The sequence below is a fragment of the Chiloscyllium punctatum genome, chromosome 6 (assembly GCF_047496795.1).
Source record: "Chiloscyllium punctatum isolate Juve2018m chromosome 6, sChiPun1.3, whole genome shotgun sequence".
NCBI classification, from domain to species: domain Eukaryota; kingdom Metazoa; phylum Chordata; class Chondrichthyes; order Orectolobiformes; family Hemiscylliidae; genus Chiloscyllium; species Chiloscyllium punctatum.
In genome coordinates this window covers 40934892-41006980 of record NC_092744.1, presented here as the reverse complement: position 1 = coordinate 41006980, position 72089 = coordinate 40934892, and the positions used below count along the sequence as shown (strand labels likewise).

At 40.1% G+C, this 72089-nt stretch overlaps 2 protein-coding genes across 2 annotated transcripts in view; both read right to left on the bottom strand.

The window, feature by feature from the left end:
• LOC140478907 (arf-GAP with coiled-coil, ANK repeat and PH domain-containing protein 2-like) overlaps nt 1–20569 on the bottom strand; it is a 171223-nt gene extending 150654 nt beyond the window's left edge. The window contains exon 1 of the mRNA XM_072572528.1: nt 20402–20569. Within this exon, the coding sequence (XP_072428629.1) occupies nt 20402–20454 (53 nt within the window). The 5' untranslated portion in view covers nt 20455–20569. The remainder of the gene's footprint in view (nt 1–20401) is intronic.
• A 16666-nt stretch (nt 20570–37235) lies between these two features.
• ppp1r2 (protein phosphatase 1, regulatory (inhibitor) subunit 2) lies at nt 37236–70063 on the bottom strand. Its single transcript, XM_072572526.1, has 6 exons — nt 69816–70063; nt 64980–65087; nt 61275–61358; nt 47604–47695; nt 40601–40753; nt 37236–38613 (listed from the first exon to the last, which is right to left on the bottom strand). The coding sequence occupies exons 1-6, from the start codon at nt 69920–69922 to the stop codon at nt 38570–38572; spliced, it is 588 nt and encodes a 195-aa protein (XP_072428627.1). The 5' UTR covers nt 69923–70063; the 3' UTR covers nt 37236–38569.
• Between the last annotated feature and the right edge of the window lie 2026 nt (nt 70064–72089).

Here is a 72089-nt window from a genome sequence, read left to right as displayed (position 1 = left end):
TCTCAGGTTTCTCACATACGCATAGAATGCCTTGGGGTTATCCTTGATCCTATCCGCCAGGGATTTTTCATGCCCTCTCTTAGCTCTCCTAATCCCTTTCTTCAGGTCCCTTCTGGCTATCCTGTATCCCTCCACTGCTCTGTCTGAACCTTGTTTCCTCAACCTTATGGAAGCCTCCTTCTTCCTCTTTACTAGACATTCAACCTCCCTCGTCAACCAAGGCTCCCTCACACGACCATTTCTTTCCTGCCTGATCGGTACATACATATCAAGGACACGTCGTATCTGCTCCTTGAAAAAGTCCCACATTTCCACCACATCCTTCCCTGACAGCCTATGCTCCCAACGTATGCTCCTCAAATCCTGTCTTACAGCATCGTAATTTCCCTTCCCCCAATTGTAAAAACTTCCTTGTTGTGCGCACCTATCTCTCTCCATAACCAAGGTGAAAGTCACAGAATTGTGGTCGCCATCACCAAAATGTTCACCCACTAACAAGCCCACCACTTGTCCCGGTTCGTTACCGAGTACCAAATCCAATATGGCCTCCCCTCTGGTTGGACAATCTACATACTGCGTTAGAAAAGCTTCCTGGACACACTGCACAAACACCGCCCCATCCAATCTACTTGATCTAAAGAGCTTCCAATCAATATTTGGGAAGTTGAAGTCGCCCATGACTACGACCCTGTGGCTTCTGCACCTTTCCAAAATCTGTTTCCCAATCTGTTTCTCCACATCTCTGCTGCTATTGGGGGGCCTATAATAAACACCCAACAAGGTGACTGCACCTTTCCTATTTCTGACTTCAGCCCATACTACCTCCAGAGGCAGATCCCCCTCAAACTTCCTTTCTGCAGCCGTTATACCATTTCTAATTAGCAATGCCACCCCCCCTCCTTTTTTACCACCCTCCCTAATCTTACTGAAACATCTGTTTCTATGGCAAATTTTTTTTTAATCAAATAAATTAATTATGCAAAAGAACTTTCAGTTGTTTCCATGCGTCACAACACTACACAAATGCCAAATATTAATTTTTTTTCTTAAATAATAACTTCAGTTTAGAATACCAACAAATGCAATAGCTGCATTATCTTGGTGAAACTACAGTATTCAATAACTCATTAAAAGTGGGCATTTTGTCAAGTGCAATCCAGCAAAGGTTCAAATCCCCCACCTGCTGAGGTGCCATGAAGTTCCCATTTTCTCAACTTCACCCCTTGCCTGAGGCATGGTGACCCTCTGTGTTAACTCACTGCCAGTTGTCTCTCCAACGACAGAACAGCCTATGATCCTCTGGGACTATAGTGACTTTAACATGAGGACCTTGATAACAAATACAGTTGGTTCTGCTATAGTGCGATTTCTTCAACGCAAACTGGCTTTAACACGACTGAAGAATTTAGATTGTTTTGTAGAACATGAACTTTCCTTATCTATATTTGCTGTAATGCAATTCCGGCCCCATTAGTTCAAATAGGGTGGCTACTGCTCGACTTTCTTATGAGAGATCACACAAGAACGGAACTATCATGTCATATCAAAACATATTCTACACCTTCCATCAGATAGAGATTCAAGGAATAAACAGAAAACAATAAGTTAGATATGTTAATTAAAAGCACTACACGGCATGCTCACAATATTTCGAAGGGTCATGCTTCTCAAAATCAAGTAAATAACAGGACATGTAGGCCATTCAACCAGCAAGGATAGGTTTCTCCTGCACTAAATCTTGGCATAAAATTGATCAATGAAACAGTAACACATTCCTACCAGAAGATATTGGAGTAGAAGTGGTCATTTGGTCCATACAGTCTGTTCTGCCATTTGATCATGACTTATATGGTTCTCAAACCCATGCTCCTGCCTGCTCCCCATAACCCTGGATAATCAATGGCCCCTCAGTCTTAGATACACTTGATAACTTGGTATCCACCGCCTTCTACAGCAGTAAGTTCCACAGATTCACCACACTCTGAATGAAGAAATTCCTCATCTCTGTTTTAAAGGGTTGTCCCTTCAGAGACTGTGAATACCTAACATCACTCCATACTTTGATTCAGTCTTTCCTGGATATTGCAAGAAAGAATCTCAGAGAGGTGGGCAGAAAGCATGACAGGATCCAGTAGGAAATGCATGATGGACTTAAGACACCCTCCACCACTACTCCCTCACCACCCGACGCCTGGAGGAAGAACGCCTCATCTTCCGCCTCGGAACACTTCAACCCCAGGGAAATATGGACTTCGCCAGTTTCCTCATTTCCCCTTTCCCTATCTTGCCCCAGTTCCAACAATCCAGCTCAGCACCATCCCCATGATCTGTCCTACCTGCCTATCTTCCTTTCCACCTATCCACTCCACCCCACCTATCCACTCTGACCTATCACCTTCATCCCTACCTCCATTCACCATTGTACTCTTTGCTACCTTCCCCAACCCTCCTCTCTGACTTATCACTTCCATCCCCATCCCCCACTCACCTATTGTACTCTATGCTACTTTCTCCCCACCCCCACCCCCCCCCCCCCTCTCATTTATCTCTCCACACTGCAGGCAGCTTGCCTCTATTCCTGATGAAAGGCTTTTGCCCAAAACGTCGATTTTCCTGCTTCTCGGATGCTGCCTGACCTGCTGTGCTTTTCCAGCACCACTCTAATCTAGAGACTCTGGTTTCCAGCATCTGCAATCCTTGTTTTTACCTTAAGACACTTGGAACCAATTACAGCTCATCAGAGCAGAGCCTCAGAGTCATGCTCCTGGCATCACTCAGGACTGAATACAGTCTCATTTCTCCTTCTTAAGAATATTACTAATGAAAAGTTTAGATAGCAAAACACCTTGTGCCTCAAGTACAACAAGCAGCTGTTCACATCAAGTCTCTGCAGATGATTAATCCTGTCAGGTGAATCTCTAACCAGAACATGATCATTTGGAACACATTACTGGAACCATCAAAAAGGTTAGTAGCAAGGACTTTCCTAACAACGCTCATATACAGAACTGGAGTCTCAGCATTATTGTTTGCTGACCTTGGAGGTGGTTGTAGTGCTGAAGGGATAAACACTCTCTTTCTCCTCGAATATGACTTTGCATTGTGCTCTGCAGATTGTTACCAGGATCGCAGATATTTTAAAATTCTTTTACAGAATGCTGATACCACTGGCTAGGAGAGCATTTATTCCCCTGAAAATGGCTTTGAAAGCCTTGAACTTCTGCAATCTGTGGTGTTGATAAACCTACTATACTGTTAGGACAAGAGTTTTAGGATTTTGACTGAACAAAAGGAAAAGCTATATAGTTCCAAGTCAGGATGGCAGGCAGCTCAGCTAAGAACGTAGGAGGTGGTGTTCAAATCCCTTGCCCTTTACACTGGTAGAAATTGTGGGTTTGAAGATGCTGCCAAAGTAGTCTGAGAGTTGATGCAGTACATCTTGAAGATGTTGCGATTGTGGCAATGGTAATGGAGGGAGTGAATGACTGAGGATGTTGGAAAGTGCAGTGTTGAGTTCTTGAAGCTGCACTAATACAGGCAAGTAGATAGAATTTCAAATCAAATCATTCTCCCAATTTAGGTCTTATAGATGAATAGGCTTTGGGCACTCAGGAGGCAAGTTACTGGCTTGTCCCTGTCGATGTGTATGGCTGGTACAGTTCAGACTACTCCTACAACAAGAGCCAATATGGAGACACCCTTTGGCCTTGCTGATCTTCTAATACAGACCAAAGTCAAGCTTGTGGTAACTTCTGCAAAGGCTTAATGAGGAACTATGGCCCTCTGACTATAAAGCAAAAGGGACTAGAACCTGTGAAAAGACAGCCTTGGGCTGCATGCACTAGATAAAATGTTTAACATATGGTATTGCACTTTAGCAGTTCACATTACTTTTTTATAGTATTAAAATCTGTATAAAATAGGTATAATAAAGAGGGAAAAACTCCAGTCAGGCCAATTACTGCTCCATCAGCCTGCTCTCAAAACAGCAAAATAATAAAAAGGGATCATTAATAGTGCCAACATGTATTCTTGAATAAAGTGTCCACTGACGCTTAGTATTGCATTACATAGACAATCCTTTATTCGAAATCTGATGGATTTTTTGTCAAGTTTTTTTCTCATTAACAAGGTTGTTTGAGTGCAAACGGTTAACCCAACTCCACACCCACTCGGTGTGTCACTCAGATGCAATGTGTGGGAGTGTGGCCCAGCACTGGCAGGCCTCAATTCTGTTTCAGGGCCCATTTTACTCAGTGCATCTGCTGTTTGGTAAGATTTTTTAAAATTTCACCAAGCTGTCTGAAGTTCAAAAACCAGCTGGTCCCTAGCATTTCGGATAAAGGATTGTGCACCTGCAACTGGATTTCAGAGATGAACCATGGTGAGAAGGATTGCTCTCGATATCAAAGTGCGATTCATCAGAGTGCAGCAGCTAGAATTACCAGTTTCACAAATTCTTTAGCAACTCAGTCACATTTAAGGACAGTACAGGTTGCTGTATACCAATCATCTCAGTATTAGAGAAGCATTGCAAGACTTAAGGCAGTGTCCTGGGTCTAAACAGCTTTAGCGGATTCAGAAGTGACTTTGCCCAATTGCACAACCTAAAAGTGAGATTATTCATTAAGTGAATATAATGTTTAGATTAGATTAGATTAGATTAGATTACTTACAGTGTGGAAACAGGCCCTTCGGCCCAACAAGTCCACACCGCCCCGCCGAAGCGTAACCCACCCATACCCCTACATCTGCATTACCCCTTACCTAACACTATGGGCAATTTAGCATGGCCAATTCACCTGGCCTGCACATCTTTGGACTGTGGGAGGAAACCGGAGCACCCGGAGGAAACCCACGCAGACACGGGGAGAACGTGCAAACTCCACACAGTCAGTCGCCTGAGGCGGGAATTGAACCCGGGTCTCAGGCGCTGTGAGGCAGCAGTGCTAACCACTGTGCCACCGTGCCGCCCTTAGCTCTATTCACAATTCCTCAGATAAAGCATCAACTCCTAAAGCCTTTTAAATGATGTACAAGTTACGCATCCACTGCGAGGCAAACTATTCTTCACTTGCCAGGATGGATGCATAAGCAACAACTTTCAAAGAAGCTCAACCTCATCCACACCAAAACACAACGAACAACATTTCAAATGGGCTAAGCATCTAATCCCCACCAGTGATGTACCCAGACTACAATGTGCATCATTTAAAAGATGCATTGCAGTAATGCTCCAAGGTTTCTTCATTAGCTCCTCCCAAACAACAACCTAGAAGCATTAAATTACAGGACTCAAATTTCCCCAAGAGATTCACATGTCATTGTCCTTTCATCATCGCTGGGTTAAAATCCTAAACTCCCTACTCAAAAACATAGTAACACTTTTCCTTCATTACACAATTGTAGCATGGCAGCAGTTCTACATAGACATCTCAAAGCAATTATGGTAAATTCCAGCATTACAAGCAATACCAAGATCCAACAAATAAATAAAGAGATGTACTTACCTGTATTCTTTCTGAATTTACAATTAGCATTACCAAATAGCACTTTGTCACAAACTGTAAATCAAATGGTTCGAATCTGGAATCACATGGAGCTATGGTATGATGCAGCATAAATTGAGGCAAGAGAATTGGGTTATTACCTGAAAAAGCAGCATGTGCATGGCTACTGGCAGAAGGCATGGAAATGCTTCAAGGTGCCTTGCTCCTCCACAGAACCAAACAAAAAACAAACAGGCCAATGGCATCCCTTTGTAACTAATTGTGATCCGCAGAACTAACTATGGAGGCAACACATTTTAGATAGATCAAGAGAAGGATACACAACAGAGGTGGCATAGTAGTTAGCATTGCTGCCTCATCGCCAGGGACCTAGGTTTGATTTCACCCTCGGTCGACTTTCCCCCCGTCTGCCTGGATTTTCTCTGGGTGCTCCGGCTTCCTCCCACAGTCCAAAAAGATGCTCAGGTTAAGTGAATTGGCCATGCTAAATTGCTTAATAGTGTCCAGAGATATGCAGGCTAGGTGGATTAGCCAGAGTTACAGGGAGAGGATAGGATACTCAGTCAGTGGCTGACTCGATGGGCTGAATAGCATGCTTCCACACTCTAGGGATTCAATGAAAATAAATGATAACTTTGAGAAGTACTTAAGAACCTTAGACAGCATGTGCATAAATTCCAGAAAGTAACATGATTAAGGTGGCATGTAGGGTACTTTTCTTTGCTAGCAGAGGAACAAAAAAAAACAAAAAAAAATCTAATATACAGACAGTTAGCACTCCAAGCAGTGACCTGTGTGAAATTGTGATCACTACATGTCAGAAGGATTTGATCACACAGACAAGGGTACAGAGGAGATTATTGAAAGGTCACCAATAACATTAGCTTTCAGAAAAGCATTGGATAGGTTCTCTGAAACAATTGAGGTTGCAAGCAGATTTAGTTAAGGTACGGTCTGTTCTGATAGGAACTGAACTGTGTTAAGAAAATAGCATAAAATCAGCACCATTTAAACCTATGGGACCGGAATCACATTATAGCTAATACAGGTAAGAAAAATTTGTGTTCTACAAATAATGGACCAAAATTTTTCAACTGCATTATAGTCAATTTGCATTGAAGAAACACACATTATAGCAGAACTGATTGTATATAAAGATGGAGAGTGGCATAGGTAGAATGGATAAGGGATTTATTTAACTTAGCAAAGAGGTCAGTAGATATAGCTCATAGATGTGAAGTAATGACAGACTATTAGGGAAAAATCATGTTTCACCCAGAGGGTGGTGAAATTCTGGAACTCAGTGTCTGTAGGAAGGTCAATATTAAACGTCAATGAAGATGGGTGAATACTCTCGTTGGAAAGAGTAATTGCCAAGCAGTTGTGTACAATGCACAGTACTTGCCATTTTTCAGCCAAAGCCGGAATAGTGTCCCTAAATAACTTGCTGAATATTATCCAAGACTCCTACATGTGGGCATGAACTGATTCTGAATCTTAGGACTTGCAAATGAAGTCTGTGCAATCATTAGTAAACCTCTCCACTGCCCATTTGTGATGAGAAGGTAATCAATGACGTTGCGAGGATGACAGGATATAGTGTCCTTGATCCTGAGGTGACTGGCATCCAATAACCCAAAATTATTAAACCATTGGTGAGCTTGGCCCCCAACTCCCAGTGACTCCTGTTTTGGTAGGACAAAGGCTACCCTTAATCAAATGATGCCTTGATGTCAAGGGCAGTCACCTCCGGAATTCTGCTGAATAAAAACAGCCTGTCTTCAGCCAAGCTTTAGTTAGAATGTTTGAATCAATCCACCCAAATGGTTTGCTCTGGTCAATGGGTCGGTTAACAGATTTTGTAACGCTATGCTATGATTATCTATCGCAAGTTGTTTACAGTAAGACAAATTAGGCAACACTATCTGATTTCTTCCTTCCCTCCATAATTGTTTATTTTGAGAATAAAATTAAAGAAATTTCTTTCAATTTGGAATTCAGTACCAGATCTGAAAGCTGGACAATTCTAAATTATCTCAATTTTAGGGTGGAGGTTTTGCTCGCTGAGCTGTGCGTTTGCTATCCAGACATTTTATTGCTTGGCTAGGTAACATCATCAGTGGCGACCTCCAAGAGAAGCGAAGCAAAGCTGTTGTCTCCTGCTTTCTATTTATATCTTTCTCCTGGATGGGGTTCCTGGGGTTTGTGGTGATGTCATTTCCTGTTCGTTTTCTTAGGGGTTGATAGATGGTATCTAGATCTATGTGTTTGTTTATGGCATTGTGGTTGGAGTGTCAGGCCTCTAGGAATTCTCTGGCATATCTTTGCTTAGCCTGTCCCAGGATAGATGTGTAGTCCCAGTCGAAATGGTGTTTTTTTTTCATCAGTGTATAGGGCTACAAAGGAGAGAGGGTCATGTCTTTTTGTGGCTAGCTGATGTTAGTGTATCCTGGTGGCTAACTTTCTTCCTGTTTGTCCTACGTAGTGTTTGTGACAGTCCTTGCACGGAATTTTGTAGATGACATTGGTTTTGTCCATGGGTTGTACTGAGTTTTAAGTTTGCTAGTTTTTGTTTGAGAGTGTTGGTGGGTTGGTGTGTTACTAGGATTCAGAGGGGTCTTAGTAGTCTGGCTGTCATTTCTGAAATTTCAATTTTAATATTATCAATTACAAAATGAGCACGGTGATAGAAAATGAATTAAAAACTCGATTCATATGTTACTGTGTTCGAACAAGAATTGTCTGTCCTTATTGATTTACTATACAGAGGAACCTCGATTATCCGAATTTTGGATTATCTGAACAAGACTGCAAGATTGGCTAAACCGTGTTGTCCGGCGTTCGATTATCCGAACAATATACTGCCCATCCACATCGTTCGGATAATTGAGGTTCCTGTACACAGATGTTTAAAATATTTAAAACCATGAATTTTACATCTTGTAGTGTACAATAATACCATTTCTTATGAATCACTGGCTCATAGATACCATGCCTTGAGGACCTGCCCTTAAAATCAACCCTTTACATTCAGGCAGAGAAAGTTTGGGAAAATTGTAGAGGCATTGGTTATGGTTTTCAGTCTGCAGTACATCCAAGGATGGTTACACATGATGAGAATTGCACTCACACCCTTGCTGAAATATGGGTGTAAAGAAAAGCCAGGAAGTTAAAGGCCAGTCAGTTTAACTTTAATGGTGGGCAACCTTCCACAAACAAAAAAGAACATCTTGTCTGAGTGGTTACTGATTTTGTTCCAAAATTTGATTGATTATGGAAAGCCAATATTGATTTTAATAGGAAATCATATTTAACTAACTTGCTGAATTTTTCAAATAACAGAGGGCTGATGAGGGCAATGATCTTAATATTGTGAACATGGAAGTCCAAAAGGCGTCAGATGCAGTGCTGAACTACAGACCTGTGTGCAAAGGGCTCATGAAACAAAGTAACAGTGGCAACATGGACACAATTAAAAAGCTTTAAAGAAAACAGGTTAATTGATGTTATTTGAGCTGGAGGTGGATATGTTTTTGAAGTAGAGCTCCCTGGGAGTCAGTGTTGAGACTCTTATTTTCCATGACTAATATTAAATGATCTGGATCTTGACGTTTAGGACCCAATTTCAAAATTTGCAGATAATATGAAACTTTAAAGCATTCTAAACTGATGAGGATAATGCAGAACTTTGGAGAGGCAACAGATAAAGTTAGTGAAATGGGCAGAGGCATCAAATGCAATTCAAATACGAAAAAAAAGGGGAGGTGACTCACTTTGCTAAGGAGAAAATGGAGAGGCAATACAAAATAAAAAAGGGAGCTCAAAAGCAGAAAGACCTGGGGTGCACGCATACATAAGTCTCTAGTTGGCAGAATAAGTTGACAGCACAGTTAAAGATTATACAACTTGGCTTTATTAATAGGAACATGTAGTCTACAACAGCAAAAGGAGGTTATTTTGAATTTGCATAAAGACACTAGCGTTGGTTGGCTTCAGTTGGGGCACTGAATCCATTTCTGGCCACCACACGTTTGGAAGGATCTGACAGCATTTCAGAGGGTGCAAACAAAAATTTAAAAAGATTGCTTCCAGCATAAGAAAGACAAAATTGAAGGGGTTTAATACCTGAGCCATGTCAAAGTATAATCGGCTTTTCTGGTGCCTAATCAACATTACAATTTCTAATACGACCCTCGTGCTTATAAAAAGCAAATCAAAAAAAGGACCTCTTTAATGGCCTGTTTCATAGTCTCAAATTGCTTTTTGTACTTGCTTTTTAACCTCCTTCTTGGACCTTCTACACTCAGCTAATGCAGTTAAGATTTTGTGACACCAATCAGAAGCAACAATTGTTCCAGTCTATTTAACTTAAGTCCATTCCCTGTCAGTTGCTTATTCCTAACGTGGATTGACCAATTTAATTTTCTACAGTCATCATCCTAAAACTTCAGACAATGATCAGTGTCTCCTAAATATTTCCCCACGAACACAAACTACTTGGTCCACCTCATCCAAGAATGGAGTCAGAGTGTTTCCTTTCTTCAACTGGATACTGCAGAAAATACTTCTGAACACATTATAGAAAAAAACTTGTTCCTCAGTGCCCCTTTCATCATCATTATCCCAGTCAATATGAGGGTAAAGTTTCCTTGTAAATACTCCATGATTTTGGGTGTAGGTTTGCTCGCTGAGCTGAAAAAGGTTCATTTCCAGACGTTTCGTTACCTTACTAGGTAATATCTTCAGTGGACCTTGTGCCAGTACAATTGCAACATTTAAAAGGCATCTGGATGGGTATATGGGTTTGGAGGGATAGGGGCTGGTTGCTGGCAGGTGGGCCGAGATTGGATTGGGATGTCTGGTCGGCATGGACAAGTTGGACCGAAGGGTCTGTTTCTGTGCTGTACATCACTATGACTATGTGAAGCAATGGTGAAAATTCCAGCTTTCTGTTTATAGGTTTGGGTTTCTCTGGGTTGGTGATGTCATTTCTTGTGAAGTCACTTCCTGTTCCTTTTCTCAGGGGGTGGTAGATGGAGTCTAACTCGATGTGTCTCAAAACTCGCTTTTACTTTATGGTGTTTACACTATTCTGGAATTTCCTTACAAATTGCTTCTCAATCATTCCCAATAGCTGATGATCTGTATATAAATGTTAAGGAATGTAGTTGCGCCCCTTCCTAATCCTTAGCTCTAGCCAAAAAAAAAACACTTCTATCTTTGCATCCTCAAAACATCCTTTTTCTTCAGTGCTACAATGTACTCAGTGACCCTTTAGACCACTTAACCTATCAAGTCTGCTCCACCATTCAATGAGATTGTGGCTGATCTGCTAATATTCAACTCCACTTTTGTCTTATGCCCATGACCATCAATCCCTTACTAATTAAAATTTTAATTTAAACCTTTGTCTAAAGGAAAGATATACCTAAGGCAGTCCATCAGAAGGTTCACAACGTTGATTCCAGGTTTGTACAAATTCTAATGAGAGGAGGTTAAGCATGTTGGGCTTGTACTCATGACTTAAGAACAAGAGGAGACCTTGTTAAAAATTTTACATATTTCAACAGGGCTTTACAGAGTAGATTTCTGGGAGAATCGAGGACCAGAAGGCAAAATGCAGAGCAAGGGGTTACCCATTTAAAAACAGCAATCCAAGAGACTTCCACTACCTTCGGAAGATACACAAAACCAACACTCCCAGATGCCTATTCATATCAAGCAACAGGACCCTGTGAGAGAATCTCTCTGGCTATGTCAAAGGCATCTTGAAACCCATCAAAAAAAGGAATCCCTGGTTTTTGTCATGACTCTACAGACTTCTTACAGAAACTCCACACCCACAGACCAGTCAAACCATGAACACTCCAGTACTCTAGACTGGTAACTATACAACAGTCTCAGTACTCAATAGTGACAGCCAAATTTCCAGATACCATCCTAAAACTCATCCATTTCATCCTACTGACACATGGAACAGCTATGGGGACTAAACGTGTACCCCAATACACCAACATTTTCATGCACATGTTCAAGGCTCCTTTTCCATGCAGGTCCTCCAACCAACACCATACAATCAGCATTTTCTTCTTTTGGACTCAGAAGAATCTCTGAAATCACTACGCGACAACAAAAGCTTCTTCCCATCAGGATCACTCTTCAGAATCAGTCTCATTCTTGGACACATCTCCAAGGAGGACAGACATCTCAGTACTTCACTACTGCAAGCCCACAGACATTCAAGAATCCATCCCTTACACACAAGCCCTGCATATACATAGAATCTCAAACAGGGAGGAAAGTAACAGATACCTACAACCCTCATATGAATAGGACAAAAACATTCAACTCCTCAAAAACCGGTAGTTCTGACATGCCACAGTGAAAAAAAAATCAAAATGGCCCCTCAGACAGACACAGGATAGACCAGTACTTCCCTGGAGCGGAGAAACTATGCCAGTTCTTTGCAACCTTCAGCAGGTCATTGATGATGACAAACATCCCACCAAGACTATCCTTATGTCTCCACTATTTGCCTTCAAACAGCCAGCTAGCCTCAAAGCAAACAGCCAGCTAGCCTCAAAGCAAAACAAACTAGCCCCCTGTAAAAACGCCATCCCATATTCCCAATTCCTTCATCTCCCAGGAGGACCAGTTCCAATACCGTACAACCCAAATGGCCTCCTTCTTCAAAGACTGCAATTTCCCCCCAGACGTGGTCGACGATGCCCTCCACCACATCTCCTCCACTTCCCACTCCTCTGCCCTTAAGCCCCGCCCCTCCAACCGCCACCAGGACAGAACCCCACTGGTCCTCACCTACCACCCCACCAACCTCCATATATAGCGTATCATCCGCCGTCATTTCCGCTACCTCCAAACAGACCCCACCACCGGAAATATATTTCCCTCCCCTCCCCTATCAGCGTTCCGAAAAGAACACTCGCTCCGTGACTCCCTCGTCAGGTCCACAACCCCCACCAACCCAACCTCCACTCCCAGCACCTTCCCCTGCAACCGCAAGAAATGAAAAACTTGCACCCACACCTCCCCCTTACTTCCCTCCAAGGCCCCAAGGGATCCTTCCATATCCGCCACAAATTCACCTGACCTCCACACACATCATTTACTGCATCCGCTGCACCCGATGTTGCCTCCTCTATATTGGGGAGACAGGCCGCCTACTTGCGGAACGTTTCAGAGAACACCTCTGGGACACCCAGATCAACCAACCCAACGACCCCATGGCTCAACACTTCAATTCCCCCTCCCACTCCACCAAGGACATGCAGGTCCTTGGACTCCTCCATCGCCAGACCATAGCAACACGACGGTTGGAGGAAGAACGCCTCATCTTCTGCCTAGGAACCCTCCAACCACAAGGGATGAACTCCGATTTCTCCAGTTTCCTCGTTTCCCCTCCCCCCACCTTGTCTCAGTCAAATCCCTCGAACTCAGCACCGCCTTCCTAACCTGCAATCTTCTTCCCGACCTCTCCGCCCCCACCCCCACTCCGGCCTATCACCCACACCTTAACCTCCTTCCACCTATCGCATTTCCAACGCTGCTCCCCCAAGTCCCTCCTCCCTACCTTTTATCTTAGCCTGCTGGACACACTTTCCTCATTCCTGAAGAAGGGCTCATGCCCGAAACGTCGATTCTCCTGCTCCTTGGATGCTGCCTGACCTGCTGAGCTTTTCCAGCAACACATTTTCAGCTCAAAGCAAAGCAAACTACCCAGCCTTCAGGAGAACAGTGGCCATGACACCACATAATCCTGCCATGGCAACCTCTGCAAGATATGTCAGATGATCAATGTGGATACTATGTGAACATGTGAACACCACCCACCAGGTGCGCAGTACATACACATGTGACTCAGCCAAGGTAGTCTACCCCATACACTGCAGGAAAGGATGCACTGAGGCATGGCATATCAGCCAAATTATGCAGACACTATGACAGCGTACAAACTAACACTGCACAATAATCACACAGGAGTGTTTCCCCCCCCCATTCAGGGAACATTTCAGTGGTCAAGGACATTCAGTCTACAGTTTTCAGCTAAGCATCCCTCAAGGCAGCCTTAGAGATACACAGCAACGCAGAAATTGCTGAACAGAAATGATAGCCAAGTTCTGAATTCATGAGGGCAGCCTCAGTGATCTTGGGTTCATGCCTTGCTACATGTAATTGCATGCTGTTCTAGGTTTGTAAATTATTCCTTACTGTTCCATTTTGACATCATTACCTTGATTACTTGTGATTACCTCTTTACCTTCGTAGGTAGAGTTTTGATTTGTTACCTTTCTATGTTATTCTATGCCTGTGTGCTTCCCTCCACCTCACCTGGAGAAAGGAGCAGCACCCTGAAATCTTGTGATTTTAAATAACCCGTTGGACTATAAACCTAGTGTCATGCAACTTCTGACTTTGTCCACTCCCGCCCAACATTGGCATCTCCACAGTCTTTCACATCGGTCATGTGCCTTGTAAACTTTTCAAAACACCTCCCTTTTTTTAAATATTCTATTCCCTTTGTAATTAAAAAAGGGAACATTTTATTTGCCTTCCCCATTACCTGCTAAACTCATATTCTAGCTTTGTGATTTATGCTCAGAGACACCAAATTCCTCCGCCCGCAAATTTTCTGCTACAAAGGAACTGGTCCAAAAAGCTGGAACTAAAGTTTGCTACGACAGGTGTCATGTAAAAATATGGTTGAGAACCAGAGTGAATTCAGAAGGTCCAAAAGGGAGGTTAAAAAGCAAATATGAAACAATGAAAAACTGCCTTTCCTCATTTAAATAATATTCAACACTCATTCTTCCTAGCAGAAAGTGCAGAACAACGCTCCCATATGATACTTCATCTGCCAAGTGTTAGCACTCCTAATGCCTACAGACTCCATGTTGTCCTTACAACATGTCTTGCCACTTTTTGTAAGATCCACAAACCAGGGATGTACATTCATTTCCATCATCCAAGTCATGAATATATTGTAAATGGTTATGGTCTTAGCACAGATCTTTGTGGTATTCCACTAGTTATAGTTTACCAACTGAAACGCCTCCTTCATTCCAACTCTTTGTTCCTAGTTAGCCAATCTGTTATCCGTGCTAATAAGTTTATTTCCTACACCGCAGGCTCTATAGTCCATTATGAAACACATTTCGGAAATCCAAATATTATATTGACTGTGAGCTTAAAATTCTAACCAAACATGTACTACATGATTTCCCATTCACGAAGCAATTTTGATTGTTTGATTGCATTATGCACTAAATGTTTGACTATTACATCTTTTATAAAAAGAGACTCTAATCCTTTCCCAAAATCAGATGTGAAGCTGACTGGCCGACAGTTAACAGCTTTTTGACTCCCTACCTTTATTTTGGCAGTTTTTCCAATTCTGGTCAGACTTTACCAGAATCTAAGGACTCTTGCAAGATTACATTGCATTACTATTGCCATTTTGTCTGTTTTTTTTCCCCCGATTTGATACTATCCTTAACTTTACTGGCGCTCTTAATTCACTGATTTTATTCTGAATGCACAAAGCATTCAAGTACAAAGCCTTTAAATTAGTTCTATTTTCAAAATCTCCCTCCTGACATGACTCCTTGGTCAAATATGACATCCACACATGCCTTTTTAAAAAATTTTTTGCAAACAAATTAGCCTCATACCTAACCTGCACTCTTGCCTTTTCCTTTAAAGATTGCTCATTGTGCCAGAAATAAGAAGCCTAAAGAAAGTAAACACAATGGAGTCAAGGGAAGTTTTGTGTTTACATTGGAGAAGCAGTGATAATGATGGATCCGAATGCAAGAAAAGTAGTTCACAAGAGGAATAATTTAACTTGTCAGTCAGCACAGGGGCATAAAGGAAAAGATGGATGGTCAACAAATTGTGTGCAAATTACCACAGGTCTCAAATGACCTGAACTTGGAAGATAGTAGGCTTGAACAAGAAACCACAGAAAGCTCTGGGTTAAAAAGGACAGCAGAGAATCTGGCAAATTTGGCTTTGTGGGCAAGTCAACAGAAGAGGCCAGCAGAAACTGCTGAACAAAATGGTCATAAGCGTAGCCACTAAGTAGTTGTTTAACAACCTGTGTATACTGTTTCAAGTAAAGATGGAGGAAGCAAAGCAGTCAAAAGAGATTATTGTTTGTGTGAAAAGAAAGAGTACATGCTATACTTTCTCTCCAGGATCTTCCTTAAGTAAAACAATCAAAAAAAAGAAGTGTGGGTTGCAACAGTGCCCAGTTTGATCTAGTTCGACCTAGTGATGGATGTTTAAACCAATTGTGCCTCAGATACACTTTCACCCTTTGAACTTGAGCATGAAGACAAAGCTACATCTGGGATTTAAAGATTTTCCTGGGAGTTAAAAAAAAGCCTGAAAATGGAGCAATTAGACCCATGATACAATAGACAAAGCAAAAACGGTGAACATCTGGTAGATCTAAATGAATAAAACACCAATAGACCATAAGAGAACTGCGCAATTACATGATATCCGGTGACTACAGCCAGCACTATCTATAAAGATGTAAAATTACTCTCAGATGTTTGGCAGAATTCTTTTCCAAACTACCAAATGATCAGATAAAAAAAAAAAAAGAGCTTTCCAGCAAATTCTGCCAAAAACAATTCCAAACATTTAAACTGCAACAATAATGTAAAGTTCATAACTAAATTGTTATAATAACTAATTCAGTTAACTGAACAAAGTTAACAATGCATGAAGACCATTGAATATTCACTACCTTATAAATTTTAATTCTTTGAGCAGTCAGTTCAATGCTTGACATCTGTAAAAAACATTACTTAGGAGAGGGGAGAAACCAACGTACATGAGGATTGAATACCTCAATTTTCAGTATAAAATTAAATCATTGCAGGTTTTTTTGCTGATGGACAGTAAATGCTGAATTAGTCAGAGACACACAATCCTTTGAATGATGAAAATTAAAAATTAAAACATTTGCAAAATGGAATAGCTATTTGTCAGACTATGCTGCAAAGTAATTAACCAGAAAAGCAAGGCTAGATTATAACTTCTGTTTTGTCGATCTTAGATCACATAGAAGGAGATAATGAGCCATCCCTCAGAAAAAAGGGTTTAATCTTACTCACATCAAGCTGTCCCCCAGTAAAAAGAGAAAGATGCGCAACAGGAAGAAAATATAAGCTCTCTTTCTACTAATATACAATACATGCATCAATGAGTCATTAAACTTTCAGCAGTAACTTGTCACCGCAACAAAATTTGGAGCTTAAAAACTACATCGTTGCACAACGGCTGTGGTATGAAAATCAGCAGCACTAGATAAGGAACATGTTCCAAACTTAGTCATTATTTTTAAAATGTGTGTTTTAAACTTCAAGTTAAGTGTTGTACTTCTCATTTTTCAGTTAATTATAGCATTATGACAACATTGCAATGCTCAAGCAAAATCCAAACTAATCAAAAGTGAAAAACAGAATTCACTGGAAGTATTCAGCAGATCAGATAGGATGTGCAAACAGAAACAGGAATTAGCATTTCAAATTGACAGACTTTCAATCAGAACTTTAAAACTGATAAAAAGCACTATGTTCCAGTTAATTTTTCCTCTATGATTTAATGCAGGTAATAACATTGGAGAGAACTAGCATCCATGAAATGCAACTGATTATTATAAACAAACAAGCAACTGATGCTCATCCATTAGAAAATCTCTTATTCTCAAAAAGGAGGAGAATGACTATGCTGGACACTTAATAGTAATTTTAAGCCAATTTCTGATGTCATAGCTTAAACAAAATATTAATACCCAATTTTGTTCCTGTGCTTCTATTTTTTGTTTGAATAAATTTATGTATCAAGCTCAAATACATGCATTGCAAGGCTAAAATTGTATCATTAAAATGGATCGGTCAATGAAGTGGCTAGTTTTTTTTTCTTAAGGCAGATTATTAAACATTACAAAGAGGTGTCAATGTAAAAAAAACTACAAAAAAAAAGGTATTATTTAGCTCGTGTTCTCCACTTGAAAACCTACTCCAAAATGTTTAAAGGTTGAATCAAGTAATGCCCATCAATATGTAGAAAACTCTCCTTGGGTTTAGTGATTTTTCATTTTGGAGATAAGATCATGGTAGCTCATTTATTGACTCAAGTGAATCATGGTAAACAAACACTAACAGGACTACAAGTGCTCTGATCAAGTAACAAGTTTTAAGTAAACTACTCTATCATAAATTGCTTTGCAACTTTAATGTATTTTTAATTATTTTAACCCAATACTACAACCAGCAATCAAATTTGCAAAGTCAACAAGTGACATTTCCCATAAATTGTTCAATGTAGTTGCTTGCAACTTAACAAGTCACATTCTTTTGAGATCACTACATTATTAAACAGGAAATATCTTAGTTTCACATTTATAAACTGAACAGGCAAAATAAGGAATTAATTTTCTCCACTAGCTTTGAAAGTAATGCAAAAATGGAAGGGATGCTTCTTGGTGGTTTTTTTTGCTTGCTTGGAATAAAGTATGATTGGACAATCTCCAAGACAAAAAAAAATTTCCATATACACAACTTTGAGACACTGAAGTAGTTAACAGTGCTCTTATCTCCAGGACCAGAGTACAAGTCAAATAAACAGATTGAGAACATTTTCATATTTTACTTCCTACTGCACATGGCCACACTTGCCAAAGTGAATAACCATCTCATGGTAAAACAAGGTTGACTGGTGTGAGACACTGCAATGTATACTGCCACTAGAAGAAATGGAACATTTCTTCGAGCCTAATGTCAAGGTATTTGGCCAACTTACAACTTGACTACAAGAACTGATATTGACACTGAAAAAAAAAGGGATTACCAACTGAATGACACTGACATTCGGAATCAGATCAAATTACACTTCAGAGTTGAAATCAAAATATACACTATTAATTAATACTATGAATGTTCTTGCCAATAAAGATCCACAATCAACACTGCCAAAAAACGAACATAAGAAATACAAGCAGGAATGAGCCATCTAGCCCATCAAACCTCATCTGCCATTCAATAAGATCATGGCTGATCTTTTCATGGACTCAGCTCCACTTACCTACCTGCTCACTGTAACCCCTACATTTTTGAACAGTAAAAATTATCTTTGCCTTAAGACATTCAACAAGATAGCTTCAACTGCTTCACTGAGCAGGGAATACCACAGATTCACAACTCTTCAGGAAAACAAGTTCCTCCTTGACTCAGTCTTGAATGTGCTCCACCTTTTGAGGCTACACTCCCTAGTTCTAGTTTCATCCAATGGAAACAACTTCCCTGCTTCTATCTTATCTATTCCCCTCAATTTTGTTTTGATAAAAGATCCCCCCATCCCATAATTCTTCTAAATTCCAATGAATATAGACACAATCTACTTAGTTTCTCACAAACCAAACCTCTCAGCTCCAGAATGAGTGAACCCCCTCCACTGCCAGTATATTCTCTCTGAAGTAAGGAGACGAAAACTGTACACAGCACCCTATACAGATGCAACATAACCTCCCGATGTTTAAATTCCATCCTTCTAGCAATGAAGGACAATATTCCATTTGCCTGCAGCACCTGCAAAGCAACACTTTGTGTGAATCATGCAGAAGGACACCCAGGCCCTCTGCATGCTGCAATTTTTCACCATTTAAATAAGTCCATTTTGCTGTTATTCCTTCCAAAATGAGTCACCTCATATTTACCAACATTGTACTCCACCTGCGAGACCTTTGCCCACTCACTTAACCTATCTATATCCCTCTGCAGACTTTGGTATCCTCTGCACACTTTGCTCCACCACTTAGTTTTATTTTGCAAATGGTGACACACTACACTTGGTCAAAAGTGTGGTACTGGAAAAGCACAGGTCAGGCAGCATCCGAGGAGCAGGGGAATTGATGTTTAGGCATCAGCCCTTCATCAGATTCCTAATTACTAATGACTAATCTACAATCCTCACTTTCACCACACTACACTTGGTTCACACCTCCAAATCATCTAATTGTAAAGAATTGCAAACCCAACATCGATTCCAACACTCACTACTGATCACCAACCAGAAAAATACCCATTTATCCCCACTCTTCCTTTGTTAGTTTACCAGATCAAAAAAGATCAAATGCTCATCTATGATGCTGTTTAGTGAAATCATGCCAAGGAAGATGGCTGTCAAATTATTCACATCAGTCTGCTTACAACAGTTAAAATTAGTTTGAATGTGATGAAAAAAAAATTTAAAAGGGACATTTAAAAAGCTAAAATTTTAGGTTTATTGTAAATTCAAGAATTACTTTCAAGTCATTAAGTGCAACATAATACTAATGCCAATGACATCAAAAAGATAGTTCACATACTTCAAAAGTCCACAGTAGAAGCTAACAATGACTTTAACAATTTCAGCCATACAAAAGTTCTTCACAATGAAATGTACAATAGGCACCTATACTGACTAAACACTCGAATGTTAGCATGAGAATGTTAGCGAGGATAATAGGATTGGCACTACATGAACCATCCCACAAAAAACATGTTGATGGGATCAAACATTTACACTATAAACATGAGCCCAAAACATGGCCAAAAAAAACTGACAGTTAACTTTAAAAAAACTCAAAAAATCTAAAATTTACAACAAGAGTTTACAATTAAAACTTAACTCAATTATTTTTTATTAAGTTGTGGAATTTTCTGAAATACGATTTAAAACTATGAAATAACAAACGTTAAACAAGATGGAAATAAAGCAGTGATTCTCCACTTCAGGAGAGGCAGCCGGAGAGAGGGCATCAAGCGACAGAACATTCCTGCCCACAGAGACCGGGGATCATTCCTGGGACAACGGCCTACCTGAAACGGGGAGAGTCCTTCAGACACTCATCGAAATCCACCATCAACTTCATGGCGCCTGTGTACAACCAACCGTCTACCGCCGCCCTCGCTCACCGTCCGTCGTCGGCTTAAGGCGCGACCCCGTCCTCGGTCCCCGCCCGTGCCCCGCTCGCTCCCGTTCACCCGGACTCACAGGCACTGTGACTGACAGTGAACCAACCAATCAGAGCCGCGCCCTCCAACCAAGACAACCAACCAGTTGGCGGGAGGCCGCACTCACCCCGCTCCCGAAGGGATTGACTCCAGCAGTCCGATCCAGTTCTATCCTGATCCTGTCCGGGATTCCACTAGGGGTAGGTCCGATCCAGCTCGGCGTCTTAATCCAGTCCGGGATTTAGCCCTGGGGTCTGGCTCCAGGGACTGGGATGCAGACCTGATTCGGAATTCTTAAAGGGTTAATGTTTTAAATACAAAACACGGCGATTAATCCGTCAAGAGATACATCAATGTCTACACCAAAACAACCGAGTGGGAAGAGGAAAAGTAACAATATTTAGAAATAAATGTTTTTAAGAATGATGAAATGAGTAACAGTAAATAAAGGTTACCTATTAATGTTAGAGTCATAGAGATGTACAGCATGGAAACAGACCCTTCGGTCCAACCTGTCCATGTTGACCAGATATCCCAACCCAATCTAGTCCCACCTGACAGCACCCGGCCCATATCCCTCCAAACCCATCCTATTCATATACCCACCCAGATGCCTCTTAAATGTTGCAATTGTACCAGCCTCCAACTATCTGTTGGGATATTTGCATTGTATCAGGTGTGTCTTCAGGACCTCTGAAACATCCTGAGGTTGAATAAGAACAAATTGCTGGAGAAACTCAGCAGGTCTGGCAGCATCAGTGCAGAGAAAGCAGAGTTAACGTTTCAAGTCCAGGGTCACCCAGCAATATTTGTTTCAGATTTTCAGCATCCGCTGTATTTTTTTTCTTTCGTTGGTTGATGTAAAGCTATCTAGCTCACAGAAGTTTATTTTCATTTTATACATTTGCGCCGTCACCTATTTAACTCACAAACTATTCAAGAGTGTTAAAGCTGCAATGAAATCGCAGCTCTTTTATATATGAGTTCTAACAAATTCCAAAATTTGGACAGAATTGCACATGAATTAGGAGAGTAATATGCTTTTGCAGGTTTGCAGTCAGTTGGGCAGCAAAATTCTAAATTAAGATGCTTGACGATACTGAAAAAACGATTTATAGAAAAAATACAGATTTTACACAAAATCTAAACAAGATCAATAGCTTTAAGATTGCTTACTATTGCTCCCATATTTCAACAGTGCTGTTAACAATAACATTAATGTTTACAACATTTTGGCTCCGTATAACATGCACAAAACTCAGCAATGCAAATACAGTAGTTCGCAGCAGTAGCGAAGGCATAGAGAAAGAAACATTGTACTGAAAAGTGAACGTCCACTTTCGTGATTTCTTACGATGAAATGGTTACACGGGCTGCAGGATTATGTTGGACTTGTAATGTCAATAGTTCAAACATACGCATTGTGCACAATGCTATGCAGCTGCAGTGCGATTTCCTATCCCACAATATCAGATTGTTACAGATATGAAAACATTTTGACCAGCTTCGTTCAACCGTGCAGAGCCTTAATTCGACCTGCATTGTACCACATTATCGGTAATTGTTTCTTTAAATATTTTAAAGTTTTATTTTCACGCGGCTTCTTAGATCAATGTTGATCAATGTGGGTGTAAAGAAAGATTTCCTCCTCTCAGTTAAACTAACCTTCGACGAGTTTACGTCCCTCTATCTTAGTGTCAATATGAAACTATTAATTTGAATTTAATACACATAGATATATATAAATACATAGTAGCTCATAAACAAGACTTTCATTCAACATAAAAGGGTTGATCTGTGTGGATTATAAACTGTGCGTGTGAATGTGCGTATGTGTGTCTGTATAATGTCCCCAAGAAGACAAGGTGAACTGGGAATTATCCTGAAAGACGGTTAAGTGGTTTCCTGTTCATGACAGCATTAGGTTCCAAAAAATGCCCAATTGACCCTTGGTTGGAATGGGGATGACTAGTGAGAAAATGAGGGAATCAAGGACTGCAACAATGCAAGAACGTAGATAAGTAAAAACACAAACAAAAGCAGAAGTTTTTGGAAAAGCTCAGCAGGTCTGGCAGCACCTGTGCAGCAAAATCAAAGCTAACGTTTTAGGTCCGGAGACCCTTCCTCAAAACTGGATAAGTAAAAACACATACTGAAAAGGAAACGTTCTGAGGAAGAGTGACCGGACGCGAAATATTAATTTCGATTTCTCTGCACAGATGCTGCGAGACCTGCTAAGCTTTTCCAGCAATTTCTGTTTTGTTTCTGATAAGGATACTCTAGGCTATTATCTCATTGTCATACTGGAGGCAGTACCAACACAAAAAAAGTCACCCAACTTGATTGTTTATCCAAAATAAATTTTAAAATCTTAGAAATTGGACAGGTAACCTAATTACAATGGGATTATTACAATTATGGGATAACAATTACAGGTGGTTTATTATCAATCAAATGACCATCTTCTATGCCACCTTTTAATTCGATAACACCAGAAGATCCATTCATTATAGATATTTCACCTAATGTAAATGATTACATTCATTAGGGAAGAGATGTTAGCATCAGTTACCTTCATTTCAAACTCATTTTGAACCTAACACTTTGAAGGATCAAGGTAACATTATTTTGATGTTTGCTGAATATCCTAACTTAATTTTAAAGTCTTGTACTTGTATTGAATAGAAGTTTAGATTTGCTCATAGAAATCAGAACAAATTATCTTATCCTTTTCAGGCAATTGGGTTTTGATTACTGTATCTGAGAAGTGACTCTGAGCAAACCTGTACAAGAGAAAGACTTTTCACTGGACAGTCAGTAAGGAGCACAGTCAATTGTGAAGGAGATTTCAGTTGAGTGGCAGAAAGGCTGAGTAGTGAACTGGAAATTTGATTCGTGGGAATTTTTTGCAAGATGAGACAGGTGCTTTAACTAACGTTTAGTGCAAGAAGTGAATGCAATAGAAAGAACTTGACTGGTAGAGAATAAAAGGAGTGGATCGAGTGAGACTAGAGGCAGACAGAACTACAACGTAACATGAGAACCTGATTGATGAGTAGAATTGATGAATATTTCTAGGCTTTAAAGAAAACAAAAGATCTTCAGGTGTCCAGTGTTTTTCTTCTCTCTTTTCTTAAAAAATGCTGGGTAAGTATAAAGTCATGGTGGTTTTTTTTAAAATTAAAACTATGATTATGGTAAAGTCTATAGAGCAGAGAAACTGGTGTAATTAATTTATAAATTAACTCATTACAGGAGTGATGGTAGGATAGGTGATGTGTTGCTACTGTAACATGTAGAAGATTCTGGGCACCAATGTGAACCAGAGTGAACACATCTAGTAGTAAGCGTTTGCAGTTGAAGAATTTCAGATCTGAGTTGAGGAGCTGGATGCTTAGCTGCAGATATTGCACCACATCAGGGAAGGGGGAAGTTATCTGATCGCATTGTTTGAAAAAGTGATCCTATCCCTGAAGACTAAATAATTTAACTTTGTCTGTGACCAGGGACAGGAAGTTGTGACAGTCACTGAGGAAGGTATAGGGATGCAGAGGTTGCATTTGAGGAACCTTGGCCCTTACATTTGTCCAATAGTTACAAGGATTCTTGCTAGCTGTGTGGACATGAGTGGGGACTCCTGGGAGAATAAGACCACAGCACAATGGTCCAGGAAGCCATTCAATTGAGGAGAGGAAATCGAAACGTAATGGTGGTAGAGCCACAACATAATTGGAGGGCTATATCATTTCTCTGCAGCTGTAAGAGGGAGTCCCGAAGGCTGTGTTACCTGCCTGGTGGCAGGCTTAAGCACAACTCCATAGGGATGGAGAAGAACATGGAGTGGGAGGGAAGGGGTTAGAAAACTGCCAATGTAACATCTTTATTCAAAAATGAAAGGGGACAAAAATAGCAACTATAGGCCAGTTAGCTTAACATCTGTAATTAAGATAATGTTAGTATTGTAATGTAATAAATAAGTGATGTAATAGCAGAGTATTTAAAATTGCATAATATAATCAAGCAAAGTCAGCATAGCTCCATAAAGGGGAAATCAGTCCGAACAAATTCATTGGTATTCTTTGAGGAGGTAATGAGCAAGATAAATAAAGGTGAATCAGTGGATTTAATACATTTGGTTTTCCAGAAGGCATTTTATTAGGTACCAGAACATGAGGCTACTTAATACAGTAAGAGATATTGGTTCTGGAGGTGGTATGTTAGCATGAGTAGATGATTGGCTAACTCATAGAAGACAGGGAGTTGGGATAAGGGTGGGGCATTTTCAGGATGACAACCTGTAATTGGTGGAATGCCACAGGGATCAGTGCTGGTGCCACAAATATTCACAATATGTTTAATGGCTTGGGTGAGGTCTGGTGAAGTTGCTCCATTAACAGGGTTATGGTGTCATTTGGCTTTTTTTTCAGAGAGGTCATAAAAGACACAGCTTCTGAAAAGTCTGAGTTGGTTGGGTTTTAGGGCCAATTTGATTATTGCTAACAGACACTCTCCCAGGAAAAAAGTTTCAAGTTTAAAAAAAACACTTGTACAATGAAAGGGGAGTGGCCAGTTCTCCTGGTTTGATTTGAGTTTTGGCAGTCTGGCTGTTGTGAAGCTGCTGGACCCAATTAAACAGGTCCAGGCTGATCCTCTCTCTCTTTGACATCACTTCTGTAAGACCCTGTTTTTGATTTTACCTTTTGTGCCAAAGGGTGTTTATGGGGACTGTTGCAAGTATTTGGAACCGCATCATTCAGTTGGTATAATCTGTTTTTGGATAGATTAAGTTTATCTGTATTCTGTTCTCTTTTGTGTTTCAATCAGTATTTTGTAAATAAATTCTGTTTTCTTTGAAACTAAGTGGTTTGACCAGCTGCATCCCTCCTGGAATATCTGCAATATACCTGTTTAAAACAACTGGCAAAGTTAGGGTCAGGGCTACTTTCTTGAAATGTTTTGAAAGGGGGTCTGGCCTGGTCCGTATCAGAGGTAAGTGAATATACTACCAAAAATAGGTGGAAAGTCAACTGCTGAAGATGATGCCAAGAGTCTGCAGAGGGATAAAGTCAAGTTAAACAGGCAGGCAAAAAACCTGGTAGATCGAGTGGCATTGTGGTGCAGTGGTTAGTACTACTGCCTCGCAGCATCAGGATACCAGATTCGATTCTAGCCTCAGGCGACTGTCTGTGTGGAGTTTGCATGTTCTCCCCGTCTTTGTGTGGGTTTCATCCCACAGTCCAAAAATATGCAGACCAGGTGAATTGGCCATGTTAAATTGCCCATAGTGTTAGATGCAGTCAGCAGAGGGAGGTGGGTCTGGGTGGGTTGCCCTTCGGCATATTGGTGTGGACTTGTTGGGCCGAAGGGCCTGTTTCCACACTGGTGGGAATCGAATATAATGCAGGAAACTGTGAGATTATACACTAGAGGAGCTGAATATTATTCAAGTAGAAAACGTTTACAGAAAGAGACAGCACAGGTGTCATGATTGAATCATAAAAAGCTAGCATATAAGTTCAACAGGTATTAGAGAAGGAAAATGAAATATTGGCCTTTATTTGAAAGGGAATAGAGTATAAATAGAGAGGTCTTACAAAAACTATACAAGGTGGTAGTTATTGTACAATGGCTTTGAGCCAGGACGCCTGGATTCAAGTCTCACCTCTGCCAGAGATATGTAATATCCCCTTTGAACCAGGTTGTTGTTTAGAAAATATACAAGGCACACTTGAAATACAATTTTGTGCCACTTATCTAATGAAAGTTATTCTGGCATTGGCGTCAGTGCAGAGAAAGTTCACTGAGTTAATCCTTGGTATGAATGGACTGTGCTGGAGGGAGAGATGGAGTACGCTGAGCCTGTGCTCATTGGAGTTTAGAAGAATGAACGTGATATAATTTAATAAACAAAATTCTTAGGGGACTTCACAAGATAGATACAGAGAGGTTGTTCTCACTTGTGGGAGAGTCTGGGACTAGTGTCCCAGTGTAAGGGGTCACCCAGTTGGGACAGAGATGAAAACAAATTTCTTCTCTCAGAAGGTAATGAATCTGGTAGTTGGATATTGCGGACCCCAAGTTCCATGTCCTGGAGTCTACCGCCCTCTGGTGGAAGATGATGGAAATTAATTGAGAGACAATTGCTGGCTCCAAATAAGGGGTTAAGAATGTATAAAACACCTCATTCAGACACTTCCTCTTTCTCAAGTATGGCAATGTGCTCCTTAATCAATATTGCCACCCCTCCTCATTTTTGTCCTTGCCCATCCTTCCTAAACACTTTGTATTTTTTTATAACAAAGTTGGAAGAATCCACTGTCTCTTTCTAGTCACATTAAAATATATGCTTTAGAGTGTGCATTAATGTTTAACCCAGTTATCTGTTTGGCTATGTATATATTTTATCAATATTAAGTTCAGAATTTTAAAAATCTATCAAACAGATTTCTTTAGTAACAAAAAATTATTGATTCATTATACAACAAAGATGCAAAGTTTGAATTATGAAAGAATATTTATCTTCCTAAGTAACCCACACACAATCTAGCTAATAGAGTCATAGAGTTTTAGAATCCTACAGAACAGAGATAGGCCCTTTGGCCCACACTGTTCCATACTGACCAAAATGTCTGCCCATGCTTGCCCCATTTCCCTGCACTTGGCCCATATCCTTCTACTGTGGAAAATAAAGACATTTCTTTGTGGAGATTTTTTTTGTAGAAATATCTACCCAAATAGGTGTTAATTCTTAGAGAATACAATGATAGGACGTGATATATTCCAGGTGAGTTTTGTCTGGTATCCTTGCACAAATAGATGCATGTCACTAGGGATTGTCTTTGGGATTTTCACAGAAGCAGTACTTGCAGGAGATGTCAAAAGGATGTCTTCCAAAAGGAAGGAGAATAGCTGTTTCAGTTTCTCAGCTCTCACATGGGATCTTTAAGTTGGTCTTTTCAAAAAGCGCACAAAGGCTGAGCTGAAGATTTAATCTCTTCACAAGCTACGCCCCCAACTGAACTTAAAATAAAATCAAATAGCCACAACTATTGACAATCATAAACTCAGATTATGAATTCCAGTAGGTTCAAACAATTAGCTGAACTCATGGACTTTAAGTTAGTGTCTTTCAAAAGAAAAGGATCCCATTATGTCCTTTTTTAAAAAAAAGAACCAATTATCACAATCAATTAGACATGAATTGTGAAAAGATTTTCACAATGGTAGAGCCTTCATAAGTGTCCAAGATTATTTAAATCCAGTCCAGCCTTTCTCGAGACAAGTCTCTCAAATAGTCACATTTCCATGGTAATGAACCTGTAACTCACACTCTCATTATCCTCGCTTTGCATTCAGATAAATGCACGGTATTCCTGATTTATCTTTCATTATTTTCTCCCTTGCTTTGACCTCAACTTTCAAATGACTATTCTCTATTGTAGTGTTATCTACCTTCCCCTGGATTCTGTGGACCACAGTACTACTCTCTGATATTATCTACTGGTTCCCACCCCAAAGCTGAGTTAATTTAAAATGTACCCCCCCCCGCCTCACGCCCATACCAACAGGCCCATCAAAAATTTAATCCCAGCTCTGATCATTGTGTAGGTCTGCATATATCCCACCTTCCCAAGGCCTATCTACCATCAGCAAGGCACAAGTCAGGAGTGTGATTGAATATGCCTAGATGCATGCAGCTCCAACAACACTCAAGGAACTCAACACCATTCAGGACAAAGGAGTCGACTTAATTGGCACCAATCCATAAACATCCACTCCCTCCACCACACCATCTAACTGCAGTGTGTAACATCTACACATTGCACTGCAGCAATTTGCTAAGACTCCTTAGACAATCCCATAGCTACCTGGACTACACTTTCTCCCACCAAGCCCCTGTAAAAATGCCATCCCTTACTCCTAATTCCTCCAGCTCCACCGTATCTGCTCTGAGGAGGAGCAATTCCACTCCAGGATATCCCAGATGGCCTCCTATTTCAAGGACCGCAATTTCCCCTCCCCCGTGATCAACAATGCCCTTCCGTGCATCTCCTCCATTTCCCATACCTCCACCCTTGAACTCCACCCCTCCAACCGCAACAAGGATAAAACACCCCGATCCCCACCTTCCACCCACTAATCTCCGGATACAGCACATTATCCTCTGCCATTTCCACCACCTACAATCAGACTCCACCACCAGAGATATATTTCCCTCCCCACCCTTAACTACATTCCGCAGAGACCACTCCCTCAGTGAACTCCCTCCTTAGGTCCATGCCTGCCACCTACTCACCCTCCACTCCCAGCACCTTTCCTTGCAGCTGCAAAAGGTGTAAAATCTGTGCCCACACCTCCATCCAAGGCACCAAAGGATCTTTACACATCTGGCAGAGATTTCCCTGCACATCCAAACACTTCATCGACTGTGTCCGTTGCTCTCTATGCGGGTTCCTCTACATACACAGGAACACCATCACCTGCATGTAAGACAGCTATTTTGCTGATGTCAAAAGTAAAGTAATTGGTTTATCGTTTTAGCGCTGTTTAATGGTTTTAGCTAATGTAAACAGGCTAAAACAAGAATGTTTTGAGGTAAAATGCTTTTACTTGAAGACACAATTATGTTTTAAACTTGCTTAGTTATTGGTATAGAAAAGATCAAAACAATTACAAGGCTACAAGACTCACTGCAGAACCCGTATTACCATTGGCCAGAAAGTGAACTGGACTAGCTATGTAAGTACTATGATGGAAGCTTGCAATGAATAACTTCTTTCTGGACTCCCCTAAAGTCTGTCCACCATCTACAAGGCAGAGTCAGGAATGTGATGAAAGCTGCCCTACTTGTCTGGATGAGTGCAGCTCCAACAATATTCAAGAACCTTGATAACACAAATACTTTGGAAATAGTTCTGCAGTATTATACTCTTGTAGTTGCTTTGACCATTTTAGGTTTATCATTTGGGATGTTAGTTAATTGCTAGATAATGACACCAATGTAAAGTACTAGAAGGAAATTAATTTTTCATTCATGATCTCATTTGTTGATCATTAGTTTTTTTTTAAAAAAAAACTCTCAATACTTTTGATCCATAGCATATGTAATAAAGCATTTGGCTTTTATGCATCTTAATCATGAATGAGTGCATATTTTGGGGATTTAAGGGGTATATTTACAGCTAGCAGTTAGAAATCTTTATTTTTGCTGTTCTTGTTAAAGCTAAGTGTGTTACAATAAATTGAATTTTTGTTGCAAATTGCTTTTGTCCTGAGTAGCAGTTAGTTATGCAAAAGGGTTATTTTGCTGATCTCATGTCATGTTTTATAGATATCCACATATTGTGACAGCTTGTGAAACAGTGAGGCATGATTATTTGTGTACTCTTTAGTTAAGTCATGACACTAACATAAATGGCCTTATTGATGCCATTTCTGTGGAGATTTATGGAGCTAGTGAGCCAAGAGGAACAAGCTGTCATCAAAGTCATTCAAATGCTCTTACAAAAAGTGATTGATTCTTTGACTTGCTAATCAGGAGACAATAGAACATGATATCACTAATACAACTATTACTTTTAAAGAAATCAATCAGAAATTGGGCACACTGTTCATTAAACTGCTTCCGCATTAAAAAGCCAATTAGAGTTCAGGAGGTCTCTGAGACAAGGGATCAATAAGTGTTGGTTTTTGGTGGTTCGATATACAAGGAAGAAAAAAGAACTTCAGTCAACAGAATAGAACGAAGAGACCTTGCCCAGTCAACCAGAGTTATGAACTGGCATCTAAAAAAAAGTGGAGTGAAAGCACTACTTTTATTAACTTTTCTTCTACTTAGGATAAACATAATTTCAAAAATAAACATGTAAATTTGGAATTGCTCTTTTAACTAATCAGGACAGTATAATTGATATCCATTGTCTCAAATTCAGTCTTTAATTGTAAAGAAGGGCTCTTGTGACACTGTGGTAGTGTCCTTATTTCTGACAAGGAGGCCAAGATTCAAGTCCCACCTGCTCCAGAGGTGTGTAACGACATCACTGAACATGTTGATTAGAAAACATCTATAAATTGTAATTAGCTTTAATTACAAGACCTTGTCAAAGTTAGCCCAAGTTATTTTTTTATTCATGGGTGTCACTCGCTTGCCCAGCATTTATTAACCATCCCTAATTACCCAGAGAGCAGTTGAGTCAATCAAATTGCTATGGGTCTGGAGTCACATGTAGGCCAGGATAGGTAAGGAGGGTTGTTTCTTTCCCTAAAGGACATTTGTGTACCAGATTGAGTTTTATTCCCCCGAAGAGTTTTATGATCACCATTAGACTCTTAGTTTCAGATTTTTATCGAATTCAAATTTCACCATCTACCATGATGGGATTTGAATCCAAGACCCCAAAACATTTACCAGGTCTCTGGATTAACAGTTTAGCAATAATAGCACAAGGTCATCACCTCCGTTTTACATGTGTTAGATATTCACCTTTAGCCTATGTGTAAATGCTTTGAGATAAATTCTATTACCCAAAGACGCAAGTTATGTTTTACAATAGTTCAGTTTTGTAATTTAAAATATAGGTCTATCTGTATTAGTTTTATTGGTTATTTAGAGCTTTACATATTTTGTTATATGTTGCAATAGTACTTTAACTTTAGTTTAATATATTCAGTTTAGTAATAAGATATGATCTTGATTGTTGAGATCAGAAGAAGCCAGAATTATTTTTGAAAACAATTCTAGTTAATTTGCTGTAGACATACAGTACTATGGAATCACACATGGTTCATTTAATTAAAGAATATTGATAGGTTTTTGTGAATACTTATTGTCACCTGGTAATATGACATAAATTGCTCTCCTGGTGTGACACTATCTTGTTGTGAAATTATGACGTTTGGAGTGACAAGGTGTCCTACAAAGGGATGTGACTTACACTTTAGAGAATAAAGCAGGAAATAGTAGGAAATGTGTCAATAAGATTGTCATCATTAACAAAACCAATTAGGAATTGGGCATACAATAATTAACCAAGCTAAGATGTCATTTAGAGTCTCTGATCATATGCAGGAGGTAATAGCTTGCACGGGTTAATATACATTATTAGCAGTGAGAGATTTTTTAGTGGCACAGGGAGGATCGTCAGTTTTAGTCAACAGAAGGAGAGACTTGTACCCAGCCAGTTAAAGTGAATCCCAAAATCTTAAACGCACTGTGGGTGGAGCCCACCACAACGTCTAGAGCTTTCTCAATGGCAGTGCTCTCCTAAGGATATTACTTAAGGTAGGGTTTCACACACCTTTCCACCTGTTTATTGCAGTTGGTGATGGTCTCCCCTGCCTTTGTTTTCAAAGTAACAGTTTCCTTTGTTGATGGACTTACTGCCTTTTTATTCCTTTGTGCCCTTAGCATTCATTGTCAAAGACCACTTGGATATTCTAGCAAAGTTGTAAACAGTAATCACTGGTCTGTTAAACTTGTGGTTTGCAGAGTCACTTTGATTCCTCTTGTAATTAATAAGAGCAGATCACTTGTCTTCAATAACAGATTCGATCATGAGGTTAGCAGTCAGTGTTTTTCCACATATTTCCCATAGGCTGCAAGTGCAGTATTCTGTAGATGATGTTTCAAAATACTCTGTGGGAGAGTACCAGAATTGAAAATCATTAGACTGAAAAACTGTTCGTTTATCTTGGCCAGCACTGACATGACGACAGCATTTCTGCTTTGAAAAAAAGCTTCAAGGGTTGTATTCTAATCCTACTGCACACCAGGTAGCAATTTGTATCAAAGTCAGCACTGTGTAGCTGCTTCTGTTAAGTACACTGCTGATGCTCAGATCCAGCTGGCGCAAATGTTATGATCTGAGATGTCTCCACGCTGTGGTATGGTATGTCCTGGAAAGAAGTGTAATCCACAGTTTGTGGAAGTCTCTTTCTTTTCACATTGATCATTTGCAGGTCAAAACACAAGAGGCAGGAACACCTTGTTCAATGGCTAGTTTCAATCTTGCACTGAAAACCCCCAATAGGTTATGGCTTGGTATTCCAGAAGAATTGTCAATCTCCTCATAGAGATGTTCTTTTATCCCTGTAGTGAAGACAACATTGGAACATATTCACAAGGTAACTGTAGGAGTTGACAGGCAATGAAAGAGAATATGTTCTGACCTATTTCTTGCTGGAGTGGTACTACCATTCGGGAATAATGTTTCTAAGAGGCCTACTCCTTGTTCACATATTTCCTCTGATCATTACCCTTCTGATGAAGATGTAATGTTTTTTGTTTCAGCAACCAATTGTTGGTGAGCCTGGATTCTTGTAGGGAAGTGAAACGTGTTCAAGCTATGAAGTTTTTGATTGAACATGTATGTCAGATAGTTGTGATCAATCAGCTGCAAATCATCTGTCAGTCCTCAGCGCAAAGGCAGGCTGGGACTTAAAAGCAATTGAAAATTTGACAACTTGAGTTTTGTTTCTTTCCCCCCCCAATCTGTTTACTAGGTCCATTCACCTTCTGAGCAGACTGTGATAATTGGTCACTGAAACAGTCCAGCATTGCCAGTAAGGTGTTGCCAATTACTGTGGTTGAGCAGTGAGGCACATGGGTCCTTACCACCAAAACCTTCAGCATCAAATCTGTGCACCAATCTTGTTACTTCTAACTGCTGTCACCAAGTGTCAATAATCTCCAGTGGTACTGCAGCATTGTCTCCAGGATACATAAAAATTTAAAACTTCATGGTCCTCTCTCTTTCTCCCCCACCAATCTCCACTTTAACCTCCCCTGTTGAATCAAAATGAATAAAAAGCACCGCATTTGGCACTAAACTAGTTGCAGGTGTTCCCAAAAAAACAAAATAATTTTAACATTGTGGACCTTTGAGATCCACTCCAGATTTTTGTCAGCTATGAAGAATCCAGTTTATCAAGTTACAAGGAGAACATGCATTTCAACAGGGAGAGTTTTACACTTTGACTTGTTTTTTTTTGGCATTGCTACTAGCCAGCAGTGTACACTGAAAAAGGAGAAACACACAAAAGCACAAGCATTCCATCTTCACCCACATTCTAGATGAATTACAATGATTTGTTGGACAGGTAATTCAATCCTACAAACTCCTGACACCATCAGGCTAAATATGGCCAGGTAATAATTAGTCCTAAGCCCAGTGCAATGATATCATATAATTAGGCTGCAGGTCTTCATGTTGTTAACAAAGATCTATTAAATTAAAACAAATTTCAGATTAAAGCAAATGGCAAAACAAAATAATGATTTGAAGAAATCTTATTCTGTTGCCCAGAGATAGAAACACAAGTCTTAAAATCCAGCCTCAAAATGTTCCCATTATAATCGAGACATTTTCTTTTGAAAATGGAAGAGTTGGTCCTGTTCTGTGCTCATTGAATCCTTTTCTCCATCCACCATATTGTATGCAAAATCACATTACTGGCAATGAAAATTCTGAGTTCCTTTGATGAATCACTTTAATGACTTTTACTCACCCCATCCCCGTAAACATGTACGCCACCAGTGATCAAAAATCTCTGTAACCTTAAACATACTCAAAACATTGAGCCTCAACAGCTCCCTGTGGTAGGGAATGCTAAAGGATTAAATTTCTCATCAATTTTAAAAGACAGCCTACTGGTTATTAAATTGTACCCCCTCGATCTAGGCTCCCCAATTGGGGTAACATTTTACCTGCACCAACCTAGTCTTTCCCTTGAAGAATTTTGAAAGTTTTGATGAGATCACCTTTCATTCTTTGAAATTCTGCAGAATACTGGCTCAGTTTACCCAATTTTTCTTTTACAAAGGAGAGTCCCACAAACCCAGGAAGAATACTGGAGAACCTTTGTAGTATTCCTTCTATAGCAATAATATTGTTCTTCAGATAATACAATACTCAGACCAATGCAGACTAACCAAGGTCATATACAATTGAAGCAATAATTCAGTACTCTTTACTCAGATCCTCTTGCTATAATAAGGTCATGTAGGTCCCTTTGTACATCTACATTTTCCAAAGTCTTAGCATTTATGAAATACTCTGCCCACCTGCTTCTCTAACCAAAATGGATAAACTTTGTTACAACACATTGACAGACCATCAAATCAAATCAGCCACCTATCCCTGACTCAATGACCATCAAAATTGACACAAATGGTTCCTAAATGGACTTTTTGAAGAACCAGACTTTATATGAATAATCAATTCTGGACACCAGGTTTATATCTTTGGCAAAACACTTACTAGTTTATTAATAATGGCTTTAGCAAAGTTAAATCACATGGTAACCTAATTAATGTCAATGATTTAAATCCAATCTTTTATTATTCTAGACCCCACATTCTAAAATACAAAGACACAGTTATGGGATAAGTCAAAAACAAAAATGAAATGGAATTGGCCGGTTCACCTAAGCAAACTCCACGATCTGCAAAATCACAGGCACGTGGGATCATATCTTGTTTGGTTTCTGAAGACACCGATGCTTGCAGATAGCTACCAGTCAGCTCTGAGGACAATTAAATACCTATAACTGAGATTCTATTCTCCAAACTTTCAATACTTTGATAATGAGATGACATCTAAGCAGTAGTCTAATTACTGTTCTGTAGTTTTCACAGCAATTACCCAACTTAAACAGTTCAAACTTTGGTTTCTCTTTGTAGGACTGGTTGTCTCCGCATGGGGCACCTATTATCATTCAAACATCTCCCATCCGTTTGAGCATAATGTATCTCCAAGTCAAATGCTGGTAAAGTACTCTGAACAAGAATCAATCTGCAACTAACTTCTACGCTTGGCCTTATAAACAAATATCAGTTCATTTAACAATCGGTCCAAGGATTATCTTAGCTTTCACTTCACTGATTCATACTAAAAATGATTAAGATCTCAACATTTTACATGCTTCTATATTATATTCCATCTGCTGTTTTAGTCCATTCATTCAGCCTGTTGAAATCTCCACAAGCCACTTTACATCTTCCTTGCAACACACATTCCTAGTTAGCTTTGCAAATTTGGAAATATTACCTTTGGGTTCCAAATCCAAAACAATAAATATATGAACAGCTGGAGTCTCAAACACTGACACTTGCCATATCCCAATTGTAATGCATGCCTGCCATTGAGCAAATGACTTATTTATTCCTACACAAAGGCTTTCAGACAGAAAACAAGTTTTAATCCATACCAGTACTTTACCTCCTATTCTGTTTTCTTTATGGCTTCTCCCCAGCCTACTGTGGGACTCTTTATCAAAAGTGTTCTGAAAATCTAAATATACTATATTTAGTATCTCCTTTATCAATTTCTTAGTAACATCCTCAAAAATCAAAGGTCACCAAACACAATTTCCCAATCAAATCCATGCCTAGTCGTTATTTAGTTGTCTATTTAACCCATCCTTTATAATAATTCTATTATTTCCCTACCACTGATGTTAAGGGTAACAAATTCAGTAGCTCCCTGTTTTCTCTCTCGGTCCCTTCCTTAATAGTGGAGTGACATTTGCTATCTTCCAATCTTCAAAAATCATTCCAGTATGAGTTTTGGAAGATAATTTACCAGTGCATCGACTATCTGAAAAACCACCTTCGTCAATATTCTGGATGACAGCCATCAGATCCTGATGAGCCCCTTTAATTTCTCCAGTACTACCTTCTCATTAATGCTAATTTCCTTTAATATTTCATTCTCTCCAGACTTGGATCTCTACTCCTGGCATCTTCCTTAGTGAAATAGACACCACATAGTCAACTAGTCTGCCATTTCTCCATTCCCTTTATCAATTTTCCTAATCTGGCTATAATGGACCCAAACTAATTTTAGCCAAAGGTTTCCTTTATACATATCTATCGAAGCTTTTAGTCCATTTTTATGTCTGTTGTTAGATTACAAACAAATTTTATTCTCATCTTCCTTATCATTTTCTTAGTCCTCCTTTATTAAATCAATATAAAGCTCCCAGTCAGAATTGCTGCTATTTCTGAAAATCTTTATCGGCCTTTTCTTTTAAGCTTAGGTAATCCTGAACTTCCTTTGTTAGCCACGTTTGGCTTAGATTGTGCAACTTTTATTACATAACTGACCCATGTTAGAGTCAAACTGAGTTTCATGTTAAACTATCTAGTTAAGAAAATTTATTGCATGCTGATCTAGGAGTAATCAATGTAGCATTACTTCAATACATTCAAATAATTTTGTAAAAGTTGTACTTAGGGAAATACACAGTACAGACTTTTGTTGCAAGTGCACAATTAAGTAAAACTACCAAGTCATAAATAATCCTGCTTTGTAATCACCATTATATTAATATAGGGGTAAAAATTTGGGTTCTTTTGTAAAATTGAACAAATTGTAATTAAATTATTAACTTTAAAAAGTTTTCCTGGACAGAGTTGCACATAATTTTGGCTGGAAAATTTATACTCAAGTTCGGAAAGTTCGAAGCACTTCTTAATTTAGTATCCTACTACTTTATTAACTAAGTTATTCATTAATGTTGACCAAGTGTGAAAATCTTATACATCAATTTTGTTTTATCTCATTATAAACATGCATTCAAAAGTTTGCTACTTCACACTTTTATAACAATTTACGCTGAACCGCATGGTGTGCAATTGGTGAATAATAACCTTTTCATTCTCAAACAAACCAGACAATAAAATCTTCAGTAAATCTACTCAAAGTGGAGGTACGTTTTTATTTTATATTGCTATTCACACAATAGTCGAGTTTTCTTATACTGAAATGAATACAATACTGGGTGAAGATCATAGGAACCAATGCTATCAAGTCTAGAATTATAACATTGAGTACAGATTTGATAATTAGATGAAATACTGCAGGACACTGTGATTTGTTAAACAGTGAAAATAGATGTTCAGGGAGTGTGCATATCTGTAAAATAAATTCACCTCAAAATGTTCCATCGAAAACCACAGACAAAATATTCCAGAGAAAACTATGCTTTGGACAATGGGATTATATAATCAATTTTGAATTATACAAATGGTTTGCATTACAATGGGTTTATCAATAATGTGCCTTTCAAATCTACAGGTCACAAAGAACTTCAAGGATTAAAATACAAACTTTGAGAAGCATAAACATTTTCAAAAAAACAATAACTACCATTTGAATCAAAAGTATGAAGAGTCATTATCTCTTTCATTGCCCTACATAAAACTGTACATTACACCAAATACATGTGACTTCATTTGAATTTTAATCCACTACCCAAAAAAAAGTTTAGATATGTCTTGACAACGGTGGCACTTAGTAAACATTTTTACACTTGGTATTTGATTAGATTTTGAGCATTCAAAAACCGTTTATCAGTATCTTTAAGTGAATGCTATTAACATGAACACAAGTACAAATTATTAACTTATACCATCAGCAGCATTAAAGTGTTTTCAAAGTTTCAAAGACAAAATATTGCATTCTGTTGGCCAGTTATCAGTACTTTCATTTTGAGCATTTTCCAAATGTAAGCCCCACAGAAACCAAAAGTACAAAATCCTCAAATATAAAAATATGAACTGGAACTGGTTACCTGATGCAAAACGTGGAAGTACTCTGCAACAAACCTGCAAAAGTGTATCAATGTGAATTGAACATGTGCACATAGCATTACACAGATATGAATGTATTACAGGCTGATTATTGGGCTGAGAGCTGCTGGAAAAAAGTGTTCTGTGCTACATATTACTGCATGAATTCTATGCTACTGTGGTTTCCAGGAAACAAGTTCTTTCAGTGATCCAACCGCAGTGCAAGCACAAATAAAATCAGGTAGACAGACAAATCCTGCCCACCTCTCAAGAGGATTTTTATTTACATTACTGCAGAAACACACCGACTACAAAATTCTGAGTGCACAGGTAGAACGAGACTTCTCTGAATGTAAGGGAGATTGTAATTGAAACACCCCAGTGTTTGAATAAATTAAAAACCTTCATGGTAATTGCTGCTAGCTTGGATATTTTTGGGCCAGATTTAAAACATGGCTGTTCTATGAATCAATGTCCTCACTTTCAGAAAGGTCTTCATCTGTATCTGGTGGTAAAGAAAATACAAAAGGCAGAAAATTAAAATGTTTGAAAAATAGTACTGAGCATATTTTTATTTTAGTGATTTGTCCTAATCTGCAATTAAACTATTAACATATTAAAGCTGGGCAATGTTGCTTTGTCTCAATTTAGTTACTGCAAGTACATTGTTACCCATGTTGGTCATATTTTATTTACTGTTGTCAACACGTTATCCCATAGAAATTCAGTACTAATTGGATTACAGACCAAATAGATTTTCTTTTACCAAATTGGGCTAAGTGCCTGATGGATAGATAATTATAGTATATTATTGTGGATCAAATAGCTGTTTGCGGTAGTGTTTAACAAGTTAGGGAGTCAGTTAACCCAAATCATCCATTTAAGCTAATTTCAATTGGTTTTAATGTTGTACTTCATTTAGTTTACTATTTGAAATTCTGTAGCTAATTTTAAGATGACATATCTGGTCAGAGAATACAGACATGTATCATTTTATTACTATGTTCCTAGCTTTTTTATGTTTCCACTGACAACATATTATTTTCATTGAACCACCTACATCATTGGGTCTTGCAGATTAGTAAACATTATATATTCCAAAACCAGCAAAATAAGCTGAAGAATTACGGTAATGCATAATGAAAATAATTTTGAAAAGATGTGGATAAAATTAGTTCAATGTCTTAATAATAAAGCTTCAGGGTAGGACCAAGGTAGTTACAGTAGTCTTAAGATGACAGTATGAACAGGAAACAGTCAACTGCTTAGAGGGAATACTTTGGTACAGAGGGCTGGAGGCAGTTGCAGAGGCAGGTGAGAGCAAGAACATCTGCACTCAAATGGAATGGGAACAGGGAACAAGTGAAGGTTAGTGGAAAAAAAACATCAAGCAGAACTTAGAAAGGATGGCAAACAAGAGATTTATACAAATTCGACTACAATCTCAGCTGATGACAACATTAAAGCAGGTAAGCTAGGAGGCAAGATGATGATTAATATGTCACCAAGTGAGATTAAAAATGCTACATGGGATATTAGGTGATGGAACAGAATCAAAGAGCAATCACAGTTATTCCTACGTGTTTACCTCAAGCAAGTAGCCAGGGAAAAGCAAAGCATTTGTGCTTGTGTGTGCAGTTTACAGAGAGATTAAGTACAATGGTTTTAGCCTTGCAGATATTAAAGTGAAAGCAAATACAGATATATCCTCAATGTTTTCACAATTGTCAGGTATAGGATTTGTAGTCATATTTCGACTGAGTAAGCAATAATTCAGACTGGTGGGAGGAGGTAGCAAGAGTGTTTAATTTTTTTTGCTGATTAGGCTAACATTTGCTGTCCATCCAAACTGCTACTTAAAATAGTGAGACCTTCTTGAATGGCTAATCCATGTGACAAAGGTACAGCACACAATAGGGCTTGTGGGGGTGGGTGGAGATCAAGATTTTGACTTTGGAAGAGTGATGGAATATGATATTATTTTGAGTCAGGATGATGTGTAGCTTGAATGGAGTTGGTTGCATTCTTTTGCACCTGCTGCCCTTTTCCTTTCAGGTGGTAAATATCACGGGTTTGAATGTAGCCACTGTACATTATATCAACAGAAGTCTTGAAACTTCGAATAAATCAAAATTTAGGGATAATGCTGAACAAGTTTCAACTCAAATGCTTGCACTTCTGAAGCACATGCATAGTATGCTTAGGCAAGTGAATGTACTAGTTTATTGGCTTAATATAGTTTAAAAAACAGCCCTCAGATGCATTAAATATTTGCAGTTGTTTCTTAAATGCATAAATGTGACATTATATCAGTCTACATTTGACATGGGTTTGAAGATTTGAATAGTCAGGAATAAATTTTCACTTTTGATCTGTGAAACTACTGTGAATTTTAAAACTGACATATAATCAAATTTGTCCCAAATCATTTTAGTTTCAAAACAGATTATAAACAATATATTTAACATAAAAATGAGGCATTTTACTATTACCATCTTCAAAGTCCTTTTCCCGGTCATCAGCTCCTTTCATGCCATCTTCGTCTTCTTCATCTAGCTCCTTGGCAATTAACTGTCGTGCTAATTTGATATTCATGCCTTCGTTGTAATGCATTTTTCTCTTCATCTCAAACTGCTTCTTGTTTTCTTCAAAGAAATGAAATATTTAAGTCTCATTGTGAAATTATTTTTTTCTTCTTCAGCACAGATTGCCACCACATTTATTTACTGATTCTACAGAACTTTGCAAGGTTTAACCAAAGTATTGAATTTATTGTGAAGTAACTAAAAGATGGGCATCAGATTGCACACATCATATTCCACAAAAGGATACTGTGAATTGTAAGTAATTAGGAATGTTAAGGAAAAAGATAGTTCATCTTCCAATGGCTTCACCAGCAAATCAACTATAAATAATACAACCAATTCAATTACCAAGTGACAGACAGTTGATAAAATAATACAGAAATCTCTCATGAAGTGCGAAACATAAATACCAATTCACACCCTGAATAATCACATATTTGAGTTCTCAACTGCTCTCATAAGACAAGCCCTTCATTTCTTGGATCTTTCTTGTGATCCTACTCCAGATTCCCCACCCTCCAAACAAACCTGTTGGACTATAACCCGATGTTGTGAGATGTTTAACTTTGTCCACCCTGTGTCCAAAACCACCACCTCCAAATCGAGACTGGGGAGTGGGGGGGGTCACTTCGGAAGTTTTACAGAAAATGAGCAAGGCAAAGCTTTTGGAACTGGCAGACAAGCTGGAATTGAAATTGCTTTCATTTGTGAGGAAAAGGGAGTTAATTGCAGTAATAACTTGACATTTACAATTGTCAGAAATGCCAGTGGAATCTTTGGAAATGGCTAAAATTCAATTGCCAATGAAGCAGCTTCAACATAAATCAGAAATGAAACAGTATGAATTATGATTGAAAGCAGAAGAAAGGGAGAAAGAGTTTTGAATTTCAAAATTTTAGAACAGAAAACTCAAAGTCGACTTAAAATTATGAAGCTGAAGGTGAAAGGTAGAAGTAGTAACGAGGAGTGATTGAAAGCAGTTACATTATCACTAAAGTCCTGGTGGGATCTGTTTAAAAATATCTGAACATTGCCTAAATTCGACGAGAAGGATGTAGAAGCCTTTTTCATTTCATTTGAGAAAGTGACCATGTGGGTATTGTTGATCAAAACAAAGTTGGTAGGTACAGCTGGTGAGGTATTTGCATCACTATCTGGGGAACATTAAGAGGTTTTAAAAAAAGCTGTCTGAAATGCATATGAATGTGTGCCAGAAGCCAACTGACATTTTTAGAATCTAAGGAGAGAATGTGGTCAAGCATATATAGAGTTTGAAAAGATCAAACAAAGTAACTTTGACAGGTGGATAAAAGGACTGAAAACAGATCAAACACACAATACTCTTAGACTATTATTTTGGAGTTCAAAAATTCACTTTCTGAAGTAGTAAGAAATCATGTGGAAGAGCAGAGAGATAAGATTAATACTGGAAATGGCAGATGATTGAGTTGATTCACGAATCAAAGCTTGGCTTCCAACAGCAATTTCTATTTGAGAGGGATAGAAATTGGGGCAAAGAGAAATCCTCAGGTAATAAGGGAAGTAAAAAAAACTTAGATGTTTTCATTGTCATAAAGTAGGCCACACAAAATTGCTGTGTGGTGGTTTAGTAAAAGCACTGACAAGACAGATATGGGGAAGCAGGATAAACCAGTGCGTTTGTTGAAATGGTAAAGGAAAGCACAGTGGAAGCTAAAAAGCTGCAAAGAGATACAGGAATAAATCAATGTTTCATGGTGACAGAAGATAAGTAATTCAAAAGGAATATTGCCAGAAAAGGTGGTAACTTGTGGAATTCATGGTGAGAAGAGCAGTGTTCCATTATATTGAGTGAGGTTGGAGAATCCAGTGAAAAATATAGTAGTAGGAGCAATAGAAAAAAAATCTCGATTCCAGAAGTACAGAAATAGATTCCTTTATCCGAAATCCACAAAGCTCTGAAATCTGGCCTTTTTTGAGAGGTTTTTTCCTCTATAACAAAGCTGTTTGGTGTGCAAACAGTTAAACCAACTCTACACCCATGTGACGTGGAGGCGTGGCCCAGCACTGGCAGGCATCAATTCTGTCTCAGCACTCTTAATACTCACAGGTGCGTCTGCTGTTCAATAAGACTTTTTAAAATTTCACCGTGAAACTGTCACTTATTCCAAAATCTGAAAAATTCCAAATTCCAAAAACCAGCTAGCCCCATGGGTTTCAGATAAAGGATTGTATATCTGCATTGTTTATCCTTCGTAATGATATGCTGGATCACAGATGGGCTTGATGCCTGCTGTGGTTGAAAACCAGTGGAAAATCAGGCAACTAAGCATATTCTGGGACTTTTTCCTGACTGTGCGGTAACAAGGTCAGAACGCTACATATTGAAAAAGTAGTAGAAATCAAGGAGTAAAAGTAAGGAAGTTGAATTTCAATCAGACAATGTACGATCAAAATGGTTAAGAAAAAACAAGAACAGGTGGAGGATAAAGTGGATATTTTTAGTTCAGAAAGGCTAGCTGAATTACAGAGATGAAAAATTAAAGCGGTTGTATCAAACAGCATATCCAGAAGAATCTGAGCATATCCCAGAACATTACTATCTTAAAGTAAGGTCTTGATAAGGAAATGGGAGACCATCACATATTCAAGTAGAAGAAAAATGGGCAGAAGTTCATCAAGTTGTATGCTGGTAGGTTATAGAAAAGCGATGTAATGGGTAGCACATAAATTACTAGTAGATGGTCATTTGGAGTAAGGTAAACATTTTTATTGGTCTCCACTACAAAGAGATTTGGTTGAATTAGACATGGCGTACTTCCTGTAACACCTCAGCTGCCTGATTTTTCCCACTGGCCTTTCAACCACAGCAGGCATCACTCCCATCTGTGATCCAGCAGTATGGGCTGAGGTTAGAAACAAGATAGGAGAGTTGGGAGTTTTCTATAGGCCTCCGAAAAGGTCCAGAGATGTAGTGGAAAGGATTACAAAGTTAATACTGGATAGGAGAGAAACAGGATAGTTGTTATGGGATCTTTAACTTTCCAAATATTGACTGGAAACACTATAGTTATTTACTTTAGATGGGTTAGTTTTTGTCCAATACAGGCAGGAGGCTTTCTTGACAGTATGTAGACAGGCCAACAAGAGGCAGCACTATATTGGATTTGGTACTGGAAAATGAACCAGGCCAGGTGTTAGATTTGGAGGTAAGCGAGCACTTTGGTGATAGTGACCACTATTCAGAAATGGAAAGGGATACGTATATAACTCAGCACAAGAGTTATTGCTGGGGGAAAGGCAATTATGATGCAAATAGGCAAGATTTAGGATGCATAGGATGGTGAAGGCAACTGCAGGGATGGGCTTAATTGAAATGTGGAGCTTGTTCAAGGAACAGCTACTGCATGTCCTTTGTAAGTATGTGCCTGTCAGGCAAGGAGGAAGGGGTTGAGTGAGGGAACTGTGGTTTATTAAAGAAGTTGAATCTCTTGTCAAGAGGAAGGAGGCGGCTTATGTAAACATGAATTGTGAAGGCTAGGTAAGGCAGCTTGAGAGTTATAAGGTGGCCAGGAAGGACCTAAAGACCGAGCTAAGATGAGTCAGGAGGGGACATGAGAAGTTTTTGGCAGGTAGGATCAAGGAAAACCCTAAAGCTTTCTATAGGTATGTCAGGAGTTAAAAAACAACCAGAGTAAGATAAGGGCCAGTCAAGGGCAATAGTGGGAAGTTATCCGTGGAGTCCAAAGAATATTTTTCATCAGTATTCACACTGGAAAAAGACAATGTTATCAAGGAGAATACTGAGAAACAGGCTACTAGACTAAATGGGATTGAGGTTCATAAGGAGGTGGTGTTAGCAATTCTGGAAAGTGTGAAAATAGATGGGATAGTAGTCCTGGGCCAGATGGGATTTCTCCCAGGATTTTCTGGGAAGCTAGGATGGAGACTGCAGAGCCTTTGGCTTTGACTTTTGTCATCATTGTCTACAGGAATAGTGCCAGAAAACTGGACGACAGCAAATGCTGTTCCGTTGTTCAAGAAGGGACGTAGAGACAACCTTAGTAATTATAGAGCAGAAAGCCTTGCTTCAATTGTGGGTTAACTGTTGGAAAGGATTATAAGAAATAGGATTAATTTGATTAGGGATAGTCAACACAGTTTTGTGAAGGGTAGGTTGTGCTTCACAAACCTTACTGAGTTCTTTGAGAAAGTGACCAAACAGGTAGATGAGGGTACAGCAGTTGATGTGGTGCATACAGATTTCAGTAAAGCGTTTGACAAGTAGGCTATTGCAAAAAATAGAGGCATGGGATTGAGGGTGATTTAGCAGTTTGAATCAGAAATTGGCTAGCTGAAAGACGACAGGGTGGTGGTTAATGGGAAATGTTCATCCTGGAGTTCAGTTATTAGTGGTGTACCACAAGGATCGGTTTTGGGGTCACTGCTGTGTGTCATTTTCATAAGTGATCTAGATGAGGGCATAGGAGGATGGATTAGTAAATTTGTAGATGACACTAAGGTCAGTGGAGTTGTGGACAATGCGGAAGGATGTTGCAGGTAGCAGAGGGACATAGATAAGCTGCAGAGCTGGGCTGAGAGGTGGAAAATGGAGTTCAATGCAGAAAAGTGTGAGGTTATTCATTTTGGAAGGGGCAACAGGAATAAAGAGTACTGGGCTAATGGTATATTCTTGGTAGTGCGGATGAGCAAAGATCTCGGTGTCCATGTCCATAAACCCCTGAAATTTGCCACCTAGGTTGATAGGGCTGTTAAGGCAGCATACAGTGTGTTAGCTTTTATTAACAGAGGGACTGAATTTCCGAGCCATGAGGTCTGGTGCCGCCGCACCTGGGAGTATTGCGTACAGTTCTGGCCACAGTTTTATAAGAAGAATGCAGAAGCATTGAAAAGGGTGCAGAGAAGATTTACCAGGATGTTGCCTGGTATGAGGTAAAGTCTTATGAGGAAAGACTGAGGGATTGGAGGCTGTTTTCGTTAAAGGGAAGGTTGAGAGGTGTCTTAATAGAGACATACAAGATGATCATTGGATCAGAGGTTGGACAGTGACAGCCTTTTTCCTCAGATGACGATGGCTAGGACAAGGGGACATTGCTTTAAATTGAGGTATGATAGATATAGGTCAGATGTCAGAGGTAGGTTCTTTACTAAGAGTAGTAAGGGTACAGGACACCCTGCCTGCAACACTAGTAGACTTGCCAACTTTAAGGGCATTTAAGTGGTCAGTGGATACACATATGGATGATAATGGAATAGTGTAGGTTAGATAGGCTTCAGATCGATTTCACAGGTCGGCGCAACATCAAGGGCCGAAGGGATCCCCCCGTAAAACACATCCATGCTGACCAGAATGCATGTGTCCACGAGGTTTCTAGAGATCATGCCATTATGTGGTATCCCGACTAAAAGGATTGTAGAAGGCGAAATCAAACTTTTTCTCGCTAGATATGGCCTGTCTAAAGAAATATAATCAGATCGAGGATCAGATTTTACATCAAAATCAAAGAAGTTATGGATGACTTCCGAATAAAACAATTCAAATTCACTGTGTACCATCCAGAATCAGAGGGAGAATTAGAATAGTGGCAAATTTTAAAGACCATGTTGAAGGCTTTTAGTCAAGACTATCCAGAGGATTGAGATAAAGGAATTCCATTTATACTTTTTGCAATTAGGGTTGCACCTAATGAATCAGTCCACTTGAATTAGTTTTGCAGCAGGTGAGAGGACCACTAAAATTAATTAAGGAGAAATTGGTGAGTCAGAGTTCAGAGACCATATATTTGGATTGTGTGTCAAATTTGAGGGAAAGATTAAATAGAGCAGATAAATTGGCTTGACAACATTTAAAAGGTGGTGATGAAATAGGAAGCTGACCAAAAATCAAACAGTCATTGTCTTGCTAGCAGAAATAAAGTGTTAGTATTACTACCAGTGGTTCATGAACCTTTAAAAGCAAGGTTTAGTGGGTTTTATCAAATCAAAAGGAAACTAAGTGAGGGGAATTATTTGGCAAGAACGTCAGATAGGAAGAAATCTTAGTATGTCACGTGAATATGCTCAAATGGTATTCTGATGCAGGAGAAAGCAAAAGGAGAATGTGTTACTGGTGACAACACAAAGTGAGGAAACAAGTTCAGATTATTCATATTGGATATTTTTCCAAAAAGCCCCTTCCTGTTGAAGGGCTTATGCCCGAAATGTCAATTCTCCTGCTCCTCGAATGCAGCCTGACCTGCAGTTCCTTTCGAGCACCGCCCACACACACACTACTATTTTTTTCAAATAATACTGGTGCGACAGATTGGTATATACAGATATTGGAACACACGGACACACAGATTCTTCCCTCCTGGGCTGGAGGATTGTCTTTGAAACAATCTATTTTACTGAATTTCCCTTTGCCAAGGTTGCGTTTATGTTATGTTACTATATTGGAACAGTTGCTGTTTAGTATTTAAATCATTCATTATTCTGTCAAGTTTTCCAATCGAGTGAAGTTATTCCAATTCTTCCTGTCTTTGTATTCTTACCTTACAGCTAAAGTGTGTTTTGCTTCAAGCCTGGTAGTTTAATCAAACTGCATTCAAAAAACACTACTTTACACTTGCCTTTAAAAATAAGAAAAAGTTGGGGTCTAGGTTATCTTGATATATTTTGAGGGGGTTTTACTCTGGTCCAATACACTGGCAGCCAGCCTGAAAAAGGCCCCTTTGTCTCCACTCCCTGCCTTCTGCCAGTCAGCCAATTCTCTATCCATACCAGCACCTTGCCCCTAATACCATAGAACATTATTTAGCAGCCTTCTCAACTTATCATAGGCCTTATGGTTTAACCATGAATAGGCATTAGAAACTTAAAAAAACAATGTGAAACACATTGCCTCAATATGAAAATATAGTTGGCTTGCCTTGTTCTTCTGGAGTTAGCTCTTCCTCCTCATCACTACTTTCTTCCTTTGGCTCAAAGATTTTAGGATTAACTCCCTCAGCTGCTGTAAGTCTAAAAAGGTAAAAGATCTGTAGTTTTACAAACAGTTTTAAAGTAGACGTGTTCATATGTTGTATGATAACAAAAAAATGTACACTGACTTTTAAGTAAACTTACAAGCAATTTTGCAAGGGTGTCTTTTCCATTTGAGAAGAACATAAGGGAAGAATAGGCCATTCAGCCCTTCAAGCCCCACTGTGTCATTCAATGGGATGAAGGCTGATCTTCTACTTAATTACTTATTTTCTTTGACTATTCCTATATCACTTTTTTTTTAAAAACCTTTAGAAATCTTTGCTTTGTCACTGCTTGCTAAAGGTACATGTCAGAAACATAGGAACAGGAAGTCATTCAGCCACTCAGTCCTGTTCTTCAATTTTAGATCATGGTTGATCATTTACCTCTATGCTACATTCCCAAATTATTCCTATTTTTCTTGCTATCATTACTAACTATAAATCTTTTAATCTCCACCTTGAACTGACTGACTGACTCAGCTTCCACTCCCCTGGGTTAGAGAATTCAAAAGGTTAACCTTTGAGTGAAGAAGTTTCCTCACATCTCACTTCTAAATAACTAGTCTTTTATTCTGAAACTGCCCCTTGGCTGTAAACCCCATTGCCAGGGGGAATATTCTTTTTGCACCTACTCAATTATCCAATTATGTTGTGAATTTTTATGAGTTGCCTCAACTTCTTCTAAACACCAGAGAGAGTACAAGTCCAATCTCCTCATCAGACACTTCCACCATCCCAGGAATCAAACTAGTAAACCTTGGATACACTCACCACAGGGGGAGTGTAGCATTCTTTAGGCAAGGGGACCAGAACCATACACAATATTAAAGAACGGTCTCATGAATACTCTAAGAGTTCTTTGCTTCTGTACTCAAATCCTCTTGCAATGATGACTAACATAATGGCTTGCCTTTCAAATTGCTTCCTATACCTGCTGGTAGGCTTTCAATTGCTTATGAACAAGACTATCTAGGTCAGTTTGGACTTCAACACTTTCTGATCTCTCATTTAAGAAACCTGCATCCCATATATCAAAGCAGAAAACAACACATTTATTCAGATTGTATTTTATGTACCAAGCTCTTGCCCACTCATTTTGCCTGTCTAAATACGCTTGAAGTCTCTTTGAATCCTCCTTACAAATACATTTCCAACAAACTTTATACAATCTATAAACTTCACAATATTATAAAATGGACCTCACATCTAAATGATTGGCAGATTAAGAATAGGTTAAGTTCAAAGCTGAAGATTGTGTCAACTTGTGGTCTCATTAAATACTCCAAAACTAGCCTTTTTACTAATATTTTATTTCAGTTTCAAGTTCTCACTAGACCCTTGAATCTTAATACTTGCAGGGAGATATCCTGTGTCTTTAAGTATTTATTTCATTGCTTCACCAATTCTATCACAAATTACAGTTGGTTCTGCCATTCTTGTGCAACCCTGTGTTAAGGAAATCATGTTACAATAACACTATTTAACTACTGTGGCCGGAATCACACTCTAGCCAGTTCACGCTTTAAAATTTCTTGCTTCAGAAAGTGTACCCAATTTATCATTCTCAATCCAACAAATTTGCATTAACAAAACACACATTACAGAAGAACGACCTGTATCCTGCTCTGGATTCATATGTCTTAGTTACGGTTTTCTTTTATACATACCTATAAAAAATATCAATTATTTCTTGCTATTTTACATTTTTTTTTAATTCTCTCATTCCTTATCATTTCTTCATTCTTTGAATTCTAACAATCCGCAGGATTATAGCTTTTTTTTAAAAGCACCTTTGTAAGTCTTTGATGTTATACACTTAATGCTTAAAAATCCAGCATTAATTCTTTAAATGCTAACTATCGTCTATCTACTGTCATACCTTTTCAATGATTGGCTGTGGTAGATTGAACAATGTCCACATAGCTTCATAATTGCCTTTGTTTCAATTGTTAGACCCATAATTTCAGATTGAAGTACAGCATATTCAAATTTAAATGGAATGCTCAATCATTTTACAATCATTTTCACCAGTTTCTAAGGTTTCTCTTAAAAACAATGGGGTTATTAGATCATTCCCATAGCATAATATTGAATCTAAAATAGTGCTGATTCCTCAACATGTCACTCTTGGATTATCACAATCATCTCAAACGAATTGCAGGAATAACTCTTCCACAATATTGGTACTAATTAGATTAACCAGTCTACATGTAAATTGAAACCATTATGAGGATTGTATTTCCCTTTTTACATGCACTTTCATTTCCCAATTTATACTATGCCCTATATTACCAAGGAGCAGGAGAATCAACGTTTCGGGCATGAGCCCTTCTTCAGGAATGAGGAAAGTGTGCCAAGCAGGCTAAGATAAAAGGTAGGGAGGAGGGGCGTTGGATACCTATCGCATTTCCAATGCACCTCCCCCAAGTCCCTTCTCCCTACCTTTTATTTTAGCCTGCTTGGCACACTTTTCTCATTCCTGAAGAAGAGCTCATGCCCGAAACGCCGATTCTCCTGCTCCTTGGATGCTGTCTGACCTACTGCACTTTTCCACCAACACATTTTCAGCTCTGATCTCCAGCATCTGCAGTCCTCACTTTCTCCTATATTACCACCACTGTTTGGTGAACAAGAAAACATTCCTATCAATACAGGTTTTCTCGTAGCTTCACCCAGAGTTTCTACATCTTATTCTTTCATTGCAAATTTTCTTTTGCCAACTTACTGATCCCATTCTTTATTATTAGCACTACTCACCTCTTTCATTTTTGCCTAATCCTTTCAAAATATTAAATATTCTTTAATATTCAGTTCCCAGTTTTGGTCACCCTACGGTCAAATATGCATTATGGCAATGAAATCAAACCCTTTCTCTTTTATTAGAGTGATCAATTGAGTTATCTTGTGAGAATGTTGTTGGCATTCAAACTAAGTTAAATTAGTGATTCATGAACAAAGACATTCAAATCTCTTTGAGACTCAACTTTTCCCAGCCTATCACCACTTAAGAAATATTTGGTGTTTCTGTTTTCCCTGCAAAAGTGAATAAACCATTCCTCTACATTGTATTCCTTCTGTCAATTTTTTGCCTGCTCACTTAATTGGCTGGCAAATCCCACTGAAGTGTCTTTGTATCCTCCTCACAACTCATACTTCTACCTAGTTCTGTGCCATCTCTAAATTTGGAAAATGTTAATGATTAATCTTGGAATCCAAATAAATGTTTGAGACTTGAAAAGTTGAAACCCAAACAACGATCCTTTGCTATCCCATTAGTCACAGCCTGCCAATCCAAAAAGATTCATTTTTCCTGTTATCTCTTTTCTGTCCATTAAACAGTTTGCAATCCATTCCAGAATATTCTCTCCAATGTTGTAATATTGTTTATTAAACTCTTGTGTGGGACTTTTCAAAAGCTTGCTGAAAATCTAAACATACCACATTCACTGGTCATCTCTTATCTATTCTGCTAGTCACATTCTCAAAAACACCACCAGATTTGTTAAACTTTATTTTTTTCATTAATGGATGTTGACTCTGCCCAATTCTATCATTATATTTTAAGTATATTGTTATCATGTGCTTTATTCAAGATTTTCACATTTTCTTTATGATTGATATTGGCTAAAAGATGTGGAAATCTTCTGTTTTCTCGCTCCCTCCTTAAATAGTGGGGTTATACTAGTCACCCTCCAATATGCAGGAATCGCTCCAAAGTCATTAGAATTTTGAAACAAAACTATTAATACACTGACTATCCCCACATTCACTTCGTTCAACAGTGAGGATATAGATGATCCAATTCAAATAATTTGTCTACTTTAAACCTATTATTTTACTAATACATTCTTTTAAAAACAAAAATGAGTATTTCACAGCTCCTAGTTTATACTAGTAGCCTTATTATTTTGGGAGTTTTTTTTAGTAATTTCCTCTTCTCTGCCTTTTCCTTTCTCTCTCCTGACTCGGCTCATAAAGAGTCCATATTTGCTTTTGCTAATCTTTTCCTTTCAAACAGACTTATGAAGGCTTTTACTCACCGTTTTTGTTTCTTACTAGTTTACTCTAATTCTATTTTGTTTACTCACAGCAGAAATTCAGTGTCATTCTGAAACTGTACGTTCAAAGCAATGTTAAACTTGCACTGTAAACTTTCTGCCAAGATCCAAATTGATTCTAGTGTCAAACAGGATGGAACTCCACCTTTGGAGAATCACTTTCTTACTGGTTGGACATGAATGTCACCATCACTAGACAAGTAGCAGAAGACAAACAAATGGGGCTAAAGGCAGACAAGTACCCTGATTTGCATCCTAGGATACTTAAAGAGTGTGTGCACATTGGGTTGTAATTTTCCTAAAAATTCTTGAATTCTGGAGAAGTACCAAGGGATTGGAAAACTGCCAATGCAATACCAGTTTTCAAAAATGGAGGCAAAAAGTCAGTAACTATAGGCCAATTAGCCTCGCATCATTTGTTGAAAGAGTAGTGGACTCAGGCATTAAGGAAGCAATAGCAGAACATTTGGAAGATCAGACTAATTAAGCAAAGTCAATACAGCTTCATGAAAGAGAAATATAGTGTCTGACTGTCTTATTAGTTTATTGAGGAAGTCTCAACCAGAGTGGACAGAAGAGAAACCAGTAAACTTGTTGTATTTGGACTTAAAGAAGACCTTCAACAAGGTACATCACAAAAGCTCAAGTCATTAGTAAAGAGCCTCTGGTATTGGAGGTAATATAGATAGAGAATTGGCTAATCGGCCGGAAACAGCAAGTGGGGATAAGGGGTTCTTTTTCAGGTTGGCAACCCATAACCAGTGGGATTGCACAGGGATCAATACTCAGACCGCAGCTGTTTACAATATATGTTAGTGACTTGAAGAAAGTGAATATACTGTAGTCAAATTTGCAGATAACAAAAATACATGGAAAGGCAGGTTGCAAGAGGGATACCAACAGTTGAGAGAGACATCGATAGGTTAAATAAGTAGGCAAATGATGACAAATAGAATATGGCAAAATGTGAAATTGCTCATTTTGTAAGGGAGAGCAGAATATTGTTTAAATGGAGAAAAATTGCAACACAAAGGGTCTTATCAATGAAACACAAAAAGCTAGCACAAATGTACTGTTGGTAAACACTAAGATTAATGAAACGTTGACCCTTAATTCAAAAGGGTTGGACTATAAGAATAGGGAGGTCTTACTGCAACTGTACGAGGTGCAAGTGAGACTACATCCAGTGTTCTGTCAAAAGGCTACACAACACCAGGTGAGAGTCCAACATGTTTATTTGGAAGAACTAGCTTTCAAAGTGCTGCTTCTTCATCAGGTGGTTGTCCAGAGTACTGAGAGCAGTTTTGGTCCCTTTATTTCAGTAAATACATCGCTTCATTAGAAGCAGTTCACTGGGATGATCCTGTATATACAGGGATTGTCTAAATGGCAAAGGCTAAACAGATTGGGATTCTACTCATTGACACTTAGAAGAATGAGAGGTGATCACATTAGAACATAAGATTCTTACAGGGATTGAGAGGGTAAATGCTAAGAGGGTGCTTCCCCTCATGGGAAAGTTTAGGACTGGAGGGCATACTTTCAAAATAAAGGGCCTCCAATTTAATACCGAGGTCAGGACAAATTTATTTTCTCAAAGGAATGTCTATGGAATTCTTGACAACAGAGAGCTGTGGCGTAAGAGTCCTGGTGTAAGTTTAAGGTTGAAATTGTTAGATCCTTAATCAGTAAGGGCATCAAGAGTTATGGGAAAAGTGCAGGAAAGTCGTCATGAGGAATGTCAGATCAGCCATGATCCTACTGGATGAGCAGCAGGCTTCAGGGGCGAAACAGCCTAATTCTGTTCCTATTTCTTATGGTCTTACCATTGAATTGTAGTGCCTTTTGCACTGAACATTCAACGGCAGTGCAAAAGGAAAGGGTTTCATGTCTCTCTGGGGTAGCGTACTGGAAATCAAGCCTAGTTATTCCAGGAGCCATAAGAAAATTTATCCAAGCATGTAAAGACCTGAAATTACCAATCAAATAGACCTAAGTTAATAGAACATACGGATCGGGGACTCGACAAGATGGTGGCAATTCTGTAGAACTACCGTGGATGGCTCTGCCTAACAGCCAAAGCATATTGGTTGAAGGAATTATTAGTTTAAAACCTTACAGAACACATTCATTAATATTTGGGAGTGGGAAGGATGCCAAAAGGAAAAGCAGCAAGCAAACTGCAGCAGGGAGGACACTTCCTTGGAGCACCGGGCACACCAGAGGCCGCAGCAGCAGCCTTTCCCAAACCCCCAGGGGACCCGACAGACTCACAGGAATTGGCAGCGGCGATGGCAAGACTTGCCTTGAAGGTTGGAACTGCGATTGGGGAGATCAGTGAGGAGATCTGTGCCAGGTCCAACCAATCACATCCATGCTGCAGAAGCATGAACGGGAGCTCCAGGGCCTAAGGGTGCGGACGGAGGGTCAAACCACAGCCTCAAAAGCGGCAATCGATTCCACAGCCGGTCAGATCCAGGTACTGGAGCGGGAGGTGTGGACCTTACGAGACCAGGTCGGAGGACAAATCTTCAGATTGTTAGACTCCTGGAGGGTGAAGGTGGGTAGCCAGTCAGCTTCTTTGAAAACTGGCTGCCGTAGATCCTGGGCCTTCAAATAGAGTCCAGCCAGCTGTAGATCGAAAGGGCCTACAGATCGCAGTGCACAGGTCTGGTGGGCCGGTAGAGTTGTCCCTGCCCACTCCTAGTGCACTTCCACTCATACAAGGACAAGCAGAAAGTGATAGAAGCCTCATCACTGGGAAAAGACCCACAGGCACTGCTGCACAAGGGGTCAAAAATCATGTTTTTTCAGGATTTCTCAGCAGCTGTAATTCAAAAGAGGAAGCCCTTTGATGAAGTTAAAAAGAGGCTGAGGAACCTGGGCATCCAGTACTCCATGAGGTACCCCGCAGTGCTCCATTTCAGCCACGAGGACTCAGTTTATACATTTGACTCAGCAGATAAAGCTAAGAACTTTGTAGATACTTTAAAATAGACAGACAGTCTCCCTTTCAAGGTTTTATAGTTGGTTTTCTTTGGAGTTATTTGGTAGCAATAGTTGTTTGTAGTTATGATCGAGTAGTTTTTTTGTATACACAATTCTGCGACTGTCTTTATTTACTTGCACCCGGCACCTTTTAAGGCAGGGCTCTCCCTCCTGGGGGCTCAAGGGTGTCTGAAAAGGATGCGGCTAAGTGTCTTGTTAAATGGTGCACCTGGTACATCAAGGGAAGTAATTTGCCTGTTAAAAGGAAAAATGTGCTTTCTAGCTTTAAGAATGAAAGGGTTGATATCGCTCTGTTGCATGAAACCCAGGGTCCTTACATACAATTCTAAAAGGATTAATGAGGCATTTCTTAGTTTTTACTCGGAATTGCAACAGTCTAAAGGTCGTGAGGACAGGTGGACCAAAATGGAGCCTTTTTTAAAGAGCCTGGACCTCCCAGAGGTAACCTTGGAACAGGCTTCTTAATGCCTCCATGACATTTCAGGAAATACAGGAAGTAGTGAGGCAACTGCAGCGTGGAAAATCCTGGCCCTGATGGCCTCCTGGGTGAGACTTAAGGAGTTTATAGGGATTCTGTCAGGGCCGATGCTGGAGATGTACAATCACTCCTATATACACGAATGCTTACCACCACCTTTGAGAGAAGCTAATATTTCTTTCATTCTTAAGAAGGACAAGGTTCCTGAGGATCGCACCTCATACAGGTCCATCTCTCTATTAAATTCAGATTTCAAGATTCTGTCTAAGATCTTGGCGCTGAGATTGAAGGTGGTGTTGGCCCATATTTTCAAAGAGGACCAGACAGGTTTCATAAGATACCGTAGGTCTTCTAATAATTGCTGAATATACGGTTGCTGAATATACTCCAAGTTAAGTCAGCAATGGTTGATTCAGGAGTTGGAGATTTCCTTAGATGCAGAGAAAGCATTTGACCGGGTGGAATGGCCATATCTCTTTTATGCTTTAGAGCTGTTTGGGTTGGGTAGGGACTTTGCTGGGTGGGTGGAGGTTTTATATTGCCACCCTCTGGCCGCAGTCATCACTAGCAGGGTGAAGTCTGGGAACTTTAGGATTGATAAGGGTAGTCATTAAGGTCGCCCCCCTTTCACCATTATTGTTTATGTTGGTGACAGAGCCGCTAGCAGAGGTCATGCGACAGACTGTCCACGTAACTGCTCCGGAAGTGAGATTGAGGGTACACAAGATTACACTGTATGCAGATGATGTCCTTCTGTTTTTAATCGGACCTGATGACCCCTGTACCCAATTTGATACAATGCATCAATTCATTTAGGGCTACTTCAGGATATAGAATCAACTTTGCAAAATCGGAGGCTATGCCTTTGTGGAACCTAAAGGAAGTACCAGAGGTTAAAGGTGGCCCTAGCTTACCTTGTAAGTGGTCACTGGCAAGGTTCAGATACCTCGGCACTTTTACTATCACCCCCATGTTTGATCAGTAATTTCCGACTAACTTTGCTAACTTGCTTGACAGTATTAGTCAGGATCTCCAGAGATGGGAGGCTCTTCCAATTTCATGGTTGGGCCAAATAATCGTCATTAAGATGAATATGATTCCGCATTTTTGCTTTATCCCATGCGTACGCGCCCTATAATGTTTCCCAGGTCAATGCTGCAGAAACGTATGGGGTGGGTTAATTCCTTTGTCTGGCATCATGGACGGCCCCTCATCAAATTTACTAAATTGCATTTGCCTCAAAGATGGGGAGGAATTGATTTCCCAGACATCAGGTATCAATTGAGTTCCCTGCTATCTTGTGTGCGCGACTGGGCAGGTAACAATCCAGGCTGGATATTGAGGCCTCCAGCAAAGTGCCCTCTCATTAACCTGTTGTTCATGGATAAGATGAGGACAGTTATGGACCACTGCCGAACCCAGTGTTATTAGTACAGTCAAGGCATGGCTGGCGACGTGTCAGAGTAAGGGTTGCTTCTCCCAGACTTCACCACTCACCCCCATAGTTGGTATGTCGGAGTTCCGACCAGGGATGATGGACTCAGGGTTCAAACTGTGGGCAGTGAGAGGAATTTCCAGTTTGGGAGAATTATTAGAGGGGGGAGGTTCTGATGTCTTTCGAGCAATTGAGCTGCAAATATGGGTTACCCAGCAGAGACCTTTTCCGGTTTTATTCAGGTTAGGGATTTCATCCAGAAGATGACTTCACTTCTCACTAAGCCCTATAGGCCCGATACAGAGAAGTTGTTGCTACATTCCATAAGCACTCTCACAGTTAGTGCCCTCTATCGCCTGCTGGGTGGCAGAGCCTGGCAGGATATTAACCGGTTATGAGGGGCCTGGGAGCAAGAGCTAGGAGTGGAGATCTCTTCTGAGATGTGGAGGGCATATGGGAGAATGTGCGAAAGATCTCAATCTGTAGTAGGACATGCGCTATGCAGTTAAAAATTGTGCATCGTCTGGCAAAGTTTTAAAAAAAAAAGAGGCATCTTCAATGTGCTCCAAATGTAAAATAAGTGAAGGTGCTCTTACCCATTGTTTCCGGACATACCAAAGACTCTGTTTATTGGAGCGCTGTGGCGGGAGAGATCGGGAGGGTATTGAGGACCGAAGTTAAAGTAGACCCGATAACTCCCCTCCTAAGTCTACTGTGTTTATCGTCTTTAAATGGGCATGGGAAGAAGCTATTTAATACTCTTACTTACGGTGCACTGAAGAATATTCTGATGAATTGGGTGTGTGAGAACCCACCAGGCTTGCTGGGATGGCGGAAATTAATTATGGAGCATATTCCCACTGATTTTTTTTTTTACAAACGTGATGCACCACACAACAGACCTTTTTTTTTTATAAGGCACCGAAGCCCTTTGAGTTATTTGGATACAGATTTGTCTACTATCTTAACTTAACTTTGTTTAACCAGGATGGTTAGGTTTCCTGAGCCCTGGACCTTGGAAGGGGGACTCCTCAGTTAATACTGGTATATATACAACGCTCCCATTCTTTTGTTTGGGAGCTTTGTGCTGAGCATTGCTGTTGTGTTTGTGTGTTCTTTTGGGTTATTTTTGTTTTATTAATCACTTATTTATTAATGCTGTTTTACACAATGTTAGGCTTTGTTTTGAATTATACGATAGTTTAGTAGTTAGTAGACAGTAGTTGCATTGTAATTTGCATTTTTCTTTATTATACTAGTATTTGTTACATTTTCAATAACTTTATATTTGTGTAAAGTCAAAAAATGTTTTTCTCGCAAAATAAAACTACGGACCACGCTTCGGTACTTGACCGAAAACTATTATTTATTAGAAATAAGCAGATTCTAACCACGATAAACAACTATGAACTGTCAATGTACATATTAGTTAAAACTCTAAACCTCATTTAGCCCTAAACCCCTTATATACATACAGACAAAACAAAATTGGTGCTATATCAATAAAATTGATCCTAGGCCAATACCTAGAACTGAACAACTTCAAGAAGGGTAATCAAAATCATCAGACAGCACACTTTCTTCCACAGCAAAAAAACTTAAATCACATGTTGGACAAGATTCAAAAAGAAACAAACATGAACGTTACCAAGTTATTTCAGAAAACGCGAAAGGGTGTAGACCATTCAGTCAGTTGAGCTTGTCCGACCATTCGATTTGATCATGGCTGATCAAATACTTCAATGTCCTTTACCCACCCACCCATCACCTTTGCCCTGTATACCACTGGTAATCTATACCTTAAACGTACACAAAGTCTGAGCTTCTATCACTCTCGATGGTAGCAAATTCCAAAGATTCTCAATCCTCTAACTCAAAATATGTTTGCCTCTGCTCAGATTATGTGGCATCCCCTTATTTTAAAATGCTGTCTCCTGGTTCTAGACTCCCACTCGGGGGTGGGGGAGGAGATCTTATTTGCAACAAGCCTTCAAGTATTTGTAAGTTTTAACAAGATAATTTCTCATTCTTTGAGATTAGTGAGAATACTGGCCCAATCTCTCCTCACAGGCCAGTCCGACCTTTCCTGGAAGAAGTCTGAACTTTTGTTGCACTCCCTCTATGGCAATAATCTTTCCTGAGATAAGCACATCAAACCTCTAGGTGTAGACTACCCAAGTTCACATGCAACTGCAACAACACTTTACTATTGCTGTACTCAAATCCTCTTACAATAAAGACTAAATGTTTCATTAGCCTTCCCAAAAGCTTGCTATCCTGGTGTAAGTTTGCTCACTGAGCTGGAACCTCAACTTGAGCTACAGGTCTTCCCATAACTCGCTAGCTTGCTATTCTTGAATGATTTATCTATAACATTCCCTAGCTTCCTTTGTACATCGACATTTTTCAATTTTTTTTTACCAGTTAAGAAATATCAGCACATCTACTTCTCCAACCAATGTGGATTTTTCCACTTCATATTGTATATGCCATGATCTAAACCAATCATGAAGCTTCTCCCAAATCCTCTTAATGCTATTTTACAGCTTCCTGATAATCTGAATTTCCACTTAGCTTTGTATGTTCCACAAACTCATAAATATTAAATTTGGTCCCAACTCTAAATTGTTGACATACATTGTGAACACCTAGGGCCAAATGCCGATCCTTATGGTTCCCATCTAATCATAGTCCGCTAAAACAAGAATGACCGATTTAATTCTATACTTAGTTTTTGGTCTGTTAGCCAATTATTCATCCACACCAGTACACTGCCTCATTTCCAATGTACTTTAACTTTTATAGCCAGGTCTTCTGGGGGACTTCATCAAAAGCCTTCTGAAAACCTAAAGACAATACACCATCGACCTCCTTTACCAAATTTGTCAGTAACATCTTCAAAAACCTCCAGCAAGTTCACCAAACAAAATTTCCCACTCAACTGGCAGCTTGCCAATCAGTTCATTGATCAGCCAACTATGTATCTTGTCCTCTATCGTAGATTGTAACATTTTCCCTATTACTGATGCAAGAGTAACAGGTCTACAGTTCCAAGTTTTCTCTGTCACTCCTTTCTTAAACACTGGGTAAACATTTGCTACCTTCCAATCCGGAGGAATAGTTTCAGAATCAACAGAATTTTGGAAGACAATCACTACTGCATCAAATATTTCTCTTCCTACCTCCTTCAACACCCTGGGCATTTACCAGTATAAAATCTTTTACTGACATTAATTTCCTTTAACCCCTCATTCCCCTAGCCATGGGGACCTCTCCTTCTCGTATCTTCCTCATTGAAAACAGACAAAGTTATCATTTAGCTTCCGGACCATTTCTCTATTCCTCATAATGCATTTTCTTGACTGTGTTCTAATGGACTGATATTTGTTTTACCCAAACATTTCCTTTTTACATACCTATACCTATGCAAGCCTTTATTAGTTTTTCTGGTAGATTGTATTCACATTTTACTCTGATGTAACAGGATCGGAATAGCATATACTGAAAAGTAAATTCTGAGGAAGGATCACCGCACTCAACATTAACTTTGATTTCTGTTCACAAATGTTTCGAGATCTGCTGAGCTTTTCCACGAACTTCTGTTTTTGTTATGGGAAAGTAGAACTGGGTTTTAGCCAGAGATTTTATATACTTGAGAATTAATTGTATAAACGGCAGAGAGAACCAGACTCTACTATATGGAATAGATGCCTGATTAGTAAATAAGCTTACTGGAAACCAACAGGGTGCCCATTAGCACTAGTATTTGCAAACTAAATAATACCTTTCCACAACCAAACCTTTCAAAAGAAACTAATGATGTCTTGGATACAGGGTTTAAACTTAAATTGTGTTAATCCAACATCTGGATTTGCAACAGTGCCTTTCAGCACACACCCATATTCTGATTGTTGTCCTATCTACCCATCTTAGGCAATCCTAAACTAAAGATGAAGGAAGAAAGAAATCAACAGGGTTACTGGCACCTTAAAAAGATATGACTACAGGCACAAACGACAGTATTAATATTTTTGTCACGCCTTTTTATTTTAATTTTTAGATTAAATATTCCTTAACTATATAAAGACTTTCAATACTGCCACCGTAGATTCCTTCTATTTTCAAATTTACCAAACTTGGGAAAGCCAAAACCTAAATATTAAAAGTTTCCATCACATCTTTTAGTTGCACTTGTATTCCCTTCAGTGATCTGGAATATAAACGCTGTAAATCTAAGAACACCAAAACAAGCACACAGTCATTTCCAACTGATCTAGTTCTGTACAATACAAAACGTGCAGCAAGGAAATATGAAAAATGTTAATTGAGTTTACTTTATTTCCAGCCTAATGTTTTTAGTCAACATAATATAAAACTGCAAAAGAGAGAAATTATTTTGCAACATCTTTCACTGAACACAAACCTCAAAGCATCCAAGTATATATATTTTTCAATACTATTTCACATCTCAAATCTGAAATAAAATAAATTACAGGAGGGCAACTTCACTGAAACCAAACAGAATTTTTTTTAATATCAAAGGAATGTAACTCACACCAAGGAGATTCAGACCTTGAACAGATTACATACTCACTTTTTTGCTAGTATTTCTGCGGTAATATTTACATTTGATTCAGAGTCACTCATTGCAGATTCATCATCATCACCTACTATCATCCTGTGCAAAGAAGACACAAAAAAAGATTTTGTTCCCAATGACAATGCAACATCATTAACAATTTGAAAAGTTAGATTTACTTAAAAATTCTTATAATATTTCATTCTGTTAGTATACATTTTTAAACCTATTCAAAACATCGGTTCTACTGTGACCTTCAATCCCTGCAGTGTTCAACTTGCATATTGAAGTATAGCATATGACACAGCGCACTTGTACTTTTTAATTAATGAATTATAAAAATTCAGTTTAACTGAAACCTAAAAGCAGAATGATTTAGTGGTAAATACTATTCGTGAATTTCTGGGTTTTCTGATTACTTTGTGTATATGATTAGATTACTTACAGTGTGGAAACAGGCCCTTCAACCCAACAAGTCCACACCGCCCTGCTGAAGTGCAACCCACCCATACCCCTACATTTACCCCTTACCTAACACTACGGGCAACTTAGCATGGCCAATTTACCTAACCTGCACATCTTTGGACTGTGGGAGGAAACTGGAGCACCCGGAGGAAACCCACGCCGACACGGGGAGAATGTGCAAACTCCACACAGTCAGTCACCTGAGGTGGGAATTGAACCCGGGTGTCTGGCGCTGTGAGGCAGCAGTGCTAACCACTGTGCCATCGTGCCGCCCACATATCTGGATGTATCATTTGGACATGAGTTCTTGCATACTATAGAAAGAAGTCTTATGGGTTCCCACTAGAAGAAAAAGCATTCAGAATCATGCCAGCAAAATCAAAGATTTTATGGAGTCAAGGTATATGCATATCTTGCAGATGTACACCACTAAGTCCTGAAACTCCCAATAGATCTATTTGATTTTTCATCAATACAATATGAATAGTTACTTTCAAATGTGGGTTGACTCATAATGCTTAATACATAAAAATCAGAGTTTCAAAGAGATTCAAATGGAAAGGCTTCTAATGGGATAATTAAAAGAAAACTCAAGTACTACTTAATACTGGAGAAAAACAATTTTTAGGTTTACAGAATTCTTCTAAACGCTGATAGCTGTTTGCCCAAATTAAAATGTAATATATTTGCTAATGGAGTGTATGCTGGTGTAGTTCTTTAATTCTTATACAATATTTTATAAGTATTTTACCCAAAGTGTGCACTACTATTCAGCTATACATGCATACTAACAGACTTTGAACATATATGTTTAAGAGGCTATTCAGCTTTACTTGGAAGCCATGCAAGAGAACTGTGCAATACAGAAATGACAAAGCAGCAAATATTAAATTGTACCGCTTCCACTTAAACTGTTGTATGCAAGTGCGGCTAGAGGCCATGACAATACCCGTTTATCGGTTAAATGTTTTATTCACCCACGGAAGCTATGGAAAAAATACTCACATTCACATTCAGAATTATTCTCATCATAAACATACTGAAAGTGAAATTATCTTTCATTTGATGTTTTTTATAACATGAACCAGCCAATCAAAATATTATCCTTTACAGTACAAATTTCTTTCTTTTTTCTTGGTCCAAATGTAAAAGTACTATCAGATAAAGAGCAATCAGTTCTTTCCATGATTCAATAAAATTACCATTGTGAAAAACTGTTTTTGAAAATAGTTGCTTTTTCTGTTTGTTTTGAAAACCATGATACTTAGCAATGTAACAAAGTGCGTTTGACAAAACTTTAAAAATTCAAAATAAAAGAATGTAACAAAGTTTAAATCAGTACTTGCTTTTCCAATTGAAAAGAATCCCACTAACAGCTCAGAGTTCGTTAGATGAAAAAACAAATCACATTGACTTGTGCTCAATTGTCTCGTGCACACAGAAGTCCAACCAGCTTGGTATAATGTTAAAAGATTAAATGGAAATTTCTCTCTGGACATTAAAGTAATGTTAAACTGCACTGACTGAACATTCTGGAAGTGGGTGGGGGACAACAGGCAGGAATACGAATGGCTCCCACTCCAATTAGACAGTCATTCGTTACCATTACCCCTACTATTATAAGTTAAACTATGATTTTAATCTCTTCCATACTTTCATAGCCATCCCCAGAAAATCAGGTTCACTTGCATGATCATCGCTGATGCTAAGACCCATAAACCTACATTAGCAGAGGAAGACACAGAGCCACCCCAAAGCTAGGACACATCTCACCTACATTTTCTTGGGGAGTCAAAGTCAGAAAATTGTCTGCATAACGATTCCCCAGGACTAGGGAATTAGCATTTGCATTATCCTAGAGAATGATCTCATCCTACCATTGCACCTGGGGTAATGTGTGGCGTTTCTTTGAGGGGGAGAATTGGCCAGAGCATCTGTAAGCATTGCCAACTGATCTGTATAAAGGGGATGCATTTTCTTTGTTCAGGATTCTTTTTCTGACTCGACTTTGCACGCTTGCGAAGAGTATCAGAGGGGTCACCTAGCTTGTACAGCTTTAATAAACTTTAACTGTTTGCAGAAGATGGTGTGTGCAAATTGCATCTCATGTGTGAAACCTTCGGAAAAGAACCTAACATTAGCAGCTAGAGATAAAAAGTAAACGGTACCAACCAGTGGAAGTATCAAGTGAGTGTCATTGGACTGAGTGTCCATTAAAAGCTGCCATTCTCTCCAATTAAGTTACTTTTCACAATTACAGAAATTTAGAAGTTGCAAGTTAAACTTGAATCAATTATTTGTAAAGGTATTTAATCCCAAAAGTAAAATCTGCATAACACAATGGTTCCAGGTTAAATTCACTGTTATATTTAGAAATATAAAAGAATATTGTTGTGGTGGTGTTCACTGAGCTGGGAATTTGTGTTGCAGACGTTTCGTGCCCTGTCTAGGTGACATCCTCAGTGCTTGGGAGCCTCCTGTGAAGCGCTTCCGTGATGTTTCCTCCGGCATTTATAGTGGTTTGTCTCTGCCGCTTCCGGCTGTCAGTTCCAGCTGTCCATTGCAGTGATCGGTATATTGGGTCCAGGTCGATGTGCTTATTGATTGAACACTACAGTACAAACTCCCATGCAAGGACTGCACGAAATACTACATAGGACAAACAGGAAGACAGCTAACAATCCGCATCAATGGACACCAACTAGCCACGAAACGACACGACCAGCTATCCTTAGTAGCCACACACACAGATGACAAGCAACATGAGTTCGACTGGGACAACACTACTATTGTAGGACAAGCCAAACAGAGAACAGCCAGGGAATTCCTAGAAGCATGGCATTCATCTACAGATTCAATCAAATCACTATAAATGCCGGAGGAAACATCACAGAAGTGCTTCACAGGAGGCTCCCAAGCACTGTGGATGTCACCTAGACAGGGGACGAAACGTCTACAACACAAATTCCCAGCTCGACGAACAGAACCACAACAACGAGCACCCGAGCTACAAATCTTCTCACAAACTTAGAGCAGATATGTTCTTTTATTCAATAAGACCTTCAGGATTTTGTCCTTTGTCTTATTGTTAAAGCTATAAGCATAAACATAAATTGTAATGATTTGCAACATTCAGTATTCAAACACTTCATACTACAGGAGTGCAATTTAAAATGTGCTTTTTAAAAATTTTCCTGAACTTAAGAGTCACTTCGTTGAGTTTGGAGATGTTTGCAACTTAAATAATGTATTTACCTGTTGTATGGCGTACTCGGTTCATCGATTTTCATTAATCCATAGTCCTTCCCTTCTGGATGATAAGTGGCAAGAATGTTCATTTCATCCCATTTTTGAGACTTTTTACTGCAAAGGATATATGTTCAAACATCAATAAAATCCACTAATTTGCTGCTGTATACTTCAAATCATAGATCTGGAAAGATTACCACTGACGAAAACTCCCTTTTCATATTCTATTCAGTTATTTAACTACCTTTTAAAACACTAATTTGACAATGAATGATGTGTCTTCTCAAAAGTCCATTCATCCTCAAAACCCTACACCATTCTCAAATATAAAATGATTGTCCAATAAGTTTCTTTTTTTCCTATTAAGATCAGCTGAATTGTATATAATGTGATTTATGCCTTAAATGGTCAACAAAACATCAAATAACAGCATAGATAATTGTTCAATTTTTAAAGTTAATAGAACTCTTCAACAGATTGCACCTGACTATTGTGGCGCTAAACCTCAATTTATATCAAGCCATATGTACTGTAAATGTATGGAGCAATCTTACATCATTTTGTATAGCAATTGATTCCTGACCATATGAAATCAAAGCTGCAATGTAACTGTAACCACCTAGAGTAAAATTAAAATCTAAAAAGTTCCAGAAGCCAGACATGGTATTATTTAAAAAGTACCAATGATTCTATCCAAGCCAACCATTCCATTACTTGGGAGTGTAAAAGTGCCAAAACAACTGTCGTAACCCAACTTCTAACCCTTAGTATAGGGCAGTCATCTGAACAGCTCAGTAACCATCATTAATTTAGCCTTTTAGGGGGATGAGAGTGTGTGGGATATTGGGTCTGAGGAAATAATGACAATCATTTTTTATAACATTGATTTTCAGTTGTGGTCTTTTGCTCTGACAGCTACTTTTAGCATGACACTGAAAGATAAGAACAAAAATTACCATTTACCTTTCATTATCTGTCAGCATTTAAAAGCACTTCAGTCAATAAGTTAGAAATTATGGTCGCAAGGAGAAACTGCATAGTGAGCAAGTGTTCTTTGCTTCCTTTCACATGAACACAACCCAGCAAAGGTCACATTATTCTTGTCAGTATTGACATAATCTTATATTACATGCACTAACTATATTAAAACCTGAGCTCACTCTGGTGGTTTCATGTGGACACATCAGTCCAGACTTGGCTGTATAAAGAGGTAAACAACAGAAAGATAATGTTTCTACACTTGAAATCTCATAATTCCACCCTTTTGAAGTGGTTTAGAATCATCTGTGACTTACCACAGGTCATAAAAGTGCTATAATTACATGATTGTTTATTTCAAGAAATGTCAGACTTTGCCTTCTTTGGTCGCTTTCATATAACCTGAAGCTCCAATAAATGGCCAAAAGCAGAGTATGGACCTCCTGTCAAGGAATTAGATCCAAGCAAGTAGACGATTGAGTAGTAGCAATTGACATTTATAGAGACATAGAGATGTACAGTATGGAAACAGACCTTTCGGTCCAACCATTCCATGCGAACCAGATATCCCAACCCAATCTCATCCCCTGTACAGGACATGGGTTCAGCCATTGTCGGAATATTGCGTGCAATTCTGGTCTCCTTCCTATCAGAAAGATGTTGCAAAATTTGAAAGGGTTCAGAAAAGATTTACAAGGATGTTGCCAGGGTTGGAGGATTTGAGCTATAGGGAGAGGCTGAACAGGCTGGGGCTGTTTTCCCTGGAGCGATTTGGCATGAACTGTGATACTTTGCAGTTCAGACATAGGGCTTTGGACAGTTTGAACCAGAGATCAGCTAAAAACATGCAAGTTGAAAATCAAAAGTGCAGCAAGATGAAAGTCAGAAAATTATTTTGAAGGTAGAATCATATACAGTACTTGAAACATTAGAAATCCAGTAACCAGTGGAAATTTCTAATCCCCACTATGTGTCAATCACTGTCCAGTACAATAGACAAGCTGAACACAGCAAGACGCAACAAACAGCAATCAGACTGGTGACTAGAATGTTGATTGGGAGTTAAGTGTTGGCCAGAGCTCCCCTGGATTTGAAAAGTGTAATGGGGTCTTTTACATTCATCCGAGAGCTGAGCTGCCTGTGACTAAGGAATATCAAAATATAGCAACAACAATGCTCAATACTGCACTGAAATGCCATCTTATCTGAAAGTTTCAGGATGAGGAAGCCAAGATCTTCTGACTGAGGCAATCATGCAACCAATTCATGTTGCACCTCAGACCACAATTCATTATTGTGATCGCCAAGTAGTCAGTTAAGGATACATTTCTTCAGCCAGAGAGTGGTGGGCCTGTGGAATTCATTGCCGCAGAGTGCAGTGGAGGCTAGGACGCTACATGTCTTCAAGGCAGAGATTGATAGATTCTTGTTGTCTCGGGGAATTAAGGGCTACGGGGAGAATGCGGTTAAGTGGAGTCAAAGTGCCCATCAGCCATGATTGAATGGCGGAGTGGACTCGATGGGCCGAATGGCCTTACTTCCACTCCTATGTCTTATGGATGCGAATGAGAATGCTCCCTGCCAGTGTCTTATTTAAGGCAAAGCTACATTATTTACAAAATATCTTTGTTAAATAATAAAGTATAACAGTGATGCATATACCTCCTAAAATTTATTTCTCTCACTTAGTGTGTGTTTTTACGTTGATGACGTGGACCTCTTGACCAACCAGAATATTCAATATCCTGGTCCCATAGGTGCCAGTTATTAAAAAGCATGCTGCATTAACATACAAGCCAAACAAGAGGAAACTGCAATTAGGTACCAGAAACCAATATACATGCGTGACAAAATCTAATGGGCAGCTTATCAGGGGCCTTAGTGTTACAAGTGAAGCAGATTTTATTTCAGAACCTCCAACCTCAGATGGGTGGCACCAGTCAGCATTGGTAACTCCCTCTCGATCCTTCACTCTCCTCATGATGTACTTTCTCCCTTACACACATTTAAATCAGTCTGCATCTGAAAAATCATTCCCTCCCACTATGCACCTTAAACCGCAATTCAGCTGACACACCCACTCTCTCCTGAATGAATCTGGAAAGGGGGGGTGAGGAAGGAGTCATTCTCCAACTACCCTCCCCGTCCACCACATTTCACTCCAGGCTCTCCCCACCCCATCTCCACACAGATCTCCCCCCCGCCTCCCCTGCCTGCGCCCCCTCCTACACTCTGCCCATCCCTCCCCGCCCCCCCCCTCTACCCCCAATGTTCCCTCCCTGCACCCCTTCCCCCCCCCAATGTTCCCTCCCTGCACCCCTTCCCCCCCCCAATGTTCCCTCCCTGCACCCCTTTCCCCCCCCCCCAACGTTCCCTCCCTGCACCCCTTCCCCCCCCCAACGTTCCCTCCCTGCACCCCTTCCCCCCCCCAACGTTCCCTCCCAGTACCCCTTCCCCCCGCCAACGTTCCCTCCCAGTACCCCTTCCCCCCCCCCAACTTTCCCTCCCTGTATCCCTTCCCCCCCCCCAACGTTCCCTCCCTGTACCCCTTCCCCCCCCCAACGTTCCCTCCCTGTACCCCTCCTCCCCCCCCACAACGTTCCCTCCCTGTACCCCTCCTCCCCCCCCACAACGTTCCCTCCCTGTACCCCTCCTCCCCCCCCACAACGTTCCCTCCCTGTAACCCCCCCCCAACGTTCCCTCCCTGTAACCCCCCCCCAACGTTCCCTCCCTGTACCCCTTCCCCTCCCCAACGTTCCCTCCCTGTACCCCTCCTCCCCCCCCACAACGTTCCCTCCCTGTACCCTCCCCACCCCAACGTTCCCTCCCTGTAACCCCCCCCCAACGTTCCCTCCCTGTAACCCCCCCCAACGTTCCCTCCCTGTACCCCTTCCCCCCCCAACGTTCCCTCCCTGTACCCCTTCCCCCCCCAACGTTCCCTCCCTGTACCCCTCCTCCCCCCCCCCCCCAACGTTCCCTCCCTGTACCCTCCCCACCCCAACGTTCCCTCCCTGTAACCCCCCCCCCACAATCCCCTCCAGGTTCCCTCTCTGTAACCCCCCCCCACAATCCCCTCCAGGTTCCCTCCATGTACCCCTCCCCCCCCCAACGTTCCCTCCCTGCACCCCTTCCCCCCCCTGCCAACGTTCCCTCCCTGTACCCCTCCTCCCCACCCCAACGTTCCCTCCCTGTACCCTCCCCACCCCAACGTTCCCTCCCTGTACCCTCCCCACCCCAACGTTCCCTCCCTGTAACCCCCCCCCCACAATCCCCTCCAGGTTCCCTCTCTGTAACCCCCCCCCCCCACAATCCCCTCCAGGTTCCCTCCCTGCACCCCTTCCCCACCCCAACGTTCCCTCCCTGCACCCCTCCCCCCCCCCAACGTTCCCTCCCTGCACCCCTCCCCCCCCCCAACGTTCCCTCCCTGCACCCCTTCCCCCCCCCAACGTTCCCTCCCTGCACCCCTTCCCCCCCCCCAACGTTCCCTCCCTGCACCCCTTCCCCCCCCCCCAACGTTCCCTCCCTGCACCCCTTCCCCCCCCCCCCAACGTTCCCTCCCTGCACCCCTTCCCCCCCCCAACGTTCCCTCCCTGCACCCCTTCCCCACCCCAACGTTCCCTCCCTGCACCCCTTCCCCCCCCCCCAACGTTCCCTCCCTGCACCCCTTCCCCACCCCAACGTTCCCTCCCTGCACCCCTTCCCCACCCCAACGTTCCCTCCCTGCACCCCTCCCAATCTCCCTCCACGTTCCCTCTTTGTAACCCTCCCCCCCCATCTCTACATCTCCCTCCAGGTTCCCTCCCTGTAACACCCCCCCTCCATCTCTCCATCCCTCCATCCTCTGGCCTGATTCCAGCAGCTCACTTGTACTCCTCCTCCTCGTCGGGACACAGATCCAACGCCGAGTTTTGCTGGGAAGGGACCGAGTTTCTGTTTTTTAAAATCCCTTTGATGGGTGCGGGAGTAGCCATGGCAGAGCGGTGTTCCGTGTCCTGGGAAAGCTGGCTCTGGAATCCGGGACAGGAGAAGCTATTTCGAGCTATTCCCCTCCTCCTCCAGAACAACAACAACTTGGAGCGGCGCTCCTCATTCTCCGATGGCACTAACTCTCGCGAGAGCGCTCAAGCCCCGCCCGGTGACGGCACAAGTTCTCGCGAGAACAAGGAGAAAGGGGGTGACGCGCATTGTGAGGCACCGGAACTGAGGACAAGCGCGTGGTGAGAGCGTGGCTGCGCCTGCTCTCCGCCAGGCCTGATGATTGCTGCTTGTGTGTGTCAACCTGCTATGGTCACATGATTGCCGGTCAAATAGTATCACACATGACTTCTACTCCCAACCCTTGCAGGCCTAGTTAGGGCGAATACAAACAAAATACTTCGGATTCTGGATGAAAAAGTATTACAACAGACTGCAAAAATGAACCCCCAGACCTTGCCAGATGTGCTGACTTGTCCTACAAAACATTAACATCTGCATCAATCTGGTTGCTGGAAGATTTTTTTTTATCGCCGTCAAAGTGCCACTCAAGACAGCTGGAGAATCCACATTCAGTTGTTTGTAATGTCATAGAGTCAGAGGTATGGAAACAGATCATTCAGCCCACCGTCACCATGCCAACAAAGTTTCCTAAACTGAACTACTGAAAAATGTGTTGCTGGAAAAGCGCAGCAGGTCAGGCAGCATCCAAGGAGCAGGAGAATCGACGTTTCGGACATGAGCCCTTCTTCAGGAGCAGCTCTCCTGCTCCTTGGATGCTGCGCTTTTCCAGCAACACATTTTTCAGCTCTGATCTGCAGTCCTCACTTTCTCCTAAACTGAACTACTGCCATTTGTCAGTGTTTGGCCAATATGCCTCTGAAACTTTTCTGTCCATAGAGTCAGAGATTTATAGCATGGTCCAACGTATCCATGCCAACCAGATATCCCAGCCCAATCTAGTCCCACCTGCCAGCACCTGGCCCATATCCCTCCAAACTCTTCCTATTCATATACCCATCCAAATGCCTCTTAAATGTTGCAATTGTACCAGCGTCCACTACATCCTCATTCCATACACGTACCATGCTCTGCGTGAAAAAGTCGCCCCTTAGGTCTCTTTTATATCTTTCCCCTCTCACCCTAAACCTATGCCCTCTAGTTCTGGACGCCCCCACCCCAGGGAAAAGAACTTTGTCTATTTATCCTATCCATGCCCCTCAATTTTGTAAGCCTCTAATAAGGTCACCCCTCAGCCTCCGATGCTCCAGGGAAAACAGCCCCAGCCTGTTCAGCCTCACCTTGTAGCTCAAATCCTCCAATCCTGGCAACATCCTTATAAATCTTTTCTGAACCCTTTCAAGTTTCACAATATCTTTCCGATAGGAAGATCATAATTGCATGCAATATTCCAACAGTGGCCTAACCAATGTCCTGTACAGCCGCAACATGACCTCCCAACTCCTATACTCAATATTCTGACCAATAAAGGAAAGCATACCAAACGCCTTCACTATCCTATCTACCTGCAAATCCACTTCTAAGAAGCTATGAACTTGCACTCCAAGATCTCTTTGTTCAGCAACACTCCCTAGGACCTTACCATTAAGTGTATAAGTCCTGCTAAGATTTACTTTCCCAAAATGCAGCACCTCGCATTTATCTGAATTAAACTCCATCTGCCACTTCTCAGCCCATTGGCTCATCTGGTCCAAATCCTGTTGTAATGTGAGGTAACCCTCTTCACTGTCCACTACACTTCCAATTTTGACGTCCACTGGTCACAGGCCTCCTGCCTGAAGAACAACCCTCCACCACCACCCTCTGTTTTCTACCTTTGAGCCAGTTCTGTGTCCAAATAGCTAGTTCTCCCTGTATTCCATGATATCTAACCTTGCTAATCAGTCTCCCATGGGGAACCTTGTCGAACGCCTTACTGAAGTCCATATAGATCACATCTACTGCTTTGCCCTCATCAATCTTCTTTGTTACTTCTTCAAAAAACTCAATCAAGATTGTGAGACATGATTTCCCACGCACAAAGCAATGTTGACTATTCCTAATCAGTCCTTGCCTTTCCAAATACATGTACATCCTGTCCCTCAGGATTCCCTCCAACAACTTGCCCACCACTGATGTCAGGCTCACCGGACTATAGTTCAC

What these genes read in the sequence shown, in the direction of transcription:
- ppp1r2 (XM_072572526.1), bottom strand. Translation starts at nt 69,922, where the DNA reads ATGGCTACTCCCGCACCCATCAAAGGGATTTTAAAAAACAGAAACTCG. An exon ending in GACGAGGAGGAGGAGTACAA is followed by an intron (nt 65,088 to 69,815) that starts GTGAGCTGCTGG and finishes TATCCTTTGCAG; the next exon opens with TAAAAAGTCTCAAAAATGGG. An exon ending in GCTAACTCCAGAAGAACAAG is followed by an intron (nt 40,754 to 47,603) that starts GCAAGCCAACTA and finishes ATTTCTTTGAAG; the next exon opens with AAAACAAGAAGCAGTTTGAG.